This window comes from Solanum stenotomum, chromosome 2 (genome assembly GCF_019186545.1).
Source record: "Solanum stenotomum isolate F172 chromosome 2, ASM1918654v1, whole genome shotgun sequence".
NCBI classification, from domain to species: Eukaryota; Viridiplantae; Streptophyta; class Magnoliopsida; order Solanales; family Solanaceae; genus Solanum; species Solanum stenotomum.
In genome coordinates, this window is record NC_064283.1 from 57089563 (window position 1) to 57148440 (window position 58878).

General features: G+C 34.2%; 5 protein-coding genes across 5 annotated transcripts; 3 read left to right on the plus strand and 2 right to left on the minus strand.

Moving 5' to 3' along the window:
* Positions 1-954: 954 nt before the first annotated feature.
* On the plus strand, positions 955-5640 carry LOC125856715 (ribosome biogenesis protein BRX1 homolog 1-like). Its single transcript, XM_049536337.1, has 8 exons — positions 955-1189; positions 1282-1423; positions 3008-3086; positions 3251-3375; positions 3908-4009; positions 4817-4888; positions 4964-5062; positions 5206-5640. Exons 1-8 carry the CDS (start codon positions 1002-1004, stop codon positions 5335-5337), a joined length of 939 nt encoding a protein of 312 aa, XP_049392294.1. The 5' UTR covers positions 955-1001; the 3' UTR covers positions 5338-5640.
* Positions 5641-12278: 6638 nt separating this feature from the next.
* Positions 12279-28801, plus strand: LOC125856680 (chromatin-remodeling ATPase INO80). Its single transcript, XM_049536281.1, has 23 exons — positions 12279-12624; positions 14474-14561; positions 14856-15243; positions 15399-15834; positions 15922-16122; positions 16288-16398; positions 17316-17734; positions 17856-17964; positions 18059-18139; positions 18248-18420; positions 19100-19225; positions 20372-20533; positions 20617-20674; positions 21137-21367; positions 21502-21648; positions 24050-24604; positions 24685-24942; positions 25052-25159; positions 26301-26395; positions 26471-26627; positions 27282-27479; positions 27590-27736; positions 28108-28801. The coding sequence occupies exons 1-23, from the start codon at positions 12577-12579 to the stop codon at positions 28429-28431; spliced, it is 4620 nt and encodes a 1539-aa protein (XP_049392238.1). The 5' UTR covers positions 12279-12576; the 3' UTR covers positions 28432-28801.
* Positions 28802-30014: 1213 nt separating this feature from the next.
* LOC125856127 (uncharacterized) lies at positions 30015-33219 on the minus strand. The gene is made up of 5 exons (XM_049535689.1): positions 32933-33219; positions 32629-32881; positions 32215-32512; positions 30672-30757; positions 30015-30089 (listed from the first exon to the last, which is right to left on the minus strand). The coding sequence occupies exons 1-5, from the start codon at positions 33217-33219 to the stop codon at positions 30015-30017; spliced, it is 999 nt and encodes a 332-aa protein (XP_049391646.1).
* Positions 33220-40665: 7446 nt separating this feature from the next.
* LOC125856717 (S-formylglutathione hydrolase) lies at positions 40666-48766 on the minus strand. Its single transcript, XM_049536340.1, has 7 exons — positions 48511-48766; positions 47597-47714; positions 47193-47240; positions 42824-43020; positions 42537-42635; positions 42382-42447; positions 40666-41163 (listed from the first exon to the last, which is right to left on the minus strand). Exons 1-7 carry the CDS (start codon positions 48655-48657, stop codon positions 40984-40986), a joined length of 855 nt encoding a protein of 284 aa, XP_049392297.1. The 5' UTR covers positions 48658-48766; the 3' UTR covers positions 40666-40983.
* A 6544-nt stretch (positions 48767-55310) lies between these two features.
* On the plus strand, positions 55311-58568 carry LOC125856703 (probable glycerol-3-phosphate dehydrogenase [NAD(+)] 1, cytosolic). Its single transcript, XM_049536323.1, has 5 exons — positions 55311-55981; positions 56282-56503; positions 57160-57407; positions 57750-57889; positions 58264-58568. The coding sequence occupies exons 1-5, from the start codon at positions 55321-55323 to the stop codon at positions 58385-58387; spliced, it is 1395 nt and encodes a 464-aa protein (XP_049392280.1). The 5' UTR covers positions 55311-55320; the 3' UTR covers positions 58388-58568.
* The last annotated feature ends 310 nt before the right edge of the window (positions 58569-58878 follow it).

Genomic DNA, 58878 nt, shown 5'->3' on the forward strand with positions numbered 1-58878 from the left:
TAAATATTAGTGTTTGATTTTGTGTATTAAAAAATAATATATATTGCATAATTTTTAACAAAAAAATATTTATTTATAAAAATCAACCCTTTAAAATAAAATTGGGTAACACTAATTTCTCATTCGATAACATATTAAAAATATATATAACATGCTATTTGATATCCTTCCACGTGTAATTATTACTCAGAATTGAAAATGTGTATCAAATAAGAAATTAATAATACCCAAATTAATTATGGGTATTGTTTTCTCAATATATTATATCAAAACGACGTCTAAAATATTACCGAAAAATATAAGTAATACTCTTTTCTTTTCTTTTTAGTTGTTAAATTTTGACTTGACAGTTAACACAGTTATTAAAATAATAATAATTGATATGATGGTTTATCATTTACCTCTATTAATTGATTTGTCAAAGATGACAAGTAAAAAGGAAAATCAAATTAAGAAATATTTGACAAGTAAAAGGGACGAAGGGAGTAATTTGGTACACTAATAATAACAATGAAAAACCATCTAGTTACATACATATTCCTATTATATTTATTAATTCTCTCTATAGTTTACATATTATTGATTTCAAGTCAGATAAACCAAGATACATATATTTTTGCTATCAGTTACATTTTGATTATGAAATATTGATACACGGGGAGAGAGACGAGTGAGAGAATCAATATATCCCAAATACATGTCAACAACACTAGATATATGTCTATGATGATTGAAATTTGATACGAATGGTAATTATCTAGTCTATGGGGATTGAAATTTGATACGAATGGTAATTCAAAAAACACACTAAAAAACACGTGATTAGGTTCTAAACTAGTAAAATTTGTGTTCTTTGCGCTTATGACGATGTAGCAGCCCAATAGCTTAGCAAGCCCAAAAAGAAAGCCCAAATTGAAATCCTTACAAATACAAAATAGAGTCCTAATTTGGCTTAAACCCCTGCCGCTATTCTCTCTGAAGCAATTTCTTGAAGATTTTCCATGGGAAAGAAGCGGAAGCACACAGAAACAGAGGCTGCAGCCATAGAAGAAACTGCAATAGAAAGGCCTAAGAGAACTCTTTTAGGTTTTAAAGATGGTTCTACTGAAGAAAACAAAGAGACTTCAGTAGTTACTTTTAGAAATAAAGAGAAAGTTTTGGTGACTTGTTCTCGTCGTATTAGCTACAGGTTTGTGTTTTTTAAGCTTTTTAGTCAAAAGGGTTGCTGTAAATAGTCAAAAAGATTGATTTTTTTTGTTGTTGGGTTTTTGTGGATTTTAGGTATCGGCATTTAATGTTGAATTTGGTGTCCCTTTTGCCTCATTGCAAGAAGGATAACAAGGTGGAGTCTAAAGATGCTAAAGGTGCAACCTTGAATGAGCTAGTTGAGTTGAAGAGCTGTTCCTCTTGTTTGTTCTTTGAGGTATCCTTGCTGTTTCAGTTTTCTTGCTATAAGATTTGGTGTTACTTGAGCTTGTTTGAAGGCTTGTTACATAGCATTCCTCTCTTGTGTGATTTACGGGACCTCTCTTATGTGATTTGCGGGCTATTGCACTGAAACAAGGTCTAATAGTGGCTGCATGTATTTAACTTGTCTGTGCATCCTTCGGTCCTAGTTCTCTGTAAACTTCTACTTTTATCATGTTTAGAGGAGGATACTTGGTTAATTGACACGCTGTACCGTATTACTTGTGATCTCTGCAATCTCTTTGTTGTTTTGCTATTTCAATTGTCAGAAGAAGGAACTCACATTCTCTTACCACTCTATTAAATTAATGTTCTGAAAAAAAAGGCATGATATTAGTGCTACAACAATTACTCGGTAAGTTTAGCCTAGCATCACAAATTCACAGCAACCCACCTCTTGTCATTGTGACTTAGTTCTTTCAGATGCCTTTCAATTGAGCTTAAATTGAATATCGGGACAGCTACTTTTAGCACCATTTTTTAGATTTTTAGGATTTAGGATTGTATGAACTCCTCATGCATCGGACAACTTCCTAATTCTATTCTTCTGGTTTGGTTTAATTTGCCCATTATTCCTACTCATGTGCTCTCAATATTTTTTATGTACTGAAAACAATCAGCCTGATTGAAGCACTCACTGCTACCTTTTTGCATTTTGACTGCGACTTCATATGAAGTTTCAGATTTCAATTTCTGCTCTTTCCCTCTTTGTTTTATTTGATTGGTAAGTTCTGTTCTCTTTTAGCCTTTTTGTTTAAAATAAAGCAAACAAAGAGTTTTGTTAAACTACCTGTGCGCCAAAGATGCATATATAATGTGAAATTTAGGTTACTCCTGGTTATAAAAAAAACTGTAGGTTGTTCTTGGTCAAGCCTACAACCTAGTATCAGTTGGAGTAGTCGTATGCATTGTATCCTGTTGATGTCTCCAGTTCTAGATGCACCTAATCAAAAGATTAAAACCATAAAATAGTGTGCTGAAGCATTCAAAAGATGGAAATGCATGTTAAGCTCATTGCCAGTGTGGACATTCATTATAAAAGATTATACCTCTTCTATAGGCAACCAAATATTCCCACCACTGTTTGCCTTCTCCACCCTGGTGCAATCATCCCACAATGCACCAAAACAGCCATAAAATTGCTTGTCTTAATGGTCAAATGCTCGGGTTTGTGAAGGACTTACTTTTGGATTGAGTAACCTGGAGAAGAATGAAATCTTAGGCAAGTTCATTTTCTCAGGTGGGAGAAGGACAGCCTCTTGAAATTACCTCATGGCAGATAGCAAAGGCTGTTCGAGTTGTTGCAGAGAATACCATAAGCATATCATTTTGGCTAATAGAGGCTTTAGGACTGATTGTTCTAGAAAATATACTTAACGTGTGATTATGGAATTGCCTCTATCTGTTTTGTCCATTTGAATAGAAATTCTGCTGAATGACGTTTTGGTTTTTATCCTTTAGAAGCTATGGTTTCATCTCTTCTGTTTTTCGTCATTATCCTATGTTTGCTTTTATATATCTTCTATTTTCTTATTTTCAGTGCCGGAAGGGAAAAGACCTCTATCTGTGGATGGCCAAATGCCCCAATGGTCCATCCGTGAAGTTTTTAGTCAATGCAGGTAATCAAGTAGATGCTTTTTATCAATCATGTTCTGATGTTCATGTATAATTGTGATGCGATTGAAATTGTATGTCAACTAAAATAAATTTTTCACCTCACTTGTGATATTCTCTTGAATGAGGAAAGGTCCAACTTATTCTACTTTTCCATTTGTTTTTGAAGTGCACACGATGGAAGAATTAAAACTTACTGGAAATCACTTGAAGGGTTCACGTCCTATTTTGACTTTCTCAAGCAATTTCGATAAACAGCCTCACTGGAAGCTTTTGAAAGAAATGTTCATACAGGTAGTTTGACTCTATTCAGAGCATTAATCTTTGTAATAATTCCTCGTAACTAAATGTAGACAGTTGGTTTTTATAGTACATTTTCAGTTTTTGCCTATTATGTTTAGCTAAACTTTTAGTTATTCCGTCCTCTAAGGAGGCTGAAGCTGAAAACTTACTTTTACTTGAATATAGTTGTTTGGTCTACTTAAGATGCCATTTTTAGTGAAAAAGTTGGGCTGTTGCAATCATATACAAGCACTTCTTCGGTTTCCACTCCTTTTCTTTTATTGAAGTTTGTTGCTTGCTGTGACTCTTCAACGCGTTCTTGCTATTCAAATTAAGTGATGGTTAGAGCATTTTCGTAAAAAATTAAATTGTTGAATCTGGTTTCTTTAGAGGTTGAAGGTTCAAACGTAATAGTTTATGTGTTTGAGTTGCATTCATTATCCATTATGTAAATCCCTCTGTAAATTTTTAGCTTTCTCATGACATGATTATTTAACCATCTCTGATGACATTCTAACACATTATTTTTCTTTTGTTTTATCAGATTTTTGGAACCCCGAAGGATCACCGGAAATCTAAACCTTTCTATGATCATGTAATTGTGTTTTCAATTCTAGACGACCACGTGTGGTTCCGTAATTACCAGGTTCGTTACTACTCATACCATAGTAAACTTCCTCCATTGCTAGTGTTGCTCTGTTTTGAAGAAATGAGTTCTTTATATGATCCATCTCTTGCCCATAGAAAGTGTGCTTCAACTATTCCCCTTTGTCCTCCAGTAGGAAATTTCTTGGGGTTGGCTATAGGTTGTTCAACCCTCATCCTTCGAGTTCCAGCTATTGTGAAATCCTTGCCCCTTTCGGCCTTTCCTTTCTTTCACGGAAAATATATACATTATGTAAAGATTCCTCAAAAAACAAAACAGAAGAAAATTTGATGACCTCCTTTACGGTCCAAAAAGATAATTATAAATACTCTGCCAATATTAGAGGTTGAGAATTGGTACAGCCAGAAAAAACAAATATAGAAAGGAACAGAGAGAATACACAGTCTCTTAGTCATAAATGTTAAGTAGAAGTGGTACATGAGATCATCTGATATTACTAGTCTTAAAATCCATGGATATGTAAGTTTTCTGCCGTTTAACCCACACTACCAGTCTACCACTGCACTTGCTTTGTGGAAGAGGAAGTCTATAGTTCTACCTTCAACCTCCAAATCAAATCCATTTGGTAGGGGTAAAAATTGCATGCCAAGTATCTGCTGACTCATAGGATTTGATATTTTTTAGCTACAAGGGGAAAAGGATGTCTAATAGGCGTACCATTCACCTCAAAGCCTTCTGTTATTTCTTTTTTCCTTTGTAGTAACAAAGGCTTCTGCCATTTCTTAAGGTTCTCTTTATATCTATTGTAACCTTTTTTTCACATCACTTGTTGACTCTCTGGAGCAGATATCATGTCCTCATAATGGAGGAACACAGAAAATAGACCGTGGGGACCTGGAAAAGATGACACTTGTTGAGGTTTGTAAACAAGTTATGAATAGTCCTAGAGAAACTATCATGTTTGATATTGAAGTTGTGTGTTTATGTATGCAGGTTGGTCCAAGGTTTTGCTTGAACCCAATTAAGATCTTTGGTGGTAGCTTTGGTGGCCCTACTCTTTATGAGAACCCATTCTACGTTGCACCCAATCAGGTAAGATTCATCCCTATGAGCAGGGATTCGTTTTTCTTCTTGCCGGTCACTGTTTTTCCTATGAGCAAAGATTTGTTTTATATTGTGGAAGAACTGACTTCTTAAGTACAGTTACTAATATTTATCTATTAACATCACTCCAGATCCGATCACTAGAGAAAAAACAGAAGGCTGGCAAATATGCAAAGAAAGTCAAAGCAAAGACCAGGAGAAAGATGCATCAGTTGTCTAATCCTATGGAGGTGGATGAATTTGCCGATATGTGGAAGGAGTGACAAGTCGTTGGAAAACATGAGTGGACTCCAGGTCCAGGACGATGATCACATGTCCCATAAGTTTTGTATCGCTAGACTTATGATTCTTTTCGAACAATTTGAAGTTAACTATCTCCTGATTTTCTGCCTAGTTAGAACTCATTCTATGCAAAATCATTATAGGCTTTTATTGTACTGTAATGAGGAGCTACATGCCTTGCCATTTTTAATTTCTCTGCATTGTATTTTTAGGTTGTGTTAATCCACAGAATACATCATGTAGAATTATTGGATTGGTTGAAAGTAATGTCTTTTGGGCCCTGAGTTTTTCGAACCGAATCCTGCTGCAGACAAAAGCTTGATATTTATGTGGAGAAGGATAAAGGGGCTGGCTCATTGTTCATCGAGTTTTGACTTGTGCGTGTGGTTCTATTTAGACCCATAGCAATCAGTTGAAGTCTTATAATATGTTTTGAATTTTATCATCTCAAAATTGCCTTAGAAGTAGCAAAACATGTGAGCCATGGGATGCACAAACTATTAGTTTCCAATTTCCACAGTTAACAAGCTATTCCTTCATAATTTGTTGGTTCAATTTTAATTTGACACGAAGTTTAAAAAAGTGAAATACTACTTTTGAATTGCATGGTCATAATTTAAAGATGTGTCAAATCACAAATGTATTAAAATGTCTTTGTAGTCTAGTGAAAAGTTAGAACTACAGAGATATTAAAGAAACGGAAGAGGTTTCTTTTTTTACCAAACTATGAAATTGTTTGACATTGTTGTTGGAAGGCCAGAAATACTTATTTTGAGAAAAAAATACTTTTGTTGAAAAATTAACAAATAAGTAAAACTGTTTTTATATAGCAGTAGAAGCAGTTTTTTGGGAAGAAGTTAAAAATCTATGCTTTTTAAAAAAATCAGAAGCAAAAAAAAATTATTTTTCTTAAGACTTAAATATTATTTTCATATATACATATTTACCAATATATTTTTTATTAAATAATTAGCATATATGTTTGGTTAAATTTCATTTAAGAATTTTATTTTTTATTTTTATATGATAAATTTTATAATTTATTTTACATTTATATTTATATATTATTTTACGTAGTATTTTGTAGAATTAGAAAAAAAAAATAACAACAATATTTTTACAAGATTAGAAAAAAGAAGAAAAAATAACAATTAAAGATTGCAGCCTCCCAAAAAAGGTATAATATTGATTGAAAAATTAAACATGTAAATTTTAGTTTTAAAAATATAAAAATTTAATTGATTTTTTTATAATAGATATTTAAAATAGTTTCTCTCTATAAAATAATTTTAATATTAGAAGTACATTAATAATTGTCTCTTTTTTTTTGTAATTTGACTCTTAAAGCGCTTTTTAAAAGAGATTAGTCAAACAATTTATTTATTAAAAGCACTTTTTAAATGAATTAGCCAAACACAAATTATTATTATTTTCAAAAGCAATTTTCTAAAAAGTCATTTTAAAAAAGTGCTTCTAAAACTAAGTCGTTTTTAGCAACAATACCAACACATGCTGTAAAAAGTAAAGCAAGATAGACAAATTGAAATGGAGGAATATTACTAATTGATTATTAACTTATTTAATAATATAAAGCTTGAAATGGAGAAGTATTAGTAATTGATTATTAACTTCTTTAATAATATATAGTTTGAAATGGAGAAGTATTAGTAATTTTAGTTAATAATATATAATTAAGCGATTATATATGTGATGAGAAATACATAAAGTTATTATTAAAGTTGTTTTGGATTTTCAAAAAAATATCTTAACTTTGCAAGTATTTTATTACTCCATAAAAGTTTTGAATATCTTTGTGAAATGGTTATTTTGACTCATTCCCTCACCTGATTTGTGAACATGTACAACACACGCGTGAAGAAATGTTTTTGCTGTGAATAACCAATTAAAAAGTGTCATGTTTCGCTTGTTTTCTTTATTAATTAATTATTTACTTCTTTTACATCATCTTCCCGATAACAAAGCTCAAAAGAGCTATTGGTACTCTCTTTTGACAATTTCATCATCTTCCCCAAAACAAGGTCAATGTTGGTACTTTCTCTGACGAACTCATCATCATCCTCAAGCGCAATAAGGTAGGAATTCATTTTCTCTTTTAATTTTCAATCGAAAAGGTTAATTTGAAGTTTTTCAAGAAGAGAACAAATTACTAGCAGTAGCAATTAGTCAATAACACAACGAAACACACTGAAATCCTAACAATAGCAACTATAATAAGTCGATTCTAATATTTTTTACACTATAATAATCCCTTAAACAATAACAATATGATATCTATCAACTAATGTAAGAAAAATCTAACCTGTTAACCTTCAATTCCTTGTTCCTCCAAAAATTGTGACCAAGAAACATAAAAAAGGAAGCACATGATTAGCACACCATCGTTTGACCAAGAACACGAAGAGATATGGAAAGTTGAGACAAAAGAAAAAGAGTTTTCTCTTATTGAAACAAATCGAGTCGGGTGTAAGCTATGGTAACTTGTTATCATCACGTGCGTCTAATCAGGTGAAGGAATGAGTTAAAATGACCTTTTAACAAAGATATTCAAAACTTTTGTGGGGTAATAGAACGCTTGCAACGTTAAGGTGTCTTTTTGAAAATTCGAAATAATTTCAATGGTGACTTTATGACTTTTCTCTATATATGATATATATAAAAATTTACTTTGATAACCTCCTTTTACAAAAAAATGATAAAAAAAAATTGCAATTAATTTCACGATTTAAATTCATAACTCATAGGTAGGGTGTTCACGGGTCGGTTTGGATCGGTTATTGGTCAAAATCAAAACCAAACCAACTTAATTGGTTTTAAAATTATCAAAACCAAACCAAACCAAATATAATAATACATTTACCGATTTGGTGGTTACCGGTTTTAGTTTGGTTTGGTTCGGTTATTCAGTTATTAACCACACACACAAAAAAAAGAAACAATTCATTCAAAATGTGAAAAAAGTGACAACAATCCATTCAAAACGAAAAATAGTTAGTATGACTTAGATTACTGAACTTTCAATCACAAAATTTACTATCAATAAAGCTTTAAAATTCACTATATTGGTTTAGAAGGAAGATACAATAACATTTTCAGTCCCACAAAGAATTGTCACAGACACTCATATACATGAAATCAATAAGATAAATATTTCATTTTGAGCATTTTTGCTTTCAATAAGTAAATTATAAAGAATTTTTAATGAAAATATGTATAAGATCTTTAAAATTGTTTATAAAAACAATATATTAAGTATGTATATTAATCAAATATATGTAAATAATTCATCGGTTCGGTTCAGTTATTTCTTCAATTTTTTCGAATAAAACCATAACTGATGTGAGGCCAAACATATATATTTTAATCATTATTTACCTCACATTTATTATTTATATCTGCCCTTTTTGAGCATGAATGTTATAGATTGTGCTAAATAGTGTATTTTATTTGTAGAAGTAAATTGGTGTAAAGTTGAAAAAGTTTGAAGCTAAAATAAATTAAAGATTGAAGATGGAAATCAAGCAGACAACTTAATAGAATAAATTCAATATAATAGTGTATAAAATATAAAGTTGCAACGTTCAAATAGGAAAAGAGGATGCTTCCACGTGGCAGCAGCGGAAGACACCTTCATATTGTTGAAGTCGTGCAGAGGCGGTCACAGTTCACGCGTAAAACTGGGAAATCCAATTCTATTCAATTTGGATTCCTAATTTGAGTGGGATTCAGTTATTTTATTGAGGATTTTCTATATCTATAAATAGTCCATAGAAATAATTATTTTGGAGATTGGGCAGAGGGGAAGATCAATTATAGGGCATCAAGTGGAAAGTTGACAATACTTTTTAGGGTTTTTTTTTTCTTCTTCTTCTTCTTATTTTCTTAGAGATTAGTAGCTAAAGCCCTTGTTCTGGGGCGATAGCTACAGATTCAATGTTGATTATTTAAGGTTTTCGAATTAATTCTTGGTTGTCATTATAAGTTACTTCTATATTCTTGTTTTAGTATTTTGTGCTTGATCACCATGAGATAAATAAGTATTTTGTGCTTGATCACCATGAGATAAATATATTGTCTAATCTTAAAATTGAGAAATGAGGGATTAGATAGACCAGAGAATATAGAGAACTTGGTCCACCCATTAAATTGAGGTGACTAGTGTTCAGGAGTGACGCTCAGACGAACATCTTGCTTGGTTACGAAATAGGATGAAATATAAATGCTCGACAGTTAGTCTATTTATCCCGCTCAACGATGTAGTTAGATAGCTAACTGGGGTAGACGACGAGAGGCGTATAACCCGGATCATATCATCAACCCTATAAACCTGTAACTTGACAACGGAAATTAATTCTAAGCCAAAAATATGATACATGAAATCCAATACACGCTACAGCCTTGGGATTTTCCAACTATTGTAAGTAATTTTATTATTTTGTTGGGATAAGGGTCTGAAAAATATCCCAACTTTGGTCGGATTTGCTGTTGCGATACTAAACTTTCATGAGGACCTGTTACCTCCCTAGAATATTTAGTATCGTATTTTTTACCCCCTGAACTTTTTAATAGTGTATTTTAAAGGTATATATGTGCCCACATGGACACATTACTATTTATAATTTTTGCATTATTTTTTATGTCCACGTGGACAAATATATATGTTTAAAATATGGTATTAAATAGTCTAGGGAGGTAATAGGTCTTCATGAAAGTTTAGTATCGCAACAGCAAATTCGACCAAAGTTAGGGTATTTTTCAGACCCTTATCCCTATTTTGTTCTTGCATTCTTCTCTTTTGGCTCTCTTAAATAAATAATTAGATCAATATAATTTAGTAAAAATAGTTAATTGACAAATCCTTTGGGTTCGATAATTTGGTTCTTTTAAGAGCCACTATATTACTTGCGCAACCGCGTACACTTGCGTGTGCAATTGGGAGCAACAATAACCAAACCAAATACTATCGATTTTCAAAAATCTAAAACCAAACCAAATCCAAATAAAATTGATTTTATTTTATATATTTTGTTCAATTTTTCGATTTGAATCGGTTTTTATCCAAACCGTGAACACCCCTATTCATAGGTAACACATACATAATGTTAGGGTATCTCTAACCTTATACTTTATTTTACTCTTCAAATATAGAGTTTTCTATTTTTTCAGACAACCAACTTCAACCAATTCTCTATTTTACTCTCAAAAAAAGAATTTTCTTTTCTCTCCTCAATATTATATTATTTATTTATATTTCATTCTTATTTTCTTTTTTCATAATATAAATCCTTTCTTTCTTTTTCCCAACTAATCACTTTATATATTTTTCATGTGATATAAAATTTTATTTTTTTAGGATTTTTATTTAATATGAAATTATATTTTATTCTATATTTCTAAATAACATAAATTGCAAGCAAATATTATATAATATACAAATTCAAATAAAAGTGAAATACAATTACATAAACATTCAACTTTCAATTATTACTTTGCTCCCATAAATGCTCTATTAATGCATTACAAAGTTTAAAATGAGCATTTTTGTCCTTGATTTTTTTTTATGTCTAGCTAAATATTTGTTCTAACCAGAGATTTTCATCTACCACCATTTCTGTTGTTGGAGTTGGAGCCTCTACAACATCTTGAATTGGTGTATTAAGATCATGTTCATCCTCGAATATCATGTTGTGCAGTATAATACATGTAGTCCTTATATCATGGAGCACTTCCTTTCTCCAAAAACATCACGGTCCTGCAATAATTGCAAAACTCCGAATGCACGTTCAACATCTTTTTGGCACGATTCTTGTTTTATCGCTAAATTAATTATTATGTTATGTATTATATTGTTATCTTGTATTTAAATTATCATGTTATGTATTGTATTTTTAAATAAAAATTTTCATCTTATCATTTTAATTTTGTTTATACTTTATAGTGAAAAATAATAATAAAATCAAATTATGTTACTGATGAAAATTAGAAAAAATTGAAATGTTATTAATTCAGGATGAAAGTAATATATAATAAATAATATATTTTTAAAATTATTATATTACATTTAAAAAGAATTATGAATATTAGATATTTAATTAATGACATTATATGTAAAATAATATGTTAATTAGAAAATAATAATAAAATTTATTAAAAAAATAAAATAAAGAGTATGAATAGAAGTTCTCTCTTAAACTGAAGAATAAAGTCTAAAATAAAGAGGGATTGGAGTGTCCATTCTCCATTTTACTCTCTAAATATAGAGAATGAAGAATAAAATAGAAATGGGCTGGAGATCGTCTACTCAATGAATCGATCATAGTCAAACTTCTTTACAACAACAATTCTCTATAACAACATTTTACGATGCCAATCAAATTTTATTATATTTTATGTTTTTTATCATAACGTTTTGATCTAGTAGTCAACACATATTAAGGATAAATAACCCTATTATTATAAAGATGTTTAACTTTTATATAAGAACATATCCAACGTAATTCTACACGTAGATTCTGAAAAGAGTAGAGTGTATCTAGACCATACATCTTGAAAGTAGAGAGATTATTTTGAAAGATATTTGACTTTGACATAAGAACATATCCAACGTAATCCTACACATAGATTATGAAAATTGTAGAGTGTATCGACCTTACATTTTGAAAGTAGAGAGATTATTTTCGAAAGATATTTAACTATGATATAAGGACATATCCAACGTAATCCTATACGTAGATTCTAAAAATTGTAGTGTGTATAAATCTTATATCTCGAAAGTAGAGAAATTATCTTCGAAAGAGTGTACCTAAATAAAAGTTTAATAATACAATAGCACACACAAGACCAAACAATTGCCTCCATCACACACAACAAAACACATCAACACAGAAAGAAAGCAAATCAAAGCTTTGATTTTGAGAAAAATAAAAGTGGTCACTATAGCGCACGTTAACGAAAGTTAACCCTCCAGGCTTACATTAGCATATGCCAATGTCTTCACCTCCTCTTCCCTCTTCTTTCTCGTTACACTCCTTATCCCTCTTCTTCCTCTTCTTCTCCTCTTTTAGGGTTACTTTTCTCCTTTTTCTTCTTTACTATTTACTACAAATTTCCCCTCTTTCAAATTTGTTTTTTGCTGTTTTTTTCATTCGCCCCACCAAATGCTTGTTTCCATTGTTGTTTTCACAGCTCCAACAACATAATCTATGGACCCTAAGAAGCAGTATTCGTACTCCAATCTCTTCAATCTCGAGGTATTGTTTGTGGGTTTTGCTATTTTTGTCAAAAGGGTGTGTTGTGATATGGAAATCTTGGTGGTTAGTGGTAGTGTGTAGGATAATTTTGTGGGTTAGGGATTTGATGGGTTAATTCTTCGAAAAAAGTTTTTTTTTTTTTTTGGCATTTTTGAAGTGATTTTTTAAAATTTGTTGTGGGTTGTGCTTAGCTCTCAAAAGGGTGTCTGGTGATACTAAAATCTTGGTGGTTAGTGTTAGTGTTGAGGATAATTTTGTTGGTTAGGGATTTGATGGGTTAATTCTTTGAGAAAGTTTTTTTAATTTGCATGTTTGGAGTGATTTTTGATCTATTGTGGGTTGTGCTCAACTCTCAAAAGGGTGTCTGGTGATACTAAAATCTTGGTTTTTTTTAGGTTAGTGTTGAGGTTAATTTTGTGGGTTAGGGATTTGATGGGTTAATTCATCGAGAAATTTTATGTTTTTTTGCATGTTTGGACTGATATTTTGATTTATTGTGGATTGTGCTTAGCTCGCAAAAGGGTGTTTTGTGATATTAAAATCTTTATAGTTAGTGTAAGAGTTTAGGATAATTTTTTCGGTTAGGGATTTGATGGGTTAATTCATTGGGAAAGATTTTAACTTTTTGCACCTTTAGAACCTTTAGAGTGATTTTTGATTTTTATTGAATTGTGCTCAACTCTCGAAAGGGTGTCTGGTGATACTAAAATCTTGGTGGTTAGTGTTAGTGTTAAGGACAATTTTGTGGGTTAAAGATTTGATGGGTTAATTCTTCGGGAAAGTTTTAACATTTTTTTAGCATGTTTGGACTGATTTTTTTGATGTATTGTGGGTTGGGCTTAACTCTCAAAAGGGCGTCTTGTGATACTAAAATCTTGGTGGTTAGTGTTAGTGTTAAGGATAATTTGTCGGTTAGGGATTTGATGGGTTAATTCATCAAGAAAGTTTTTTATATTTGCATGTTTATTATGAATTATGCTCAACTCTCAAAAGGGTGTCTGGTGATACTAAAATCTATATAATTAGTGGTAGTGTTAGTATAAATTTGTGGGTTAGGGATTCGATGGGTTTGAGAAAGTTATTTATTTTGCATGTTTGGACTGATTTTTGATTTAGTGTGAATGGTGCTCAACTCTCAAAAGGGTATCTGGTGATATTAAAATCTTTTTTGTTAGTGTTGGGATAATTTTGTGGGTTAGGGATTCGATGGGTTTGAGAAAGTTATTTATTTTTGCATGTTTGGAGTGATTTTTGATTTATTGTGAATTGTGCTCAACTCTCGGAAGGGTATCTGGTGATATTAACATCTTTTTAGTTAGTGTTGGGATAATTTTGTCGGTTAGGGGTTTGATGGGTTAAGGGTTAATTCATTGAGAAAGTTTTAACTTTATGCATGTTTAGAGTTATTTTTGATTTATTGTGGATTGTGCTCAACTCTCAAAGGGTGTCTTGTGATATTAAAATCTTTATAGTTAGTGTTAGTGTTAGGATAATTTTGTGGGTTAGGGATTTGATGATGGGTTTAATGAAGTTAATTTTTTTTTGCATGTTTGTAGTGATTTTTGATATATTTTGAACTGGGTTTTTCTTGGAATTTCAGTTTGGTTCTCAAAATGGTGTCTTGTTTATCAAAATCCTGGCAAATAAGTTACTGTTAGGACATTATTTTGGGTGCATTCTTCTAGAAAGTTCATTTATTTTGCTTGTTTCTAGAGATTTTTTATTTGTTTGAGCTGGATTTTTCTTGAAATTTCAATTGGGTGTTGTGGAACATGTGAATTTTAATTACGTAAGTGTGGAACTTTTCTTGATCCCTTCTGATTTTCTCAGTTCATTTTTTCTTGGATAGTCTTTGATTAACTTCCAGCTTCCCCAACTTGATGATGATTTTGATTATCATGGGAATAGCAGTCAGGACGAGAGCAGAGGTAGCCCAGGTAGGCAAATTCTTTCTTGACATTGCTTTTGCTCCCTTTTTTTATTTAATTTTTTGTTATTTGAGTGATGAGCATGACTGACTAGGCGAATAGGACTAAATTCTTGACTGAACACATTCTTCTGAGTTAAAAAGTATTTTTTACTACTAATATTATTCAAAAGAATGATAACTCCTTTACTTGGAAAATGCACACTCTTTCTCCTATTACATTGCAATTTTGACTTTCTTGAAGCAATGAAAAGTTAAGCTAATGCATTTGTAATAATCAGCTGCATCTTATGTTGGTTGGTAGGTGGAACGGCTGGAAACCAGAGTAATGGTATAATGTCTGGTAGGGAGTTGAAGAAAAAGAGGCGGACTTCATATAGTAGTGACGAGGATGGGGACAGGGACAGAGCTCATACTACCTATATTTCAGAGGAAAAGTATAGAACAATGCTGGTAGAACACATTCAAAAGTATAAGAGGAGGCATGGTAATTCCTCAGCAAGCCCTGCAGCTACTCGTAATGGAGTACCTGTGATGAGAGGTGGTGGAGGTTCAAGAGACCAGAAGTCAGCAAATGATCACAGAGGAGGAGCGGTCAGACTTGCCTCTACATCAGAATTTTTTAACAATAGCACTCAGAGCTTAGGAAACCATATTAAGTCAGATTTTCCAGGACCATATGGTGGTGATAGGTTTGCCTCTCTGCTTTCACTAAATCTTTTCAAATGAATGTTGAGATGTTTACTCAAGTTGTTTTGGATTGTTAACAGCAGCAACACCCCCCTCCAAAAAAAAAAAAAGTAGAAAGAAGGTAAAGTGTGTCACCTAACATTTGGAAATTTTACAGATCTATTTATGAACCTGCTTTCTTGAATCTTGGGGAGGACATCACATACAAGATCCCTCCACCTTATGAAAAGCTGGCAACATCATTGAACTTGCCAACCATGTCAGATATTCAAGTTAATGAAATTTACCTCAAGGGTACACTTGATTTGGAGACTTTGGCTGCAATGATGGCTTCTGATAAGAAACTTGGGCCAAAACGTCAAGCAGGAATGGGTGATCCCAAGCCACAATTTGAATCTCTTCAGGCACGATTGCGAGCTCAGCCGACTAATAGTGCCGGTCAGATATTCAGTCTGCAAGTCAGCGAAGCTGCATTAGAGGCTTCTTCCATGCCTGAGGGTGCTGCAGGAGGTATACGGCGTTCCATATTGTCAGACGGTGGCGTCTTACAGGTTTATTATGTGAAAGTGTTAGAGAAAGGAGACACCTATGAGGTCAGTAATTCTCTTTTGTGTTTATCTCATAGTTATATGGGCACCTTGTCCTGTTGCTTATGTCTGAATGGTCATGTGGAGCTGCAGATTATTGAACGTAGTCTACCCAAAAAGCCAAAGTTGGAGAAAGATCCTTTTGCGATTGAGAAGGAAGAAATGGAAAAGATTGAAAAATATTGGATAAACCTTGCCAGGAAAGAAATCCCAAAACATCATAAGATATTTATCAATTTCCATAGGAGGCAATTGACTGATGCCAAGCGGATTGCAGAAACTTGTCAGAGAGAGGTAGGTGTGGCAAAAGGTTTTTTTTATGTTGATATTTTTCTATTCAATACTGGATCTTGTACGAACAAATTTGTGTGTGATTCTTCATGTGACTCTGTAAATTTCCACCGCTAGTTGTCATTTGGACACTCTTACTTGAGTTGTGGGTTGATTCCTTTTCTTCAGGTGAAAATGAAGGTTAGCAGATCACTTAAGGTGATGAGAGGTGCAGCAATTCGTACAAGGAAACTTGCTAGGGACATGCTCGTGTTTTGGAAGAGAGTTGACAAGGAGATGGTAATTACATTCTACTTCTTTATATTATTTCATTTGAACTTTTTGCTATTACGGTATGTATGAAAAGTTGCTATTCAAGAGCGACCTGAGCAGCCGAAGAGGAGGGACGAAGGAAGAGTCGGCCATGGTTACCTGCATCCTTTTTTTATCAAAAAATATCAAACATGGTTAACTGCATCTTAAATAACCAAAATACAGCTCTCTGTTTTGATGATTTTAAGATTATTACTGCATTATATGAACATCTTAACCTGTACTATCCCAGAGAAGAAATGGAAGGTGATATAATATATTCACCTAATCTGTCTCTATAGTTTTGTCCCTATTTTATATGATATTGTTGTTGTAAGAGTTTTTTTGCACCCAATATTTTGGGTTATATGTTGGTTTAACTACTAAAACTTGCAATGGAGTATTGATACACTTTTGAAATAAGAGAGTATATGTTTATCAGGATTCAGGACTCATAAATATAATTTTCTAGTATATAGATTTCTTGGAAATGTGAGGAAGAAGAGTGTAGTAGGCTGCTTTCTGTTCTATGCTCTCCAACTTTGGGTCCGCACAAGTAGGCACTTAAACTTGTATAAAGGTGAACAAGTAGACACACGTCCTTCGTGGGAATTCGCGTGAGATACACCAACTGATTTTTTATGCCACATAGGAAGTGTGGTTGTTCAACTTTAAGTGCCTACTTGTGCACACCCAAAGTTGGAGGGCATAGATGCCAGCTGAACTAATTTAAAGGACACGTTTATATATTATGCCTAAAGAAAATGACTTGGAAAGATGCATGTCTGTCGTCGTCTTTCCTCTAGAAGATTGAATATGCTAAATGAACATAGTTCTTCATGAGTTTCTGCTGCTCACTGTTTGACTAGAGGACTTCCTAAAATGTAAAATTTATAATGTTGCAGGCAGAAGTAAGGAAAAGGGAGGAAAAAGAAGCAGCAGAAGCTTTGAAGCGTGAACAAGAGCTTCGTGAAGCAAAGAGACAACAACAGAGGCTCAACTTTCTGCTATCACAAACTGAACTTTACAGCCATTTCATGCAAAATAAATCAACTTTACCCTCTGAGGCTGTGACTTTAGGTGATGAAATGATAAATGACCCAGAAATATTGTTAGCTTCTACTGAAGTTAGACCTGGAGAGGAAGAGGATCCTGAAGAGGCTGAACTGAGAAAAGAGGCTCTGAAAGCTGCACAGGATGCAGTTTCAAAGCAGAAAATGATGACAAGTGCTTTTGATAGTGAATGTCTGAAGCTGCGTCAAGCTGCTGAAATTGAACCCTCCCAGCAAGATGCTGCAGCTGCTGACATAGACTTATTGCATCCGTGAGTTTTTGAGTTCCTTCGAGATATCATCTTTGTTCTTTTACTGAGAGATTTTGGTGTCACAAATTTTGTTGCTCCTCTCTCTGGGTTGTACTCACTTGCTGTTTTGGTGCACCTTTAGGTCAACCATGCCTGTGGCTTCTACGGTACAAGCACCAGAATTATTCAAGGGTACTCTTAAAGATTATCAGTTGAAAGGGTTACAGTGGCTTGTAAATTGTTACGAGCAGGTAAGTTGTTATTTCCTGAAAGTTTGTCTCTTTTTGCTCCACCTCTCTGGAAATTTTTCTTGGCTGAGTTACAACATTCAACTTTATCCGTCAGGGTTTAAATGGCATTCTTGCTGATGAGATGGGTCTTGGGAAAACAATCCAGGCCATGGCTTTCTTGGCTCATTTGGCAGAAGTAAGCGATCTAGTTCATGTTTTATTTACCACTTTCTTGTAGTAAATAATCAAAATCAAGAACTGTTTGGTAGAGTATCTAGCAACTTGGCTTCATTGATCTCTGCAGGAAAAGAATATATGGGGTCCCTTTTTAGTTGTTGCTCCCGCTTCAGTCTTGAACAACTGGGCCGATGAAATTGGTCGTTTCTGCCCTGATCTAAAAACTCTTCCATATTGGGGAGGTTTACAAGAACGAGTGGTGCTTCGAAAGAACATTAACCCAAAACGTCTTTATCGTCGGTAATTTCATTTGGCTTTGGCTTTGGCTGTCTTATATATATTACAGGAGTAATGAACTTGCCTACACTTACTGGTTCTTTCATGTCCCCCTCATTAGTCGTAGATTTGCTATTCTTTTCTTGTTCATTAACATTCTTGCTTGGTAAGGCACTTATTAGTTTGATGAATAATATTGATGAGGCGAATGCTTCTTAAAACTGATCTGCTTGATGTAGTGAAGCTAATCATAGGTTAGATGATGGTGTTTGAATTGGGGTACCTAGGAATATAACAGTATGTACAAGTATAGTAAAGAAATAGAGGGAAGGATGGAGCGAGATCGCTTAAATGTCAAACAGCTAATTCTTCGAGTTAACAATTTTTCTACTTCACGAAGTTGTTAGTCCAAATAATGAGAAACTGCTCACACGGGGAGGCTTGAGATCGTGATGTGAAAATCCAATAGAGCTTTAGTGAAACCAAGCTTATCTGGGTATTAAACTACCCAATGCAGTTGGTGATTAAGTTAATAATTATATCTGAATTATGAAAAGTATTTCTTGGCAGTGGGAAGGTTGTTAGCATTTTGTTCCTCTCTTGGTTAATCATCCATGCATTTATTAAATAGATAAAATCCATGAGTTGAATATTGTTAACTCATCCTGTCTAAGTTAGTGATGGAACCAAACTTTGATTTCAGGGATGCTGGATTCCACATTCTCATTACCAGTTATCAACTACTAGTCTCTGATGAGAAATACTTTAGACGTGTTAAATGGCAATACATGGTGCTGGATGAAGCCCAGGCAATCAAAAGCGCAAACAGGTCTGATCATCTAGCCTTGAAAACTTTGTCCTACTGTTTAATTTAACCCCGTTAATAAGTGTTATCATTTACTGGGAATGTGGTGGAAGCCAAAGCTGCTAAGCAATTCCTAATTGAGTACCAGGATCCTTGCTTTCTAATTGCCATCAAACTTATTAACTTCTTTCATATAAAACAAGTGGTAACGCACACTAGATACTGGGAACCTATAATGCTTGGACTCTCCAAGAAGAGTTGGTGTATCCGTGTTCGATCCTCCAAAAAAAATTGCACAGCTTTTGGAAGATCCAACTACACCCAGCGATATTTTCTAAGAGTCTGAGCAACATAGCTGGGAACAACAATCATATAGTTGATTTCCTTGTAAAGATTAAACATGGCTGGACTCTACCTTCATATTCAATCATCTGAAATCTACTTGTTTTAGGTCAAAGCTGGTTGTAAAAACTTGCATAATAACAGTTCTTTTTGTAGCATATGGAGTTTAGATGTTCGTGCTGAGGAAAATCATTTATTACGATTTGTAGTTAAGGATTTGATTCTTTAGTTCATTTAATTCAGTGTCCATATTATGTGATGAGCATATCCCGGACAGGTTATAAGTTGATCATCTTTTAGTAAGATCTGAGTTGAATCTTGATGTGTAATCATTACCAGGTTATAAGTTGATCAACTTTTAGTAAGATCTGAGTTGAATCTTGATGTGTAATCATTACCGTGCAAAAAATATTAAAGCAGATATCCACATACTGTCGGCTAATGCACCAGACCATGAGTAATAATTCCACTTTAGGTTCTTTCTCTGTTGTCTTTTCCTTCTCTATTTTAAGAAATCTTTTTCTCCTTTTATCTGATTTTGGAATTATACATGAGTTTCAATTGCTTTCCATGCCTGTTGATATACAAACTATATTTATTTTTCCATCTACAATATCGGGTATAGATGATCTAACAGGGGATGCAAATGGTGACAAGAACATCAACTTACATTTTTCAACTGTCACAATTTAAAACACTGACACATTTATTTATTTAAATCTGCACATCATGTATCATGTTGCACCTGCAGAATAAAATAAATAAGCAAACAAGTTGTTAATCATAACTTCTCTCTCTCATTGTATGCTGTTGTACTCTGATTGACAGTATAAGATGGAAGACATTGCTGAGTTTCAATTGTCGAAACCGTTTGCTTCTGACTGGTACTCCAGTTCAAAATAACATGGCTGAGCTGTGGGCACTCCTCCACTTTATTATGCCTACCTTATTTGATAGCCATGAACAATTTAATGAATGGTTTTCAAAAGGGTACGTATGTTTCAGTATAAGGTGTTCTTGCTTTAATGTATCAGTTTTGCATTTTGTGATGGTTCTTTGTGCTCTATGATCAGAATCGAAAACCACGCGGAGCATGGTGGGTCATTAAACGAGCACCAGCTCAGCCGACTGGTAAGGGAGCTTTGTTTTATAGTTGGAATGCAGACAATCCAATATCTTCAGATACAACCGACTTATGGCCTACAGTGATTTAATATCTTCCTAAGGAATATTTCGGTCATTTTGACTTAACAAAAGTAGGCATGTAGTATGGGCATATTGTCATCTTTTATATTTTTTACTTGTCAAGAACACTCCATAATTGAGTAAGCACCTTAAGTATTCTACTCTTGATTGTATTAGCATATCTTCTTGCATGTTACTGGTGTTAGAACATTCTCTCTTCTATTTAGTTAGAAATATCCTTGTTATTGTTATTTATGAATATCAATCTTGTCTGGAATTGTTAATCATCAAACCCTGTATTAGTTCTCCATCTTTTTCTCTCTGTTAATCTTGATATTATTAGCGTACCTTTTTGGTTAACTAGTGTTTTCATCATGATGAATTTCTCTTTCTGAATCTTCCAAACAGCATGCAATTTTGAAACCTTTCATGCTGCGGCGGGTTAAAAAGGATGTGGTTTCTGAGTTGACTGGGAAAACTGAAATCACAGTGCACTGTAAGTTGAGTTCTCGTCAGCAGGCATTTTATCAAGCAATAAAAAATAAGATATCCCTTGCTGAGTTAATTGATAGCAGCCGTGGGCATCTTAACGAGAAGAAAATTCTAAACCTGATGAATATTGTTATCCAGCTAAGGAAGGTGATTGATCTCTTTTTTTGTATTGCTCTTTCGTGTTGCATCAGCTGATATTTTTATGGTGGACCTGCCATACTACTGTTCTATCTGATTCTTTTTTCACTATGAGTTTTCTATTTCTTTTGTTGGTATGCCAGGTTTGCAACCATCCAGAGCTCTTTGAGAGAAATGAAGGAAGTTCTTACTTCTATTTTGGAGATGTTCCATACTCACTTCTTCCTGCTCCCTTCGGGGAACTTGAGGATGTATTCTTTTCTGGCGGTCGAAGTCCTGTTACATACCAGGTACTGTTTGGAACTCTTTATGCTTCTTCATGGAGTTATTATTGTTTATGTGTGCACAGAGAACAGCCTGATTCAGTGCATAATCTGCTTCTAGTTTATTTTATTGATATTTCTGGAACATTAACAGTTAGTTATAATATCATTCTGCAATTATAATCCTCATTTGGCCACTTCACACCATTCAGTTGTCATTATTGCCAATTTTTACATTTAAGTGTGGAAACTATAAATTGCCATCTTGAAGGTAAATATTATGACTTCGGAGGTGATGTTTGATGCTGGATCGTCTCTCTTCCAATAAAGAGGACTGCTGAAGTTACTTTTAACGAAATTAGTGTTGAAAAGTTGGGATGTTATTAAATGAACTGATAAGAAATGGACCTTGTAAGTCAACCCCAGAAACTAGCTTAAGAGGTGAGAATTGCCCAATGCTATGGAAAGAGACCAATAGAACTCTTCCCAACCGAGTCCCCCATTAACACCCACTCTCACGATCAGGATTAGACATCTGGAGCGTGGACAATATAAGATGTGGGGCGGAATATCGGATATACCATGAATTGAGCCGAGTCTGACTCTAATACCATGATAAGAAAACGGATCTCGGGTCTAACTCAACTTCAAAAGCTAGCTCAAGAGGTGAAAATTGCCCAAAATCATACAGAAAAACCAATAATACCCTTCCCAACCGATGTGGGAACTCAACAAGAACAAACACTTCAGAAGTATATATTCATGTTGTCTGTTAAGTATGACGTGGTGTAAATATTAGTTTATAAGTGAGATAATATGCTTACTCTTAACTTCATTTCTCACATTAAATTTTATAATTGAGACCTTATTATTGTGATTGGTAATTATAATGTCTCAGTAAGCCGTATTCTTCCTAAAACCAATTAAGTGCATATACTTGTCAACTAAAATAATCTTATGATCTACAATTTCAAAAAAAATAAAATAATTTATGATCTATTTAGAACTGGGAGCAAACGTAGCCTGGGCCATATCTGTTATAAAACCACCCCAAACTGTCGCTATATGATGTAATTTTTTACAACTATTTCTATAAAATATAATTAGAGACCTAAGAGTTAGCTAAGCGACCTACCAATTTAGAAACACGTAAAATATATAAAGCAAAAATACCTGATCTTTCAGTTTCAAAAAAAAAAAAAAAAGCAAAAATATAGCAGTGCTCTTCATACCTAAATCCATAAAAAGGGTTTAAAAAACTGCTTAGCATTCTGCTAGAAAGCATATCATAGAATTGAAGTATATCAATAGAACTATTGCATCTATATAAATAAATTCAATAATGCCAGATCAAAATATCTTAAATAAACAACAAAACCAATGAAACATCTTGCTCCAAAATCACATCATACTTTGATAAACTAATAAAATGATCAAATTCTCACCAAACATTTCTTCATAACAACATTCCACAGTTCTAAGTTAAGTCAATCATCACACGTGAGAGTTCGAGAACATCCTGTAACAGAAAATTTAACTTCATAGAAAAAATTGAAAACATTTTAAAAAGAGGTTGCTGAATAACTTTTTGATTTGTGTGACTGAAATGAATAAGGCGGGAACTTACTTTATAGTACCTAAAAAATTCCGTAACTCCCATTTATAGGGTGGAACATGGAGTTTATTTGATTTTAAAAGTTCGTGTTATGAAGTCATACGTTACATCCGTTCTAATATGTTATGTCTTTTACTATACCTGAAATAATGAGAAAATTAAAGCACTTAACTAATGAGTAAAATAGGATATTTTTATTATTCTGCACATTCTTTTAGTGAAAAAATAAGAGATAAAATGCCAAAAAAAATAAGGGAGTAGATAAATAGGAATCTTGATCTAGGAGAGGGCTGCATCATTCTTTTTTAAAAATATATATGCAATAATTATACATTTATAATTAGGATTTAGAAAAATGAGTCGGACCAAGAGAGGAATATAAAGCATAAGCAGGAGAAAGCAAGTAGAAAGGTTGGATATTAATTTCCTTAACCAATAAAGTGTAGTGGACTGGTAAATGTCATTAATTATTGATATATTTAATGTTATTACAAAGATACTTGCAAAATAGTAGCAAAACCAATTTTTTTTAGAAAAAGGTCAAAAAAGGGTAAATATGAATGAAGGCCATAGAGTGGTGCCACATCACTTTGGTGTGTGTGTATATATATATATATAATAATAATAATAATAATAATAATAATAATAATAATAAAAATATTGTACAATTCGATTAACTAGGGCCACTTCAGCAATATGTTCCTAAATATATACATGTGACAACTGTGTAATGTCAGCTTAGTGGGACTTCTTAATAATCAGGAAATTTCAAGCTTATTTAACTTGCTCTTTCATATTATATATCCCTTTCAGATGCCAAAGCTGGTTTATCGGGCAGCTAATAGATCGAGCATGCTTCACTCTACAATGGGGCAGGGTGTAAATAAAGAATTATTTGAGAAGTACTTTAACATATATTCTCCAGAGAATATTCACCGCTCAATTCTCCAAGAAATTCATGAGTCAGATGTTGGTTATATACGGAGTGGAACATTCGGTTTTACTCGTTTAGTTGATATGTCACCCATGGAGGTTGCATTTTCGGCAACTGGTTCTTTATTGGAGAAATTGTTATTCTCAATTGTGAGAGCCAACAGACAATTTTTAGATGAAATTTTGGACTTGATGGAGTCTGGGGATGACGATCTCTGTTGTAGTCACCTTGGAAGGGACAAAGTAAGAGCAGTGACCCGAATGTTATTGCTTCCATCAAAGTCAGAAGCAAATTTTTTAAGAACAAGACTTGCAACAGGGCCTGGTGATGCACCATTTGAGGCTTTGGCCATGGAACATCAGGATAGGCTTTTATCTAATGTTAATCTCTTGAATTCAATATACTCCTTTATTCCTAGAACAAGAGCACCTCCTGTAAGTGATGTTATATTGTTTGCTCTTAGTGCTTTCCATGTGTACGCAATGGGTTACTAACTACCAGATGTATCTTGCAGATAAATGCTCATTGCTCAGATAGAAATTTTGCTTACAAAATGCTTGAAGAACTACACCATCCATGGATTAAAAGGTTGTTGGTTGGGTTTGCGCGCACATCGGAATATAATGGTCCTAGGAAGCCAGGTGCCGCACACCATTTAATACAAGAGATAGAATCTGAATTACCCCTCACACAACCTGCTCTTCAGCTTACGTATCAAATTTTTGGGTCATGTCCACCCATGCAACCATTTGACCCTGCAAAGATGCTAACGGCATGTCATCTTTTCCTTTTCTGTTCCTTCTATTTCCTTTTCTCTCTAATATATAATGTGCCTTTAAGCACATAAAGTATCTAAGTTCAATTTTCCTATGTAATTTCAGGACTCAGGGAAGCTTCAAACACTTGACATATTATTAAAGCGTTTGCGAGCAGGGAATCACCGTGTTCTTATCTTTGCACAAATGACAAAAATGTTGGATATTCTAGAGGTATTTGAATCTTTCTGCTGCTCCTTGGTGGTTTAGATTTGTATTTTCGTGATGATATGATATTAGCCGCAGTGGCAGATTGCCTGTATGAACCTCTTATGTACGGTTTTAGCTCTTGGGAGTTGAGAAGAGTGAGACTCTTTTGAGGGGAAGCAAATTTACTGGTATCTGATCAAAATTCTCTGGGCAGTGGTGGTCGCAGTAATGCTTTGGTTCACTAACCAGGCTGGTATAGATGCAAAATGCAGCTTGCAGATAAAAACTTCTTTGTGAAGTTTCTGATTAAATTGATCAAAAAATAATCATGGTTTGCTAAAGTAAGCACTGCTATATGTTTGTCATGTAGTACCTTATCCCATGTTTTTGTGCTTTAGAGTACAGGTTCTCTTCAGATGTCAATGTTTGGAAGAGGTTTGTAGCTCATTTAGGAAGAACTATCTGATAACTGATACTTAGACTGGCCCATGCATGAATTCTGAATTTTGAGTGTCATTTTCTTTTGAAGTCCAACCAAACTTAGGTTACATTGAATCATGGAGTGGTTTCTTGAGCATACTATATGAAGGTGGGCATACTACTACAAGAACTATGCTTTATAGTGTATGAACAACAACATACCCAGTATAGTCCCACAAGTGGGGTCTGGGGAGGGTACACTAGAGTGTACGTAGACCTACCTCTTACCTTGTCAGGTAGAGAGGCTGTTTCCGTAAGACCCTTGGCTCAAAGAAAGCAAAAACACAACATTTATGAAGACAAGCAATAGCAGGATAGTAAGAAAATACAGGCATACGAGACAAGTAGTAATAGAAAAAATAATAAAAATACTGAAACAGTAAAATAATAAAGTGCTGAAAATAATACTAATACTCCCTTCTAACTGGAGAGACCAGATGCAAAATTATTTATAGTGTATGAAGCTAAGCATGAAAAAAACAGATCCTATGTGATGCTGTTGTTGAGATTCTCTTATAGTGGTTTCCCTATTTGCTTCATTTATCTTATAATCAGTTCAGCTTGCAAAGACCAGAGTATGTTTTCTACTGCAACATAATCCCATTACTAGGGAATGGGTATAAAATTGAAAGGGTAAAGGAACTTTGCACTTGTGAAATTGCTAATGTTTTCACTTGCTTTGCAGGACTACATGCACTACAGGAAATATAGGTATTTGAGGCTTGATGGATCTTCCACTATAATGGATCGACGAGACATGGTCAAAGATTTCCAGCATCGGTATGCTTTGAATTCGAAGGGACTTATAATCCATTTATGTTGTATTTGTACTGACTTATGTTGATTGCCTCATAGGAACGACATCTTTGTGTTCTTGCTGAGTACAAGGGCAGGGGGGCTTGGTATCAACTTGACAGCTGCTGACACTGTCATCTTCTATGAGAGTGACTGGAATCCAACTTTAGATTTACAGGCAATGGATAGAGCTCATAGGCTGGGTCAAACTAAGGATGTAGGTTTTCAACTTCTACATTTTCCTTTTTGACCACATAACTCTATTTCTAAACATAATGTATTGTGTCATCTTTTCATGGGCAATGCTGCTTTTGGAAGAAATTAGAAACACTGCTTAAGAACTCATAAAGAAAAAAGATGACTGAGAACTTGCTTGCATCTAAGAGAAGCCAGTTTAGCTAATCAGTTGGTTTATGCAGAAAAATGTCACGACCCAAAATGAGTTATGAGTGGCACCCACACTTAAATTTCCTAGGTGAGCAAACCAAAAAATTCAAACCCCAACTTATATTAATTATATCCAATTTACGAAATACAACCATAATGCGGAAGCTCAAAATTTATTAATGTGAAAACAAAATTCACTAGCGTCTATTACATTAAAATCTGGTAGTGGATGTACTAACATTTCTTTGGTCAGACATTGAGATGAGCAATAAGAAAAACTCCACCTATCTTTGTCTGCAAAGGTGTACTTTCACGCCAATAGTGTTTCTTTTACCTTGTTTCATGAAATTCCTGATTCCAACTTTTTTCTAGTTTACTGTATTACATTCTTCTGGTGAAAATGATAATAAAATAATTAGCAAATGGCCTTTCTTCCCCGTGATCATTTTTCCTCCTGTGTAAAGAGGTATTATTTCACTTGCAGGTTACTGTTTATCGCTTAATCTGTAAAGAGACAGTTGAAGAGAAAATTCTGCAGAGAGCCAGTCAGAAAAACACCGTGCAGCAGCTTGTCATGACAGGTGGACATGTCCAGGGTGACCTTTTGGCTCCGGAAGATGTTGTTTCTTTGTTGATTGATGATGCACAATTGGAGCAGAAAATGAAGGAAATTCCTCTTCAGGTGGAATATAAGAATAGAGTTTGGAATCTTCTTTGCCCCCTCCTCCCACCCTTCCTTTTTCAGCTTATGCTTGTTTCTAACTGAGCAATATGGTGTTTGTTCATTTGCAGGCTAAAGAGAGACAAAAGAGGAAAGGTGGCACAAAAGGCATTCGTATTGGTGCAGATGGTGATGCATCATTAGAAGATCTTACAAACAGTGAATTTGTTGGGGATGACGCTCTTGAGCCGGAGAAAGCAAAATCAAGTAATAAAAAGGTGATCATTTTCCCACTTTCTTCTCAGAATCAAATATTGTTTTTGAATTTGACCCTTTCACAGACTTAGGGTTGTCTAGTTACTCTTTCTGCATTAAATTACCTTCATCTACATGATGAGGCCAAGTTTGTGTTGGATAAGCCATGGTAAACGACATTGTAGAGAAGAAATCCATGTTTTTTTCTTTAAAAAAAAAAAAAAATGTCAAGCCTCGATGACAAATATGACCACCAAATGTATACTTCTATGCTCTTTTTGAAATTATAATTCCTGTAGCTGCTTCTTGTTGCACAACAAACAAGCTCAACTGTATAGTAAAAATTTTGATGCATGTTAATGTGTTGACTTGATTCATAATCTTCTATGTGCAGAGGAAAGGTTCCACAGACAAGCAAACCCCAAGATCAAGGCCTCAAAAGAATCCGAAAAATCTTCAATCTGCATCACCCAACTCACTATTGGAAGATGATATAGATGGGTTTCCACAAAACATTGGCATGCAACAACAAAGGCCAAAAAGACAGAAGAGGCCAACTAAGAGCGTAAATGAGAACCTTGAACCAGCATTTACTGCCACCATTCCTATGAACCTAGAGGGGAACCATAACCTTCCTTCATCAGATATCAGCTCTGGTGGTGGGAGAGGAGGGGCCGAGGAAGAGGCATTGAGACATAATAATATGTATGCTGGCTAATAATAGCAAGTGAAATATTACATCTTTTATTGAGCTACCGTTCTTTTCCTCTTGGGGCGGGGGATCGATTGCAGACTTGGAAGCAGAAGCCGATTACTTTCCAGTAGATCGCTGTAGTAGTATGAGAAGGAGGTGCAGAACTGTATATTAGTTGTACAGATTATTCATAGGACTCCGGGGCACGAGACTTCTTGGCTGCTATACTTGAAATATAGTGATGTACAGTAGGCATTGATTTTGGTTAAATAGTGGAAAGTAATGTAATCGCCAATAGTTTGCAAAATTTTCTCCTGGTAGAGATTTTTGTTGACAATATGTGTTGACAAGGGGATGATCTTATAGAGCCATAAAAAGAAAAGATTTTGGATGATCATAGGCCATAATTGTGACCATTGGTCACTATGATTACATTAATTTTCTGCCCAATGCTTTAGTCGCATGTCGATTTTTTTTTAATCACGTTGTCTTGTATTTCATGATCCTGAATTCTTGTTTCACGATCCCTAAACGCGAAAAAAGGAGTGTAAATTTATAGAGGCTATGAGTATCGATCATTAGGTCATTACAAATGGTTCCAAAAAGAGGTCATAATTCCAAATATTCATGAATTTCTGTTTTCTGACATGTAGCTTATTTAGTTGTTTCAGGGTCATGAAAACCAAATTAATGTATTTAATTACTTTCCATGTGTATTTATTTATAATACATGATGACTTTCTTGAATATTGTTGATGGATGTTGTTTAATCTGAAATTTGGTATGTCCATCGAAAATGTTTGGTGGTCGGTACTCATAATGTCTTTCACAAGTAACATCATTCATTTGGTCACGAAGCTCCAATTCATGAACTTGATTACTTTTTGTGTGTTAATATACATGCTGATTTTTCGAAATATTATAGTTCGACTCTATTTGGCCTGAAATTTGATTTGTTCATAAAAATGACCTAGTGATCATACTCACTATGTGACGTGACTATCGTCGTTCCTTCAATCATTTCTTGGTATCGAAAGTTAAATTCATGAATTTGATTGCACCTCATTGGTATAAGTACATGCTGATTTTATTAAATATTATTGACATTCTGTTTGGCCTAATTTTCTTAAATATTATCGTAAATGGCTTGGTGATTAATACACATTGTGTTCGGCATGACTAGCATAGTTGATTTAGTCAATTCAAGGTCATGAAATTCAAATACATGAATTTGATTACTTTTTGTGTGTATTTATACATGTTGACTTTCTTGAATATTTTTTTTTTTGATAAAGCTAAAGTTGTATTCTTCAGCATTAAGGGTATGTTGGCTACCTCCAAAAAGTTACTAGCTAAAACCATAATTACATAGATCCTAGGAAATCTACCAATTGTTCTACTTCTTCTATACCATCTTCTTTACACCAAAAAAACATGTTAATGCAATTTTCTTTAACTTTCTGAATAGAGTTAGTAATATTCTCATGACACCTAAGGTTTCTTTCTCTCCAAATAGCCCACTAGACACAAGTAGGTACTATAGACCACCTTCTTTTTTGGGTCTTGCTCCCCCCCCCCCCNCAGTCCTCATCCAGTAGCTCAAAAGATCAGCAGTATGTTCTGGCATCACCCAGGGCTCTTGAGAAATGCTGAGAACCATGCGCCGCACCTGGACAGTAACCCTACAGTGTAGGAATAAGTGGTTGTTAGTTTCTTCCTTCTCATGACAAAAATAAATATCTGGAGACAATCTGGAAGCCTCTTTTCTTGAGTGTTTCCTGAGTGAGACATGCCCTTCTGGTGACCAACCAGGTGAAGCATTTCACCTTGGTTGGGGTGTTGCCCTTCCATATTTGTTTCCATGGACCAAGAATTCCCCTAGAGTGAGTCATAACCTCTCTTTTATACAGTCTACACACAAAGAGCTTACTATAAGAGTCATGTTTCCATCTTATACCATCTGCTTCTGTAGTAAGGCCCGTGAATTCACCCAATTTGAGTAGCAGTTTAGCAATTCAATCCACTTCCCAATCATTTAGATTTCTCCTGAAAGTGAGGTTTCATCCCTGAGTGGACCAAATCTCAGCAATTTTAGCCTCAGGATTGGTACAAAAAGAAAAGAGACCGGGGAAGACCGAGTTTAGACACTCTTGTCCAATCCACTTGTCCTTTCAAAAAAATATTTTGTTACCCTCTCCCACCTTGACCACCAAATTCTCCTTTAGACTATCCCATAAATTTTTTATTGATCTCCAAACTGATACCCCATACGTGCTATCTACTACATTAGACACCCACTCCTCGGTCTGCCCATACTTGTTGAGAATTGCTCTTCTCCATAATGCCTGATCTTCAACCACAAATCTCCAAAGCCATTTAGAAAGTAGACTTTTGTTCTGGACCCTCAGATTTTTTATGCCAAGACCTCATGTCTTCTTGCTTAGGGCAACTCCAACCCTACACTATTTTAATCTCCAAATATAGAGTTCTCTATTTTTTCAGACAATCAACTCCAACCCAATTCTCTATTTTACTCTCTAAAAAAAATCTTTTTCTCTCTCTTCAATATTATATTATTATTATTATTATTATTATTATTATTATTATTATTATTATTATTATTATTATTATTATTTCTATTTCATTCTTATTTTCTCATTTCATAATATAAATCTTTTATTTCTTTTTCCCAATATTACTTTATATAATTTTCATGTGATATAAAATTTTATTTTTTTAATTTTTAATTTATTATAAAATTATATTTTATTCTAAATTTTAAATAACATAAATTGCAAGAAAATATTATATAATATACAAATTAATGAAAAAATTCAAATAAAAGTGAAATGCAATTTACATAAACACTCAATTTTTGAAATTATTACGTTGCTCCCATAAATGCTCTATTAATGCATTACGGAGTTCAAAATGAGCTTTTTTGTTCTTCATTTTCGATGTCTAGCTAAAATTTGTTCAAACCGGAGATATTCATCTACCTCCATTTTTGTCAATGGAGTTGGAGCCTCTATGACATCTAGAATTGGTGCATTAAGATCACGTTCATCCTCAATTATCATGTTGTGCAGTATAATATATGTAGTCATTATATCATGTAGCACTTCCTTTTTTCAAAAACGTGACGGTCCTGCGAAAAATGCAAAACTCCGAATGCACGCTCAACATTTTTTCGGCATGATTCTTGTTTCATCGCGAATTAATTATTGTGTTATGTATTGTATTTTATCTTGTATTTTAATTATTATGTTATGTATTGTATTGTTATCTTGTATTTAAATTATCATATTATGTGTTGTATTTTTAAATTAAAATTTTCATCTTATCATTTTAATTTTGTGTATTCTTTATAGTGAAAATTAATAATAAAATCAAATTATATTGTCGACGAAAATTAGAAAAAATTAAAATACTATTAATTCGGGATGAAAGTAGTATATATTAAATAATATATTTTTTAAAATATTATATTACATTTAAAAAGAAGTATGAATATTAGATATTTAATTAATGACATTATATGTAAAAGAATATGCTAATTAGAAAGTAATAAAAATAATAATAAAATACTCAAAAAGTGAAATAGAGAGTGTGAATAGTAGTTCTCCAAATTTGGAGAACTACTATTCACCTCTCTATAAATGGAGTATAGAGAGTAATATGGAGAGGGGTTGGAGAGGGTATTCTCTATTTTACTCTCCAATTATAGAGAACGGAGAGTACAATAGAGGTGGATTGGAGATGGTCTTAGTAAGGTTGTCTGTCATTTAACTAAGTGTATTTTTTTACCTTCTTTGTTCCCCGACCACAGAAAATCACGCCTCAATTTATCCAACCTCTCTTCTACCTTTGCTGGTAAAGGGAAAAGTGACATAACATATGTAGGCAACGCATCCAGAACCAAATTGATCAGAGTGACTCTTCCTCCCAGAGATAGATAGTTTGCCTTCCTATTAGCCAACATCTTCTCTGTCTTCTCAATGATTCCATCCCAAAGCTCAAGCTCCTTGTGATTATTCCCAAAAGGAATTCCCAGGTCAGTAGTTAGTAAGTGCTCTATATTGCATTGCAAGATGCTTGCCAACATCTGAATATTTGCCACTTTCTTGATTTGGAAGAAGTTGTTTCCCCCCTCCCCCCCCAGTTTACAGCCAGTCCGGAGATGGCCTCAAAAATCACCAAAACAACTCTAATGTAACTAACTTGTTCTACCTTTGGATTGCAAAATATTAGTGTGTCATTTGCATATAAAAGGTGACATATTTGCAAATTGACCCCTGACTGATTACTAATGTTGAAACCCTTTATCCAGTCGTTATAATTGGCCACTCTAATCATACTGTTAAGATCCTCCATAGCTAAAATAAATAGGAAAGGGGAGAGAGGATCTCCCTGTCGTAGTCCTCTCTCAAAAGGAAAAAAACCAGCAGATCCTCCATTAACAAGTATGGAGAACCTGACAGTTTTGATGCAAAAACTTATCCATTTAAGTCATTTGTCTCCAAACCCCATCTGCCTCAGAATATTAAGTAGAAACTCCCAATTGACATGATCATATGCCTTTTCTATATCAAGCTTGCACATTATTCCTGGGATCTCTCCTTTAATCCTTGAGTCTACACACTCGCTTGTTATTAACGCGGCATCCATAATTTGTCTTCCTTGAATGAAGGTCATTTGGTGATTGTTCACTAATTTGCTTATCACTTTCTTTAATCTCTCTGCCAACAGCTTACCAAAGACCTTGTACACACCACTAATGAGACTGATGGGTCTGAAATCCCTAAGTTCCATAGCTCCTGTCTTTTTTGGGATTAGAGTCATATAGGTGGCGTTGAGGCTCTTCTCTATCTCATGTCTTTCATGAAATCTCACTGCATTCATGAATTCTGTCTTTAGTATCTCTCAAAATTTTTGGAAAAAACTTATCGGAAAGCCAGCTAGTCTGAGGGCTTTATCACTAGCACATGATTTTATACAATTAAAAACTTCATCTTCCTCAAATTGCCTCTGCAACCATACATTTTCCTCTTGTGTAATGCTTTTCGCTCCCTGTATATTAAATTTTGGCCTCCACTGTTCAGTTTCTCTGTAAAGATTTTGATAGTAACTGATTATGGTTCCTTTAATTTCTTTTGAATCTGTTATTGTAACCACTTCAACCATTAACTTGTCACTGGTGTTGAATCTTTTATGTGTTGTAGCCTTCTTGTGAAAATACTTGATATTTTTGTCTCCGTGTTTAAGCCAATGTATTCTAGACCTCTGCCTCCAAGTTATTTCCTCATTTTTTTGCAACATCTTCAAACTCCATTGAAAGATGTACTTTCTGAAGTAACTCATCCTCTGTAGTAATCTCAACTCTTGAGTCTTTTCTAAAATTGATAGCTGATTTAAGATTTCCTCTCTTCTCTAATTCCAATTGTTCCTATTCTTCAGTTTCAATTCTTGTAGCTTCCCCTTTAGCATCCTCAACTTAGAGACTAGGACATAAGAGCCCGTACCAGTGATATCGAAAGATGCCCACCAATCTTTAACTAATTTGTCTGAGAAACCCTTCAACCTTAACCACCATTGTTCAAACTTGAAGTAAGACTTCTTCGAATTTAAATCTCCGCATTCAAGCAAAATTGGATTATGGTCAGACCCTATTATGGGAAGCATGTTATGTTTTATCCGAGTGAAGGTATCATCCCACCGGGAAGAGAATAAAAACCTATCAATTCCGAAAACAGACATGTTATTGTCTCCCCTACTCCATGTGAAAGACCCCCCCAAATAAATGAAGGTCGATGAACTCCATCCCATTGATCCATTCAGAGAATTCAGTCATTGGTGTAGTAATTTTGTGCCCTTCTGATCATTCGTTTGGATATCTTGTAGCATTAAAATCTCCACAAGTTACCCAAGGCCCATTACACAGTTCTTTGATGTTGATGAATTCTTGCCAAAGTTCTCTTCTAGTTATTGGATCACATGAGGCATACACAGCTGAAACAAACCATGTGAGTGCCTGATTAATGCCTTCAAACTTACAGGTCACCATTTGGTTTGCTGCTATTACCAACTCTCCTCGCCACACCCTTTTATCCCACATCACTACGATGCCACCACTTCTGCCTATAGCATCCAAATGAAATTCCCCCATCCATCTATTTTGTCATAATTGTTTGAATACATTCACCTCTGATCCTCCCAATTTTGTCTCAACCAGAATGTAAATATCAACCCCTTAATGTAGAAATAATCTGATAACTATCCCCTTTTTTCTTCTCCATTTACCCCTCTTACATTCCAAGAAAGGATTTTGACTTTCATTGGAAATTTGTGTTTGTTATTCTCCTCTTGTTTCTTGATTCCCCTTCTTTAAGCTTAACATGAAATTCCAAATTTCTTATCTCCTTTGGGATTGTGTTCCTTGCTTTGATTGGTGTTGTCTCCACCTTCTTCTACCTCAAATCCCCACTCTTTTGATCAATTCTCAAAAATAGATCAAAAACCGCCTTATCACATCCTTCAAAAGCAACCCCAAAAAGTTGACTGAGTTTAAGTACATTAGAATGTACCCAAAGTGAAGCTTTTGTCAGTCCCCGAGCTATCCCCGAGACGCGGACACGGGACTTAGGACCACAAGTGATCCCAAGCTAACTCTGCTGGCATGATCATGAGCATACTAAAGATAACAAGTTGATGCGGAAGCTAAATCATAAATAAAATGAAAAGATGGGGAATACCCATATACTATAACTGAGATAAATGAAAACTGATGAGTTTAATACAAAGAAGATATTAACTCAATACTAAGTTAAATTTAACTATGTCTGAAAATAGCCTCTAACTGATTAGAAATGTTGGGACATGCCCCAGCTAAGTCTAGCAAAACTGAAACTAAAGACTAAAAATATTGAAAAGAAACTCATGACTATTGTCCTCGGAGAATGAGGACTCACCACTGATTTTGCTGAACTGGAGATCGGGAACCGATCTAGGCGTGATCTGGATGCTGAGAACCTGAACCTACATCACGAGAAGATATAGCGCAGAGTATGCGTCAGTATTTGAAAGGTACTGAGCATGCAGGATAGAGTAAAGCGGAAATAACATATAACTAAACAAAGCATACTGAGCAATGATATAAGATGAACTGACTATAAACGCACTGAAAATACTGAATACTGAGCTAACTGATGCAATGACTAAATTTATAACATGTTGAGACTGAATATTGACTGTACTAAAATATGGTCAATGCAATAGAGTTTGACTGAACTGTGGGAGCTACTAATAACCGACATAAAACCATATGAGCTAAATGTGGAGTCCGATGTATACACCCCATCGAGAGGACCCAATATACCAGGCCAAAGGTATAGAGGCATGACTGGCATGATCACTAAGTGATATTTCCCACAAAGGGGACTTACATCTACGTGGCTCGTAATTCTGGGACTATATGGGTACGCTGAACCCTAGTCCAACTCGGTACTATGCTACTCCCAATAGATTAAGTGGTTAACACATCATGACTGAGTTTCTGTATATAATGAATAGCTCAAAACTGAACATGTAATCTGAGAATGCAACAATTAATCTGATAATGATGCATTTATAAACTGAGACATGTATAATTGAATACATTATGACTTAAATACTAAATAGCTCAAAATACTGACATGTAGATACTCATACTTGAAAACTCCTTTTTAGAAAACAATTCAAAATCATATTATATTGTGATCATTGATGACTTGGGAAGTCATACTACATAAACATTGATGGTATACAAGATACCATACTATTCATACATTGATGACCTACTCAATTGTCATACTAATCATGTTTTAGAAGCTCTTTCTCAAAACTCATCTTTACTTTCTCAAAAACTCAGTTTAAAACTCAAGTGTTGTCTTAAATAAAAAGCTTCTTAAGATTTATAACTCAAAATAGGGTTTATGCTGAAATATATTGATAATGTGGCGTTCAAAACTGGAGCATGTATATGTGAATAACTGAAATATTTGATCTAGCATGTGTAATTCAAGAACTAAAGAAATACATAGCTAGGGTTCTGAAATTTATGCAATAAGCTGAGCAATAACATGATAATCTATTTTGGAACATTTAAATAACTAATTCATGATGATCTGTTGAAATTCTAGAAACCCTAGGTCTATTCATAATTATGGAATCAAGAATCTGACTGAATTCTAAGGACCTAATGGGCGAAAGGAACCCACTAGTGAAATCCCACATACCTGGTGACGAATTCAACGGAGAAATCTTTCGATTTCAGGGCTAGAACTGATGGAACCTTGTTGCGTTCTTGAACTAGGGTTCTTGACCTTTTTCTCCTCTCTCGATTCTAATTTTGTAAGTTTTGATTAATGATTTGACTTAGATAAGTTCTAGTTATGTTTCTAGGCTTAAACTGATTAAAACCTCATGATTTAGGGTTTAAACGATGTATCTAAGAGGTTAAATAAAATAGGAAAAGACCAAAAGACCCCTCACTTACTTGTTGTCGATCGACGGACTGGACCTACGAACCGTCGTTCAATCTACGGTCCGTAGGTTGGGGTCGTCGGTCAAGCCTACCCAACAGGGCTTTACTAAAACAAGCATAACTTTTTACTCGGAGGTCGAAATTTAGCAAACTCGGTGGCGCTGGAAAGAGGATTCAATTATCTATCATATCATAGGTCATAGGCACATAATTCCTTTTGTGATAAGAGTTATGACCATCTGAAGTTGACCCACTCAACAATTTTCCCCTAACTTACTGCTGACCCTCATCTATGGTCAGACCTACGGACCGTGGATCAAACGACGGTCCGTGTTGGTCGACCGTAGTTCGTGTCAGAGGTTAGGTAAATGAGTCTTGATCCATGGACACAGACCATGAACCGTGGTCTGACCTACGGACCGTGGATCAAACGACGGTCCGTGTTGGTCGACCGTAGTTCGTGTCAGAGGCTGGGTAAAGGAGTTGATCCATGGACCGTGGTCTGACCTACGGACCGTGGGTCGAGACTTAGTCGATTTTCTGAACTGGGTTGGGGAAGGGTTGCAGTGGTGAACCACGGACCACAAGCACAGGCCGTGGTCTGACTTACGGTCCATGGATGGCAACCGTGGGTTGTACCTACAACTTCTCAAAATCTGTATTTTTGGTCTGTTTCGGACGGGGTGTTACACTTTGTCTTTAATTTCTTGTTCTGAAAGATTATCATTAATTTAAAGAGGAAGAGGATCTTCAAATAATGTAATTTGCTCAGTAGAGCAGTTGCCCTGCTGAAGATCTATCTTATCAGTTTATGTTGAATTAATTCCTGCCCCTTCGGTATTATAAATAACCAGAGGCATATTGTTATCTTCACACCCCAAAACTTTCGACCCAAAGTAAATTGCCACATCATCCTTAGCAAAAGATGTTTCAGTTCTCACTCCAGTCCCTATCTCCATCTCTAATATGTTCGAGCGTGGAAAGAAATTGTTCTCTGTCGAAAAGAGGTTGTCAACAAAAGGTTCTTTTTCTAATTGAATCAGGTCTTTCTTAGGCAATTGGGCTTCATGTGACTCACTGCCTTTTATCCCGATTTGGTCCAACACTTCTAATACAATTTCTGGGCCCAAATTTTTAATTATTTCCCTCACATGTCTTTCATTTAGACTCGCGTGTTCCTCTTCCCCTTTTTTTTTTTTGCAAACTAACTGCGTATCATTACCCATAATGTTATGCTCCACCCCATTTGGAATAAAAGTCAGCAAAGAGTTTTGTTGTGGGAGCTCCCTTCCAGATACATGTTGTGTTGTGCCTTCTAATTGCTCGACGTGCATTAGATCCAAATTCCGTCTAAATCTCGCCGGAGCTTCACACCATATCGGCAAAGAAAAATTGAATTCTCCATCACTCACTTCCACATATGTTGGAATTTCCTTCAGAGGTCCTTTGACTCGAATATGGGACCATCTCAGGTGATTCTTGAGTTGGGTTTCTTCTTCCGCTTCAATCCATCCGCCACACTGGTCCCCCATCTCCTTCATCACTTTATCAGTCCATAGATGTAACGGTAGTCCCAAAATTTGAACCCAAAACCAATCAAATTGTTGCTGGGCTTGAATAGCTCCGTCGTCGGGGTCCACCACTCCAGTTCCAATAGATGGTTGCTCCTACTCCATCTCCCTGCTAGCACATTTTCAGCATCCCTTCTCGACTGAAATTCAAAAAGGAATTAGATCCCGTTCAAATCAAATACTTGTATGTTGTGGATGCCTCTCCATGTGTTTTGCGCCCATTTCCTAACATCGTAACGAGAAGGTATCTCATCGCAATCTGGGAAGCTGCCAACCAGACTTTTCCTCAAAAGATCCTTATCTCCATTGGTCCTGCTCTCTAGAGCTGATTGAAGTTCATTAGGGGGTCATCTACTATTTTGAAGAGCTTCCTTATAACTTCCTTTTCCTTTTTGTCCATCTTTGATTATTTCCCCTGCATTTAGAGTTTCTCTCTATGAAATTTCGCCTTATTAATAAAAATCGCAATTTTCTTAGAGAGATCAGACCAGCCAGCATTGAATGAGATTTCAGGGAGAATAATAATAGATCTCAGCTCTCCTTTAACTGTAATAACAGATACAAATCTACCATATTTATTGTAATTCAAAGAGCAATAAATAAGAGTAGTTAAATCTCTACATCTCCAAGTTTTGAAGGATTTTCCTTTGATTTCTGAGCTTCATTAAATCTTCTGCATAGCCACTGTAGAGCTACCCTACTCAACTTCATTCTTCTCACATACCGCCCAACACTCTCCACCTATTCAAACCTAGAATCTGAGGCTAGTTTGGTATCAATTAAGTCATAAGACTTACCCCCTAATTTGAAAGGATTATGTTATCCAGCTCTCTCCTAAAAATTGATGAAAAGAAAAGAAAGTGCTTTAAACGAAGACAGAGTGGGAGGTGAAATCTCTTGTGGCCTTGATCGAACCACGAAAAGGTTGAAATTCTGAGTTTTGTCAACTCATGGGTTGGCGCGTGACGTCTAAGTCTGAGAAGAAGAGGTGGCGCGTGTGAGACTTTCTGGGGATGGGTCTTTTTGGGGTTGAGTCGCAGATGTTTGGTAGAGGCTTTGGTGGAAGGAGACTGTCAGAAAAGGAAGAGGGAGGGAGGATTCCGGTGATCAGAGGGATCGCTGGTGGGGTTAAAGTTGGGAGATGATTTAAAAATTACATTGGGATTCGTGTCTGGGAGCCTTTTGGGTAGACTTTTGGGATTTCTTGACCTTCTTGAATATTAACGGACTCCATTGACCTAAAATTTAGTTTGTTCTACGAAAATGGCCTAGTGATTAATTCTCTTCATGGTAGCAATGACTAACATGGTTCATTTCATGGTCATGAATTCTGAATTCATGAATTTATTCATTTTCAATTGTATTCTTAAATATTGTTGAGCTATTCTGTTTGGGCTGAAATTTGATGTGTTCATCAAAATTTCACGTGATCAATATTTACCGTGTTCTCCATAACTACGTCATTTGTTTAATGATTTTATTATCGTAAAAAAACCTTAATTCATAAATTTGATTACTATTTGTCTGTGTTAGTGCATGCTAATTTTCCTAAATATTGTAGACAAACTCTATTTGACATGAAATTTGGTGTGTCCATCAGAAATGTCATGATTATAAATACTCATCACGTCATGACAATCAGCGTTCATAATCATGAAATTCGAATTAATTTATTTGATTACTTTTCATGTGTTATTGGTACATGTTAATTTTCCTGGATTTTATCGACGAACTCTGTTCAACCTAAAATTTGATTTGACCATCAAAAATGCCCTAGTGATCAATACTTATTATGTTCGCCATAACTAACACCGATCAGTTGGGCCAAATTAGACTACTTTTCATGTGTATCAATTAGTACATACTGATTTTTCTGATTTTTCTGAATTTTGTTGACAGACTCCGTTTGCACCGGGATTTACTGTCATAGTCCAAGTCAAATAGCAATAATTCGAAGAACATTTTTTTTTATACTATTTCGGAAACCCCTATGAACCAGGAGGGGAATCATAACTATCCTTCAATGTATATTAGCATTGGTGGTGGGATACACAATAATAAATAGTGAAGTCACTCCCAGTGCCACAAAATGATTGAGAACTACGACAGGGCGAAATGAATTTTGTTCTTGAAATTCAACCATTTTGTTTTTCGATATCAAATATCTAAATCGAATAGGATAGATGGATAGATATATGATATATCTTTCCATTCACATATATATATATATATATATATATATCAGTACTGACCAAAATGGATTTACATAAGTAGCATAGCAAAAAGCCCCAAAGTTTATAACAAGAGTAACAAGAAAGTCATACATAATGTAATTGGAAACACGCTTTTATTTCATATTACAAGTCTCATTAAGTACCTCAACATAATTTCTGCCAAACCAAAAGTGCACCACTAACTTGCTTAAGTCGTCGTCCTTCGTCAAGTCTCCAGAAAAGCTTCAACAGAAATGGAAGCTTAACCTAATCAAAGGTTAAGGGCTTGGGCATGATGACGAATGTGATCATCAATGAAGGTGGCAATGAAGAAGTAAGAGTGGTCATAACCGGGTTGCAGCCGCAGCAGTAGAGGAACATTAACCTTTTTACATGCCTCTTCAAACTTCTGTGGGAGCAGTTGATCTTTAAAGAATTTGTCGTCCTCCCCCTATACAATAATACAATCAAAAGCTCAAATAAATTGAGAAATACATTTGGTCATATCTTCATAGGTAATATAAGGACACATCACATAATGATTTACTCTGTTATATATCTGCAAGCAGAAAGAAGATAATATATTGAAAGATGTCGTCCTTTTATTTCTCCTTCAGCGATTCAACGTTCACTCTGTTTTTCTTGGTGCAAGCAGCAAAAGTTTAAGTTGGACAGTAGACATCTGCCTCATGACAAGTTCCCAACAACAACATATCCAGTGTGATCCCACAAGTGGTTAAGTATGTGTTGCACAATGGATAATTTATATCATGTCTGTTCTTTGTAGATCCATCTTGTATGTTCATGGGAATTTAGAGTTCAAGTGTTTCAAAAAGATACAATTATAACACGAATTAGAGGATTCTTTTTCAGTAGCAAGTAAAGCAAATAAAAAACTGACACGCCACATGCCAACGGGAGCAAAAGAAGTACTCATCTCTCTTAACATAAAACGGTCATTTATGTGTTGGTCAGGACATATCTCCTTAACAATAAATCCTAAGAGGCCTAGATCAGAGGACACTGTTAGAAGCCTCAAAGCACCTCTCAGCTATGAGCTATGGCATAACGTCCTCTATAACTGTTTAAATAAGCATCTACTGCTAATTTAAGACTATCAAACTCCATATAAGGACAAGTCTAATCTCTCAAATAGTCAACTGTGACGGGCATAGCTTTTTCTGTAATAACTATGATGAGCTACAAAGGACAACAGAAACAGCCGGCTCTCTTCGCGAAGATCAGATTAAAGACGGAAGCTACACAAACATGGAAGAACTTTTTTTTCTTAATAAATATAAATGTGACTCTAAAAAAAGAACTGATCAGGATGCTATTCTCGGGCAAAATTGTACTCATTAAAGCCTACAGCGAACTGCAGAAAGCTCATGATGCGGATCCAAAATTTCGAGTTTATGGGTTCTGGATTCTAGAAAAGGAACCTTATTGTTCTAGATAAACTATTTATAAATAATAAGAGGATTTCGTATCACATACACAGGGCTTTGTCCAAAGCAATTGAGTTCTGCCGAACCAGTAACTAGAACTCAAAATCCCCCCTTGCATATCTCTTGATAACTTCATATGTAGAAGAGAGACGGTTTAACAACATATAACCAAAAGGGAAAATTCAAGAAATTCCTTTGCCAAACAAGAGATTGATCTGTACCTGATCAATAAGAATGGTAGCAGAGACATCGTTATGTTTTGATACAAGGCAAGTAGCATCATATTCCTGCATAAAAGAGAAGTTAAAATATCACTAAGATGAAGAAACCTCCAGAATTTCTAGTTTTATGCAGCACAGTCACTTGAAGACCATACCTCCCAATCAGCTTTATTTTCACCCAAGTAGTTTGTAAAAGCCTTCAGTCCCCAGGGACAGTTAACGGGATTTGCAATAGGAGCAAAGGCTGATACTGACTGTCAAGAATATGCAAAATAATGCTTGTGAATATTCACATGAATTCAAATGGAAAATAAAGCTCTTAATAAGCTTTAAAAGAGATGACAATGCATCAATGTTCAATATTCCTAGCTTCGGACTCGGAGCAGGCTAAGTTTTACTCTATGTGTAGAGACAATGAGACATAAGTTTCATAGAGAAATACCTTATACTTATCCAGGTTTTTCAGGTAGATTGTCAGTGCTCCATGCCCACCCATAGAGTGACCAAAGATAGATGCCCGTGACGTATCAAGTTCTGGAAAGTTTTCATGAAGAAGTGTCGGCAGTTCTTTGACCACATAGTCATACATCTTCCAGTTCTTCCATTTCTCTTGTGTTGCATTTAGATAGAAACCAGCACCTACCACAAGAAAAATTTAAAAGGTGTCATTTGTAGTCGAATTCAGCTTATAGAAACTTAGACAAGTATCTCAGCTAAGAGTTATCATGAACTTAGGTGGCACTGTGAATAACCCATACCTTCTGAAAAAGATAAGTGTATGAGAAATTAAATAGTAGTACGGTTTACCATTGTTTTTCCTTATTGGAGCACTGCATAACAGTATTTTAAAAGGAACACGGTGCACTTTTCTCAGAGTTGTATGAAATTAGAATCCTTAATTCTCAGTATTATATGACCCAAGTTCTCTAAGAAGGAAAATTAAATATCAAAAAGAACTCTTATCTACATCAACCATTCTTTCGTGTGTATTAGTACATAGTGATTTCCTGAATTTTGTTGACAGACTGAGAGTCTGAGACTATGTTTGGCTTGAAATTTGGTGTGTCCACCAAAAATGGCCTGATGATGAATACTCATCATGTTTGCCATGACTAACGTCGTTCATTTAGGCATTTGAGGGTCATGTAACCCGAGTTCATGAATCTGATCACTTTTTTCATGTCTATTAGCACATGCTAATTGGTCTGAAATTTGGTTTGTCTATCGGATATAGAATGGTTATCAATACCCATCATGTTTTCCATGATTAACGTCGTTCATTCTAGGTGTTTCAGGGTCATGAAATCCGAATTCGTGAATGTGAATACTACGTGTGTTACTACATGCCAATTTTCTGAAGTTTGTCGACTGACTCAATTTGGCCTGAAATTTGGTGTCCTTCGAAAATGACCTGGTGATCAATACTCACCATGTTCGCCATGACAAATGCCGTTCATTTAGGCGATTATGAAACCCGAAATCATAAATTTTATAACTTTTCACAGGTAATAACTAATACATACTGATTTTCCCAAATATTGTTGACAAACTCCGTTTGGTGTGCCCTACAAAATGGCTGGATGATCAATATTCATCATGTTCGCCACGACTGACATCATTCATTCAGGCGTTTCAGGGTCATGAAACCCAAAATCATGAATTTTATTAGTTTTATGTTTATCAGTACATGTTGATTTTCCTTACGTTTGTTGACGAACTCCATTTGGCTTTAAATGTGGTGTGTCCATCGAAAATATCTTGGTGATCAATACTCACCATGTTCGCCATTACTATCATCGTTTATTTAGTCTTATCAGGTTCATGAAATGCGATTTCATGAATTTGATTCTTTTTCGTTTGTATTAGTACATGCTGATTTTCATGAATTTGTTGACAGACTTCATTTGGCCTGAAATATGGTGAATTTGATTCTTTTTCGTTTGTATTAGTACATGCTGATTTTCATGAATTTTGTTGACAGACTTCATTTGGCCTGAAATATGGTGCCCATCGAAAATTGCCTGATGATCAATATCACCATGTTTGCCATGACTAACACCATTCATTTAGGCATTTCAGGGTCATGATTAATAGTTGGTGGACATCATTTGATTTTTTGGGAAAAGTTGATTACATTTTAGCTTATAAAACGAAAGCTTTGACAGAGTACTGCCAGACAAAATTTTAACTGAGGGGGAAAAGGGTGGAGAAGGCTTCTTTGCTGATGAAGTATGAAGAACTTCTGAAAGATAAGGAAGTGGCCGGAAGGCAGAGATCCCGGGCCATCTGGCTGAAAGAAAGAGACAGAAATACAAACTTTTTCCATAAAACTACGTATTCCCACAAAAGATGTAACAACATTGATCACTTAGGGGTCGTTTGGCAGAGTGTATAAAAATAATGTTAAATAGAGTGTATTAGTAATGCTTGCATTAGCAATGCATGTATAGTTATGCTTGCATTAATTATACATAGATTATTTGTATGCATGGCTTGGTTTGATGCATTAAAAATAGAATGCATTGCATTAATAAAATTATTTACAAAGATACCCTTCACTATTATGGTAGAAGAGATATAAAAAAGGTATTGAGGGACAATTGGGTCTTTAATTGAGTTAATGCATGCATTAAAACCATTGCATTCCTAATACCTAGAAATCCATGGTATTAGCAATACACAATACACAATAGAGTGTATAACTAATGCTTGAAAAGAGTACCAAACAAGGTACTTGTAATACACAAGGCTAATACATGCATTATTTTTCTTAATACACTCTACCAAACGACCCCTTAGTGATAAAGGATGAATTAATTTCAGAGCCTCAGAGAATCAAGAATGAGATTTTGGACTTCTACAAAAATAAACTCTATATTGTGACTGAATAATGGAAACCAATAAGCAATTTTGGGAACTGTCCAGCAGTTTCTGAGGAAGAAAAGGATCTCTTTCAGATCAGATTGGAAGAACAAGAAGTTTTGGGGTGTCTAAAAATGTGTGCTATAGATAAGGCTCCAGGTCTTGATGGCTTTACAATGGGATTCTTTATCTCAGGAGGTGCTCAAGCAGGATATCATGGAGGTGTTCTATAACTTTCACTCTCATGATTTCTTTGAAAGAAGTCTCAATGCAACTTACATGGCCTTGATCCCTAGAAAAATGGTGCAAACGAATTGCGGGATTTCAAACTTATAAGTTTTATAGGCAGTATTTACAAGATCATTGCAAAGGTTCTAGCCAAGAGGCTGAAAAGGGTAATGGAAAATAGGTAGATGCCCAACATATGGCCATCATAAAAGGAAGGGAAATAATGAATGTCATTCTGATATAGCCAATGAAGCAGTGAACTCAAGACAGAACCAGAAGAAGCCTGGTATTCTTTGCAAGTAAGATATTGAAAAAGCATATGAATATGATCATGTGAATTGGACCTTCTTATTAAGCATGTTACAACAAGTGGGATTTGGAGTGAAATGGATCAAGTGGATGAAATTTTATATATCTACTTTAGATTCTCAGTAATAATTAATGGTTCCTAAGGAGGTTTCTTTCCTACTCAAAGAGAGCTCAAAGAGGTCTCAAAGAAGTCTCGGGCAGGGTGACCTTTTGTCTCCTTTTATTTTCATAATTCCCATGGAAGGTTTTAACATCATGGTTAAAAATGCTAAACTCAATGGGTGGATTAATAGCTTTGAGGTAGCAATATGTTGATGACACGTTGATCTTTTGTGATGCAGAGGTGGAGCAACTGAGAATTTTGAGAATTATTTTGGTGCTCTTTGAAGATGTTACTGGGCTGCATCATATAGTCCCAATTAATGAAGTTACAAATATGGAGGCCTTGGCAATGATTTTGGGGAGAGAAGTGGGGGCTCTGCCTACTTCATATCTTGGCATGTCATTGGGGGCCAAATCAAAATATCTAGGAATCTGGAACAATGTACCAGAGAAATGTGAGAGAAAACGCTCAAGAGGGAAGTTTCGATACTTGTCACTGGGAGGAAGGCTCACTCGGATAAATTCAGTAATAGATACTTTGTCAACCTATATGATGTCCCTTCTCCCCTTCCTGTGGGAGTTATTCTAAGGTTGGACATCATAAGAAAGAAGTTTCTATGGCAAGACCATCTGGTCAAGTGGAAGGAGGTAATTCTCAACAGAGCTCAAGGTGGATTGGGAATTAAAAACTTAAAGAATCACAGTAAAACACTCAAACTGAAGTGGTTTTGGAGATACTCTCAAGACCATCAAGCTTATGGAGAAAGGCGATTAAAGCTAAACATGAAGCAGAAGACTGGACGACTAAACCAGTTAATTCAGCTTATGTTGTTAGGTTTTGGAGATCTACCAGGGTATTAGGGCCTGTTATGATGAATCAATCAAGTCTCCATGAGAGTACAAAATGGTAGCAGGACATCATTCTGGAGTGATAATGGGAAGCTGATATGACCAGGAAATCTGTCCCTGCTGAGATGAGCCTTTATTGTTAGTTTCTAGTAGTATTTCTTTTCTTTCTTTTGTCTTGACTTCGCATAAGGAACGGAAGAAACAGAATTTGGAAGCATATAAATCATATCAGTGGAGCTCTAATAGATGGCAGCGACATATAACCATCTCCACCACTGATTCATCAAGGGAAAACATATAGAGTAGACATGTAGAAACATAAAGGGAAGCCCTTAAACTCCCACATGGTCCATGTGGTCGTTCACATGTCAAATTCTGCATAAGTACATAGTTGATACTTCCCTGATCAATCATCAAGTTCAACATTACATAGTTCGAAGAGCATACAGTATTTGACGTACCTACTCCAAAATCCCAGCTGTCTGACTCTCCTTCCACATTTAGACCTCCTGTAATAAGACAAGACAATATTCAGTTAGATTCATAGCTGTGTTAGCAAAAGGAACTAAACACAAGAATAGTTTGATTAAAGAAAATTATCATCCAATAGTATGCTAATTTCAGTTACACACGCGCACACACACACACATATATATATGAGAGATTGCAGCCTCATCAACTAAATCCAGATTTTCCTGGTCAGCTAATAAGATCAATGTGATTGGCAGTAAAAGTCCAGCACATATGACTACATGGAGTATACTCAATAATACCACCCCTTGGGACCAACCATATCTAATGAATGACATTACAAAATACAGCCACACAGCATTTACAGAAAAAAAAAAAACAAAGAGACACTTACTTGGAGATGTATCTGGGACAATCAGTGCCACGCCCTCACTAGAAGCAGCACGTTGAGCACCAGATTTAGCTATAAAGTTTTCATCCGTGCACGTTAAGCCGGAGAGCCAGTAAAGCACCTAATAATTGGTGCATCCATGGCAGCATTAGTAATTCACATAGCTAACCAATATTGTTACTCATGTACTATTATAAAACAAGTCCATCAAAATTTACCCAACACTCTATAAAAAATATCACAAATACTCTCCTACCACTTAACAAATACAACAAAAACGGCATACCCAGTGTAATCCCAACAAATGGGGTCTGGGGAGGGAAGTGTGTACGCAAACCTTACCCCTACCTCGTAGAGATAGAGAGGTTGTTTCCCATAGACCCTCTGCTTAAAGAAAACATTTCAAATTCATCCAAGTGAATAACTTTTGATCACATAAAATTATGAACAATCAATTAACTATGCGTCAATCCAAGCTAAACGGGGATTGGTTAAACAAATTCATCTATATCAACTGCACCTGTTCTGATCAATTGCATTCCAATATAGGGCTTAAGAACAAACTCAAAAAGATTAACTTGATAAGGTAACAACAGATCATCCACATATGTTCACTAAACCAACAAATTAACAAAGAAATCAAAAACTCAAACCCAAAAAGAAAAGAAAAAAAATAGTACTTGAAACCCATAAAACATAAAGGATAACAAAATTAATGGGTTCTATAAGAACAATTCTGAAATGGGCTCTAGAATACCCATAAAACCTAGAGCATAATAAATTTGAGACATTTAAGGACAATTCTGAAATGGGTTCTTGAAATAATGAACAAAACCCATAAAACCTACATGATAATCAAATTAATGGATAATTTAAGTAAAACCCTGAAATGGGTTCTTGAAAAAGATGGAACTTACAGGGAATTTGTGAGAAGGGGAAGAAGAAGGAGGAAAAAAGATATGGAAATTCATTGAACATCCAAGAGCTGGGCTATAGTGTTTGTATCTCTTGTTATAACCTCCAAACATCTTGGAAATGCTGATTTCTGTTGGCTTGATTTCCATTTTTTGTTACAGCAACAAGGATGAAGCTCAATCAGTGAAAGTTTCTGTTGAAGATTAGAAAAACAGTACTGCAAGTGTCACTCTTTTTTTATCATAGAACAAACACTAGATTAATAATTGAGACACATGTCTCTGTTTGGTTTTTTCCTCCTTTTTTTTGGGGGGGGGGGCTGGGGTGGTGTTTTTACTTTTTTGGGCTCCGTATCGATCGGTTCGATTCAATTTTGAAGTTTATTGGTTTGAATTGATTATCAGTTTGTAGAGATGTCACGTCGTTTTAGAATTATTAAGATATTGACTTATCGATTATTGATTTATCGGTTATTGATCGTTATCGGTTTGACCGTTAAGATTTTGACATTAAAAAAATTATTGAAAATCACTTAGAAACAAGGTGACAAATCAAATGAACCAAATTGCATTTTTCTCAAAAGCAAACTCTTTCACATAATAGAATAATCGAGAGTTTGAGACAGCCTGAAATAAACATAGGAAACTAAATCTAAGTCAAGAACTTTATATATAAAATGGTATATATATAATTATTTAATTTACTATCGATTAACTCGTTAAGAAAAAACCTTAAACCGTTAAAAACTGATAACCCAATAACAAAAACAATCAAAATCGCTAAATCAATAAACCATTACTGAAAAATTAGAAGGAAAATTTAAAAGAGGAGGAGGAGATAACTAAAAACCAAAAAAAAAATAGTGGTGCATGATTAGAAATTCGATAGATAATAAATTTTGTAAAAGATACGTCGATAATTAGTCAATTCTTCTTTCTAATGAAAGAAAGGCGTAAGTCAGAAAATAGAAATAATAAAACTTGAGTCATACTTAGACGAAAATTTTAAAAATAAGGAGTGTACGAGATTTATAAAACTTTAAGATTTTCTTCATCAAAGAAAAGACAATATTTTGCTTCCATGATCGAAAGATCATATTACACAATAGTGTTATGGTTCTTTTGAGACCTATTATAAAAAAAAATTCTTTATTTAAATACTATATTTATTTCATATTTAAATGATATATTTTTATCATATTCGAATCATTTTCCACTTATTTATTAGAGTTTTGTTTACAGCAATATATAAATTCGTAACATATATCTAACTCATACTTTGCTAATTACATTCTCTTTTATCATTGAATCTAGAATTGATTCGTTTATACAAAGAAGGAGAAAAAAAACATATTACTTATTTATCAAACTGCACAACTAATTTTTTTTTTAAAAATAATAATAAGTGACTAGTAATACAATTTATATAATAAACTTGCACGTGTAGCTGTTGTTTGGCGGTGGAGCTGTAAGCATGTGTTATTGTATAGCCGGGACACGTGTGGAGAATTACACAAGACACACAATATCAGTATTTTTTCCAGAAAGACAAATTTAACCCTCTACGGAAGACTCGTGCCAGCACGGGGCCAATATATGTTAATATTTTTTGTCTCAATTTATGTGATATCATGAAACTTGAGAAGCTATCAAAAAATTTATATGATTTTTAAAATACTATAAGTTGTTAATTATGGTAATTTATAATACTTTGTTTGTTTTAATTTATGTGGCATAAATAAGATTTCAAAAATTAGCTATTTTTTATGTCTTTTAAATATATTAAATTGTTAATTATTATAATTTATAGCACCTTTTTAATTTTCAAATAATATATGTTACTTCTCATGTCCCAAATTATGTGACATTGATAGATTTTTTGGAGTCAAGTGATTTTCTTATATGTATTTTAATTTTTTCTAGATTATTAATTATTGCGATTTATTGTACTTTTTACGTCAATTTCAAATAATATATGTTTATCATCTAACCCATTTTATCTAGTACCAATAGAATGTCAAGAGTCAGTTGGATTTTTTAATATAGCTTTAAAATATTTACGGTAATTTTAAATAATATATGTTTATCATCTAACCCGTTTTATGTGGTATCAATAGAATGTCAAGAGTCAATCAATTTTTTTATATAATTTTTAAATATTTAAATTATTAATTATTATAATTTATAATATTATTTATATAATTTTTAAATCTATAACCTACAAAATGGAATAAGAGAAATAAATGTAATATAATGAAAAGACTAAATAGAAATATTACTATTACTATTAAAGGAAAAACGGAATGAGGAGCCGACATAGTATTGGGAGCCCATGAGTTGGGCCCACACAGTTCAACAAAAGAATTAACTTTTTGATTGGACATATGAGTCATTAGGTAAATGTTGATTGATTTTTTGGTCTAATAAAGAAAAAGTACACCCTTAAACCAAGAGATTACAAAGAGTTGAAGAAGGAAAGTAGAAAGTTTCGAAAATACCCTTTATCATACAAGCAGGTAGGGGTGTTCACGGTTTGGATAAAAACCGATCCAAATCGAAAAATCAAATCAAACCGATAAAATAAAACCGATTTTATTTGGGTTTGGTTTGGTTTTAGATTTTTGAAAACCGGTAGTATTTGGTTTGGTTATGAGTTTATTTCGAAAAACTGAAAAAATAACCGAACCAAACCGATGAATTATATACATACTTAATTTATTATTTTTATAAACAATTTTAAAGATCTTATATATGTTTTTATTAAAATTTATTTATTCTTTATTTATTGAAAGCAAGAATGCCCAAGACGAAAATATTTATCTTATTGATTTCATGTAATATGAGTGTCTATGACAATTCTTTGTGGGACTGAAAATGTTATTGTCTCTTCCTTCTAAGCCAATATAGTGAATTTTAAAGTTTTATTGAAATAGAAAGTTCGGTAATTTAAGTCATTCTAACTATTTTTTGTTTTGAATGGATTGTTGTCACTTTTTTCTCATTTTGAATGAATTGTTTCTTTTATTTATGTGTATGGTTAATAACCGAACCAAACCGAAACCGATAACCACCAAACCGGTAAATGTATACTCCCTCTATCCCAATTTATATGACTTACGTTCTTTTTAGTCAATCCCAAAAAGAACGAAACATTTCTATATTAAGTAACAATTTAACTATAAAATGTCCATTTTACCCTTAATGAAATGATTTACAGCCACACAAATTTCTATCATTCATTTTAGATCACAAATTTTAAAAGTCTTCCTTCCTTTCTTAAACTTCCCGCCGAGTCAAAGTACCTCATATAAAATGAGATGGAGGGAGTATTATATTTGATTTGGTTTGATTTTGATAATTTTAAAATCGATTAAGTTGGTTTGATTTTGATTTTGACCATAATTGACCCAAATCAACCCGTGAACACCCCTACAAGCAGGCATGTTAACGAAGACATGCCTGCTTGTAGACTCTATATATATATAGTAAAGTTCATCGGAGTCTAGCAACTAATATTTATCTTGATCTTCTTTCGCGTGTATGAGTATTGTTGCTGAAATTATGTGTGCCCATTGAAAACTTCTTAGTGATCAATTTTCTTAATGACTAACATTATTTATTTTGGCATTTCATAATCATGAAGTCCGAATTCATGAATTTGGTTTCTTATGTGTATTACTCTATGCTAGTTTTCTTGAATTTGTTTACAAATTTCAATCGGCTTGAAATTTAGTGTATCCATATTCATAATTGACATGTTGATCAATGTTCACCATGTTCTCAATGACGAACACCATTTATTTGGCATTTTGAAATCATAAAACTCAAATTCATGAATTTAACATTTGAAATATTTTCTCATTTTTTTGCAAAAGTTGTTTAATATATATTAGAGAAAATGGTCAAAAGCCCTCCTACTTTATATCCGAATTTTCAACTACACATTTTAACTTTACGAGATACCTATCACCCACCTGAACTATTTATAACTGTAATAATTACCTCTCTAAAGGCTTAGTTGGCAATGTGAGTGAGAGAGTGAACATTAAAAACTATTACTAAAACTTTATTTTTAATATCTTTTTTCAACAAATATATGTATTTTTAATTATTTATCTTTCTTATTTATTTTTTCTTCTCCATAGCAATATAAAACAAATCTCTCCATCATTCACCACCTCTAAACAGGTGCTGCCACCACCATTTTTACCAAATTCTTTATTATTGATTCAAAATAAATTTTCAAACTCATGTAATACTCTTGCAAAATCAATCAACCCAAATAAATTGTAGATATATTAACATATATTTATATCATCCCAAAAAAATTTGGATCAAATTTGAGAAAAAATAATAAAGATGGAGGTGGAGGTGGTAACAATGATTTCTCATACGACAATGGTGAAAAGGATGGAGGCCCGACGAATTCACCTTGTGAGGAAGATAAAAAAAAATAAAAGAAAACCCACAATGTATCCCCTAATATTTTCCCCAAATCAAGCTTTCACAAAAAAAAAAAATAGGGCAGCAAAAAGATTGAAGAAGAAAGGATGAAGAAAAAGGAGAGAAAGCTTTTAAAAAAAATTTAATTGGTGAAACACACGTGTCAAGCGTTTGTGCCTCACCACAAGGCAGATGACTGGTTATCACGTTTTAAGGGGGTATTTAATCTATTTTAAAATAGTTTAGGGGATAATAGAATCTCTGTGAAATATAAGTGTGTAGTTGAAAATCTGAATATAAATTGATGGGTATTTAACCATTTTCTCATATATATTATCTATAATTATGATAAAAGAAAAAAAATAATGATGATTAAAAGTTATAAGAAAAAAAGTTATAAGAAAAAAAGTTAAAATTTAGCATATACAAATTCGAAACAAGTCATTATTTAGCCCAATTTTAAACCAATCCCTCTCATTTCAATGAACTTTTGGGCGAGTTACATACATTTTAATCTATTCAAATTTAAATGTATAATTCATCCAACTTCGATCTAAACCGTCCATTTATACCCCTACCTCAATCATTAATTATTTTCTTATTCTATTTTAATTATTTTAATGGTGTGTGTCAGTGTGTCCCAAGATCAGATTGGGTGCCAATCCCAAAGAGGCTAAGATTATAAATTGTGCATAGAAAAGTGTTCTTTTTATATATATATATATATATATATATATATATAAGGATAATGCTAAATAATCAGAAAATTTGATCAGAATTTAAAAAAATTTATAATATTTTTTTTAAAAAAATAATTTTTTTTATTTTTTAATTAAAAAGTATTAAAGTTAAAAGGATAAAAATATTCAGAAAGGTAAAATAACATAAGTAAAATACCATTCTAGCCAAAAAGATTTTTCCTATATATATTTTTATTTTTATTTTTTTTTAATTTACCTTAATCTTGATTTTAGTTTTTTTTTTCAAAGTAATTCATGTTAAATGCATACTTTTTTTTATTCATCATTAAATATTCACTAATTCAACTAACTAATTAAAATACACATAATATAGAAGCCTATTCAAATTTTGAAGGCAATGAAAAACTATTCTATCAAATCATCCAAATACCGTTTACATTTTTTAAAAACTCGATACAAATACAATAACTTTTACAAAGAATCCGAACATTGTAGCACCAAACTACATGTTCATTATTAATGGCCGTCTAGGAGGTTGGCAATAGTACTACAAAACTTTAATTGCCTTGGCACCCTCCCCTATATTACCCCCATTCAACAACTCTATCCATATCAATCAATTTTAACACCCCCCTACCCCCACCCACCCCACTTTCTACCTATATATACACACATGCATTATATGTATTTATATATTGTCAAATAAAAAAGTGATCTTTAACCTTCATTGTCTCATGGAACTATTTTCATGAATTGGGTCATCATTTTTTTGTTTCAAGATTGTACATTTTACATACAATTCTTGTTTTTTTAAACTTAAATGTGTGTAAAAGCAACAGTTTCAGCTTAAAAATTGAATTTTTATACTGTTTGACACGTAAAGGTTTGTTCTTTTTTCAACTCTTTTCTTTATTATTGTCAAAAATTGTCTGTTGGGTAGATAAACCAAACTTAGGCGGACACTACAAAGCTGTCAGCAAAATCAAGATTTACAAATTTAGTAGGCTTAATAGTGCTTTGCCAGCTTCTTTTATTGCTCTGGAAGTGGGGATAATGAAGAAAAATTGTATAAAGAATTGGTGGATTTGAGTTGAAAAAGTGAGGAAAGAGAAAAGTTAGTAGTTTTGATTTAGGTAAAAGTTTCTACTTGTAAAAGGGTTCTCCTCTATTTCTGGTTTATCATAGCTTGGAAGGAAGTGGAAAATTGAGGAAGTTTTCAAGAATTTAGTTAATGTGGGAGATGAGCTAAGTCAAGAAAACTTATTTAATGTTTGAAATGTGCTTTGCTTAATATATTACTATCCAATAAGGGGTTTTGCTCTTATGCTTAAAGGGGTTGTTTTTCTTCAAGTTCTTGAAATAGTTTTGTTAAGAAGTATAGCTTGTTCATTGTTTAGGACAAATTCTGCAGAGTTTATGATCATTGGGGGTTGAAAGATTCTTCTTTTATATTAATACTTTTTGAGGTGTTCAGTTTGTTTTTTGTGGGGTTCTTAACTGGGGTTGTTTCTCTTCAAATTCTTGAAATAGTTTTGCTAAAAAGTGTAGCTTGTTCATTGGTTGAGACAAATTCTGCAGAGTTTGTGATATTGGGGTTTAAAGATTCTCCTTTTATCTACTTTTTGAGGTGTTTAGATTGTCAAGATTTGTGGGGTTTACTTGAAAGAAAATGGTTGGTAGTATTGAAGTGAAAAGTGGTAATAGTGTGTACTCAAATGGGAGTGTACACAACCACAATGGTCCAGAGGAGAAACTTGATGAGCTTAGGCATATTCTTGGTAAATCTGATGGTGATTTGTTGAGGATAGTTTGTGTTGGAGCTGGTGCTTGGGGCAGTGTTTTTGCAGCTTTGTTGCAAGATAGTTATGGTCAATTTCGCGATAAGGTTCAAATTAGGATATGGAGAAGGTCAGGGAGGGCTGTTGATAGAGCCACAGCAGAACATTTATTTGAAGTGATCAATTCAAGGGAGGATGTGTTGAGGAGGTTGATAAGGAGATGTGCATATCTCAAATACGTCGAGGCTAGATTAGGCGATCGGACATTGTATGCTGATGAAATCTTGAAAGATGGTTTCTGCTTAAACATGATTGATACACCATTTTGTCCATTGAAAGTTGTGACCAACTTGCAAGAAGCTGTGTGGGATGCTGATCTTGTGATTAACGGATTGCCCTCGACTGAAACACGCGAAGTCTTTAAGGAGATCAGCAAGTATTGGAAGGAAAGATTAACTGTACCGATCATCATTTCATTGGCAAAGGGTATAGAGGCTGAACTAGATCCAGTTCCTCATATTATTACTCCTACACAGATGATTAATCGGGCAAGTAAGAGTTTATCTTTATCTTGCTTTAGATCTTGTTTCCAGCTGATCTTTACTCGACTTACAGTTCCTAATCAGTATGGCCTTTGAACGCGTGTTTTTCATATAGTGGTTCCTAAATATGTTGAAATGAAACAGAACTAACTCAGTATGAGCATGTGATTGTTAGTTGTAAAAGACCAACTAAAATGTATCAAAGCTCAAATGTATTGAAGCTTTGTTTCATCCATCAATATGTTAGTTGTAAAAGAAAGAATAATGTTTTGCCTTTCAGTTTCTTAACAATATGATCTGTTCATTGCAGCTGGAGTACCAGTTGAGAATATCCTTTATCTTGGTGGACCAAATATTGCATCGGAGATTTACAACAAAGAATATGCTAATGCTAGGATTTGTGGATCAGAAAAATGGAGAAAACCACTTGCAAAGTTCCTAAGGCAACCTCATTTTATTGTATGGGACAACAGCGACCTTGTAACTCACGAAGTCATGGGAGGTTTGAAGAACGTCTACGCCATTGGAGCTGGTAAATCTTGGTCTTTCTCAATGTTTGTTTGTCTGAGGAATTTATTTTTCAGGTTAAAACCGTTCCCGGTAATAAGCAACCATTTTTGTCTTTTTGACTCGTCAGTTTACTATTATGTTCCGAATACTCAAAAATTGCAAAAATGAGCAAGCCTAAGAGCTCTTCAGAAGCTAGTTTAGTCGGCCATTCCATGTTCAAGTTTCATGGTGGCTATTTATAACAAATTATCATCTTCATCTTTAGTTATTCTCAATGAAAAAGCATCATTGGTGTTTATAGCATCTTGTGCCCCTGATTTATGGTACATATTTCCTCCATAAAGACTCGAGAATACACTAGAGACATTTAGCAATTCTCCATGTAACATATAACAAGTTTCAACAATTTATGGTGTTATATGCATCATTAATAGGAGAATTGTCTTACCTTTATTGATATTATTGGTGAGGTAAAGAGAGAATCATTTTTCCTGTTGTACCGTTAAATGTAAATGAGGATTTCGTAAGAGGGATCAGTAACTTGATATTGAAACTGGAATTCTCATCAGAGCCATATGCGCGGCATCTGAAGTCCTGAGCTAACGTTTATGTAACACCAAATTTTTTTTTGTGAGAATCTTCTCATTGTTTTTGTGCTTGCCTTCTCATTGATTCCAGGGATGGTAGCTGCACTAACAAATGAGAGTGCTACCAGCAAATCAGTATATTTTGCACATTGTACATCAGAGATGATATTCATCACGTATTTACTGACTGAAGAACCAGAAAGGCTTGCAGGGCCTCTTCTAGCTGATACATATGTTACATTGTTGAAAGGTCGTAACTCCTGGTATGGTCAAATGATAGCTAAGGGAGAACTGAGTCTCGATATGGGTGATAGCATTAGTGGCAAAGGAACAATCCAGGTACTCATTTTCTATTACCTATTCTCTTATTATGTCTCTCTGAAGAGTAGTACTCCCTCCATTTCAATTTGTTTGTCCTACTTCCCTTTTTAGTTCGTTTAAGAAAGAATGCTTCTTTGTTTTTTTGTCCTACGGTCTAAAACCCATTAGAAGCATACTTTGTACAGTGGAAATGGATACTCGATGTTTGGATTTGACAGTGTTGTTGATCCTGAATTTTTCCTAGCAATTTCCTCTTTCATTTTATACTAATGCATCAAGTTATTGAGCTTGATCCTTACTGTAACAACTTCTAAGATTCCGGCATCCTAAGCGGTCACGTTCTTTTTCACTTTTCCATAGGGAGTTTCTGCTGTCGAAGCATTCTATGAACTTCTAAGTCAGTCAAGTTTGAATGTGTTACATCCCGGAGATAATAAGCCGGTTGCCCCAGTTGAGCTGTGCCCCATCTTGAAGACTTTATACAGGATACTCATAAAAAGGTAAGTCCTTGTACAACACAACATATAGTTGCTGCTTGTGATTTGTTGCTAATGCGTAATCCCGTGTTATAAACTCAACAAATCAGCTGTTATAATTATAATTTAACTTATATACACTGATATCATAAGAGTTTTTACACCATCAGTGTAATTTAACATGTTACAGCAGGTTGTCTACCTTACTTTCCAAGTTACTAATTCCATTTGTTATATGAGCAAAAAATTTTACGCAGTCAGTGTATATAAGTTAAACTCTTACAATTTCATGCATAAACAATGAACCGCTACCATCCTAGCAAACTTGTATACGAAAACAACGATTAAGTTTTCATTTTCAAGGGCTAATTTATCCTTTTTTTTTTTTTAATTTCCAGAGAACAAGGGCCAATGGCTATTCTTCAGGCACTGAGGGATGAAAACTTGAACGATCCGCGCGATCGGATTGAGATTGCACAAAGCCATGCTTTTTACAGGCCTTCACTTCTTGGACAACCTTGATCAACAATTTATGCACAACATTTTTAGTATTTAAAACAATGAATAAGTGTATAGAGTGATTCAAATTGGATGGATTGTTTTATGTGGTGAAGAAAACATACATTTCATACTCAAATTTGTATTGATGAACATGCTTAACATATGGTCCTATTTTCTTGATATTCATTTGAACTTGAAGCCTTTTGTATGGTTTGTTCTTTCCAAAAGCCATTTTGAATTTACTGAATGTTAGTATATTGTGGTCGTTTTTTGAATTCAGTGGAAGCTTAGTGAATCGAGCTGTCTTTATTGTTTTTTAGATGAAAGTGTCCCTTTATTTATTTTGAAGATAAGAGTTTCAAATTCGAAAAAATGACTTCGACAAATTTTTCAAACTCATAAAATTTTAATTTTTTTTCAAGTTAAATGTATCTTCATGAACATATTAATTTTTAAATATCTTTTTTTTTTTTAACGTCCATATCCCTACTAAATATCTTGAACTAAACAAT

What these genes read in the sequence shown, in the direction of transcription:
- LOC125856715 (XM_049536337.1), top strand. Translation starts at nt 1,002, where the DNA reads ATGGGAAAGAAGCGGAAGCACACAGAAACAGAGGCTGCAGCCATAGAA. An exon ending in TGAAAGAAATGTTCATACAG is followed by an intron (nt 3,376 to 3,907) that starts GTAGTTTGACTC and finishes TTGTTTTATCAG; the next exon opens with ATTTTTGGAACCCCGAAGGA. An exon ending in TCTACGTTGCACCCAATCAG is followed by an intron (nt 5,063 to 5,205) that starts GTAAGATTCATC and finishes ACATCACTCCAG; the next exon opens with ATCCGATCACTAGAGAAAAA.
- LOC125856680 (XM_049536281.1), top strand. Translation starts at nt 12,577, where the DNA reads ATGGACCCTAAGAAGCAGTATTCGTACTCCAATCTCTTCAATCTCGAG. An exon ending in CAGAAACTTGTCAGAGAGAG is followed by an intron (nt 16,123 to 16,287) that starts GTAGGTGTGGCA and finishes CCTTTTCTTCAG; the next exon opens with GTGAAAATGAAGGTTAGCAG. An exon ending in TTGTTATCCAGCTAAGGAAG is followed by an intron (nt 21,368 to 21,501) that starts GTGATTGATCTC and finishes TTGGTATGCCAG; the next exon opens with GTTTGCAACCATCCAGAGCT.
- LOC125856127 (XM_049535689.1), bottom strand. Translation starts at nt 33,219, where the DNA reads ATGGAACTTAGGGATTTCAGACCCATCAGTCTCATTAGTGGTGTGTAC. An exon ending in AATATTCTGAGGCAGATGGG is followed by an intron (nt 32,882 to 32,932) that starts GTTTGGAGACAA and finishes CAAAACTGTCAG; the next exon opens with GTTCTCCATACTTGTTAATG. An exon ending in GCAATCCAAAGGTAGAACAA is followed by an intron (nt 32,513 to 32,628) that starts GTTAGTTACATT and finishes GCAAATATTCAG; the next exon opens with ATGTTGGCAAGCATCTTGCA.
- LOC125856717 (XM_049536340.1), bottom strand. Translation starts at nt 48,657, where the DNA reads ATGGAAATCAAGCCAACAGAAATCAGCATTTCCAAGATGTTTGGAGGT. An exon ending in TGTCCCAGATACATCTCCAA is followed by an intron (nt 47,241 to 47,596) that starts GTAAGTGTCTCT and finishes GTCTTATTACAG; the next exon opens with GAGGTCTAAATGTGGAAGGA. An exon ending in CTACCATTCTTATTGATCAG is followed by an intron (nt 41,164 to 42,381) that starts GTACAGATCAAT and finishes ATTATTGTATAG; the next exon opens with GGGGAGGACGACAAATTCTT.
- LOC125856703 (XM_049536323.1), top strand. Translation starts at nt 55,321, where the DNA reads ATGGTTGGTAGTATTGAAGTGAAAAGTGGTAATAGTGTGTACTCAAAT. An exon ending in ACAGATGATTAATCGGGCAA is followed by an intron (nt 55,982 to 56,281) that starts GTAAGAGTTTAT and finishes TGTTCATTGCAG; the next exon opens with CTGGAGTACCAGTTGAGAAT. An exon ending in TACAGGATACTCATAAAAAG is followed by an intron (nt 57,890 to 58,263) that starts GTAAGTCCTTGT and finishes TTTAATTTCCAG; the next exon opens with AGAACAAGGGCCAATGGCTA.